This window comes from Loxodonta africana, chromosome X (genome assembly GCF_030014295.1).
Source record: "Loxodonta africana isolate mLoxAfr1 chromosome X, mLoxAfr1.hap2, whole genome shotgun sequence".
NCBI classification, from domain to species: domain Eukaryota; kingdom Metazoa; phylum Chordata; class Mammalia; order Proboscidea; family Elephantidae; genus Loxodonta; species Loxodonta africana.
This window is the reverse complement of record NC_087369.1, coordinates 144,873,685-144,945,773: the sequence shown is the minus strand read 5'-3', so window position 1 is coordinate 144,945,773 and position 72,089 is coordinate 144,873,685.

Genomic DNA, 72,089 nt, shown 5'->3' with positions numbered 1-72,089 from the left:
AAAAGCTGCTGCAGCAGTATGTCGACAGGGAACTTCCAGAAATTCAAGCTGGATTTAGAAGAGGATGTGGAACCAGCGATATCATTGCTGATGTCAGATGGATCCTGGCTGAAAGCAGAGAATACCAGAAAGATGTTTACCTGTGTTTTATTGACTAAGCAAAGCCATTCGACTGTGTGGATCATAATGAATTATGGATAACATTGAGAAGAATGGGAATTCCAGGACACTTAATTGTGTTCATGAAGAACCTGTACATAGATCAAGAGGCAGTCATTCGAACAGAACAAGGGGATACTGTGTGGTTTAAAGTCAGGAAAGGTGTGCATCAGGATTGTATCCTTGCACCATACCGTATGTTGAGCAAATAATCTGAGAAGCTGGACTATATGAAGAAGAACAGGACATCAGGATTAGAGGAAGACTCATTAACAACCTGGGTTATGCAGATGACACAACCTTGCTTGCTGAAAGTGAAGAGGACTTGAAGCACTTACTGATGAAGATCAAAGACTAAATCAACAGCCCAAGGCTGATTCCTATGAGGCGGAGGTCAGACAAACCTCCTCTCTCTGCCATATTTACCAATTCTGACACCAACCATCCCTTGCAGAGCACCCTCTACATCTCTGCAGGGTTTGATAATTCATTGCAATGGCCACACAGAATTCACAGACCATACTTACGATTATGGGGTTTATTAGGGAAGTAACAGTTACAATTCAGGCTGAGGAACACAAGGATACAGTTCTTCCATCAGGACAGCCTCTTCCCAACCCTGCTTGCAGGCATGCCTCTTCCTGGCCCTAGGCCTCTCCCCAAAGGCACTCAGCTTTCTCTCTCCATGAGCCAAGAAGCCCACCACGCTGTTTCCTGCTGCTGGGTCTCTACTGCCACTGCTTCTCACCATCTTCGGGGTTTCAGCTCATTCACTCTCTTGGTCTCCTGCTTCCAGGAGCTTCTCAGCACAGGGATCCTGCGTCCAAAGGATGTGCTCTCTGCTGCTGGCTGTTCTTCCTTTTTGGTGGTAGAATCCTCCTCTCTGCCTTGGAATTGGCTCTCTTTTAAGGCAAAACTGACCAATCCCCTTGGTAGACCACAATTACCCTATCACACAGTCCCACCCGATCACCTGGGAGGGAGTTACAAGACCATGGCTAGAAAGGCCACACACAAATGTAATTAATTGCACCGCATATGGATCCACAATCAATGCTCATGGAAACAGCAGTAAGAAATCAAAGGACTTATTGTATTGGGCAAATCTGTTGCAAAAACCTCTTTAAAGTGTTAAAAAGCAAAGATGTCACTTTGAGGACTAAGGTTTGCCTGGCCCAACCCATGTTATTTTCAATCTCCTCATATGTATGTATAAGTTGGACAACGAATAAGGAAGATGGAAGAAAAATTGATGTGTTCGAATCATGGCATTGGCAAAGAATATTGAACACACCATGGACTACCAGAAGAATGAACAAATCTGTATTGGAAGAAGTACAGCTAGAATGCTCCCTGGAAGCAAGGATGGTAAGACTTAGTCTCACATACTTTGGACATGTTATCAGGAGGGGCCAGTCGCTGGAGATGGACACCATGCTTGGTAAAGTAGATGGTCATCAAAAAAGAGGAAGACCTTCAACAGGATGGATTGACACAGTGGCTGCAACAATAGGCTCAAATACAGCAATGATTGTGAGGATGGTGCAGGACCAGGCAGTGTTTCGTTCTGTTGTACATTGTGTCGCTATGAGTTAGTACCAATGCTTTGGCACCTAACAAGAACAACAACAGGTTGGTGGGAGAAATAATGAATTCAGTTTTAGGCATGTTAAGTTTGAGGTTTCTGTAGAATTCACGTGGAGATGCTCAGTACATAGGAAGATGTATGTTTAGAGCTTGGGAAAGAAATTGCATTTTGAAATAAAAATTTGATAGTTATCTGCCTAAGAGTGATAGTTAAGGCAAGTAAATGGGAAAAATCTTCAAGGGAGAGAGTATACAGAGGAATATGGGTCAAACCTTGGGACAGAGAAAACAGTCAAGAGACAGAGAAGTAGTAATAGAGCCAAGAGTATAACCAAGACAGTGAAGGAAAGAGTGTTTGTTGGTCTAGAGTGTCAAATGCAGAAGAGAAACTTAGGAGAACAGAATGAGAAAAAGGATATTGAATTTAGTGATTAGGAATTCATTGTTGTTGTTAGGTGCTCTCTAGTTGGTTCCAACTCTTAGCAAACCCATATTCACACGAAACACTGCCCAATCCTGCACCATCCACATAATTGTTGATATGCTTGAGCCCTTTGCTGCAGCTGCTGTGTCAGTCCATCTTGTTGAGGATCGTCCTCTTTTTCACTGACCCTCTACTTTACTAAGCATGATGTCCTTCTCCAGGGACTGGTCCCTCCTGATAACTTGTCTAAAATATGTGAGATGAAGTCTTGCCATCCTTGCTTCTAAGGAGCATTCTGGCTGTACTTCTTCCAGGACAGATTTGTTTATTTTTCTGGCAGTCCATGTTATATTCAATATTCTTTGCCAACACCATAATGCATAGGCATCATTTCATCTTTGGTCTTCCTTATCCATTGCACAGCTTTTGCATGCATATGAGGCAATTGAAAACACCAAGTCTTGGATCAAGCTCACCTTAGTCCTTGAAGTGACATCTCTGCTTTTTTTTTTTTTTTTAACACCCCAAAGAGGGTCAGTTGCAGCAGATTTGCCCAATGCAGTGGGTCTGATTTCTTGACTGCTGCTTCCATGGGCATTGATTGTGGATCCAAGTAAAATGAAATCCTTGACAACTTCAATCTTTTCTTCATTTATCATGATGTTGTTTATTGGTCCAGTTGTGAGGATTTTTGTTTTCTTTAAGTTGAGGTGTGATCCATACTGAAGGGTGTAGTCTCTGATCTTCATCAGGAAGTGCTTCAAGTCCTCTTCACGTTCAGCAAGGAAAGTTGTGTTATCTGCATAGTGCAGGCTCCTAATGAGTCTCCCTCCAAGACTGATGCCCTGTCCTTCTTCATAGAGTCCAACTTCTCAGATTATTGGTTGAGCATAGAGATTGAATAAGCATGGTGAAAGAATACAGCCCTAATGTACACTTTTCCTGACTTGAAACCACCCAGTACCCCCTTGTTCTGTTTGAACGACTGCCTCTTGGTCTACGTACAGGCTTCTCATGAGCACAATTAAGTGCTCTGGAATTCCCATTCTTCTCAATGTTATCCATAATTCTTCATGATCTACACAGTCAAATAGTATCCATAAATTGTTATGATCCACACAGTTGAATGCCTTTGCATAGTCAATAAAACACAGGTAAACATCCTTCTGGTATTCTCTGCTTTCAGCCAGGATCCATCTGACTTCAGCAATGATACCCCTGGTTCCATGTCCTCTTATGAAACCGGCCTGAATTTCTGGAAGTTCCCTGTCGATATACTGCTGCAGCCATTTTTGAATGATCTTCAGCAGAATTTTGCTTGTGTGTGATATTAATGATATTGTTCTATAATTTCCACATTCGTTTGGATCATCTTTCTTGGAAATAGGCATAAATATGGATCTCTTCCAGTCAGTTGGCCAGGAAGCTGTCTTCCATATTTCTTGGCTTAGACGAGTGAGCACCTCCAGTGCTGTATCTGTTTGTTGAAACATCTCAACTGATATTCCATCAATTCCTGGAGCCTTGTTTTTCACCAATGCCTTCAGAGCAGCTTGGACTTCTTCCTTCAGTACCATCGGTTCCTGATCATATGCTACCTCTTGAAATGGTTGAACATCAACTAATTCTTTTTGGTATATTGACTCTGTGTATTCCTTCCATCTTCTTTTGATTCTTCCTGTGTCATTTAATATTTTCCCCATAGAATCTTTCACTATTGCAACTCGAGGCTTATATTTTTTCTTCAGTTCTTGCAGCTTGAGAAACACCGAGTGTGTTCTTCCCTTTTGGTTTTCCATTTCCAGCTCTTTGCACATGTCATTATAATACTTTACTTTGTCTTCTTGATCCACCCTTTGAGATCTTCTGTTCAGTTCCTTTACTTCATCAATTCTTCCTTTTGCTGCTCGATGTTCGAGAGCAAGTTTCAGAGTCTCCTCTGACATCCATCTTGGTCTTTTCTTTCTTTCCTGTCTTTTCAATGACCTCTTGCTTTCTTCATGGATGATGTCCTTGATGTCATTCCACAACTCGTCCGGTCTTCAGTCACCAGTGTTCAATGCATCAAATCTATTCTTCAGATGGTCTCTAAATTCAGGTGGAACATACTCAAGGTCATATTTTGGCTCTCGTGGACTTGCTCTGATTTTCTTCAGTTTCAGCTTGAACTTGCATATGAGCAATTGATGGTCTGTTCCACAGTGGGCCTCTGGCCTTGTTCTGACTGATGATACTGAGCTTTTCCATCGTCTCTTTCCACAGATGTAGTCAATTTGGTTTCTGTGTGCTCCATCTGGTCAGGCCCATGTGTATAGTCACTGTTTATGTTGGTGAAAGAAGGTATTTAATTGTGCTCATGAGGAACCTTTACATAGATCAGGAGGCAGTTGTTCGGACAGAACAATGGGATACTGATTGGTTTAAAGTTAGGAAAGGTGTGTGCCAGGGTTGTATTCTTTCATCATACCTATTCAATCTGTATGCTGAACAAATAATCTGAGAAGCTGGATTATATGAAGAAGAACGGGGCATCAGGATTGGTGGAACACTCATTAACAACCTGTGTTATGCAGATGACACAACCTTGCTTGCTGAAAGTGAAGAGGACTTGAGGCACTTATTAATGAAGATCGAAGACCACAGCCTTCAGTATGGATTGCACCTCAACATAAAGAAAACAAAAATCCTCACAACTGGACCAATGAGCAACATCATGATAAATGGAGAAAAGACCGAAGTTGTCAAAGATTTCATTTTACTTGGATCCACGATCAACAGCTATGGAAACAGCAATCAAGAAATTAAAAGACACATTGCACTGGGTAAATCTCGTGCAAAGGACCTCTTAAAGTGTTGAAGGGCAAAGATGTTACCTTGAAGACTAAGATGCGCCTGCCCCAAGCCATGGTATTTTCAATTGCATCATATGCATGTGAAAGCTGGACAATGAATAAGGAAGATCGAAGAATTGATGCCTTTGAACTGTGGTGTTGGCAAAAAATTTTGAGTATACCGTGGACTGCCAGAAGAACGAATAGATCTGCCTTGGAAGAAGTACAACCAGAATGCTCCTTAGAAGCAAGGATGGTGAGACTGTGACTTACATACTTTGGACATGTTGTCAGGAGGGATCAGTCTCTGGAGAAGGACATCATGCTTGGAAAAGTACAGGGTCAGTGGAAAAGAGGAAGACCCTCAACGAGGTGGATTGACACAGTGGCTGCAGCAAGGGGCTGAAGTATTCCAAAGATTGTAAGGATGGCGTAGGACCGGACAGTGTTTCGTTCTGTTGTGCATAGGGTCGCTATGAGTCGGGGCCGATTCGACAGCGCCTAACAAAAACAACAACAACAACAACAGCAACACAGTCAAATGTCTTTGGATAGTCAATAAAACACAGGTAAACATCTTTCAGGTATTCTCTGATTTTAGTCGAGATCCATCTGACATCAGCAATGATATCCCGGGTTCCACATCCTCTTCTGAATCTGGCTTGAACTTTTGACACTTCCCTGTTGCAACCGCTTTTGAATGACCTTTAGAACAATTTTATTTTTGCGTGGTATTAGTGATATTGTTCAATAATTTCCACATTCTTTTGGATCACCTTTTGAGAATAGGCATAAATATGTGCCTCTTCCTGTCAGTTGTCCAGGTAGCTATCTCCCATATTTCTTGGTATAGACGAGTGAGTACTTCCAGTGCTGCATACGTTTGCTGAAACATCTCAATTGGTTTTCTGTCTATTCCTGAAGCCTTGTTTTTCGTCAATGTCTTCAGGGCAGATGGACTTCTTCCTTCAGTAACATAGGTTCTTGATCATATGCAGCCCCGTAAAATGGTTGAACATTGACCAACTATTTTTGGTACAAAGCTGTGTGTATTCCTTCCATCTTTTTTTATGCTTTCTGTGTTGTTCAATATTTTGCCCATAGAATCCTTCAATATTGCAACTTGAATCTTAAATTTTTCTTCAGCTTTTTCAGCTTGAGAAATACTGAGCATACTCTTCCCTTTTGGTTTTCTAACTCCAGGTCTTTGCACATGTCATAATACTTTACTTGTCTTCTCCAGCCGCCCTTTGAAATCTTCTGTCCAGCTTTTTTACTTCATCATTTCTTGCACTCGCTTTAGCTACTCTGTGTTCAAGAGCAAGTTTCTGAGCCCCTTCTGACATTCATTTTGGTCATTTCTTTCTTTCCTGTCTTTTTAATGACCTTTTGCTTTCTTCCTGTATGATGTCCTTGATGACATTCCATAACTTGTCTGGTCTTCAATCTTTATCGTTCAATGCATCAAATCTATCCTTGAGATGGTATCTAAATTCTGTAATTAGTTACTTTAAAAAGAGAGCTTACTCAGGCATTTGGTGAGTGCAATGTATATGAATTAGATTACAGAAGGGTTCATGAGAGATTAATTGCTTAAGGAAGATTGAATGTGCATAAGATGAAAAATAGTATATTTAGAAAGGAAAGAAAGATAAAAGGAAGTTTTTTTTCCCCCAAGATTGGAAATGCCTGTTTATGTTTGTTGGAAGAAAGGAGCCAATGCGGGTCGGGGGGAGGGGGGGAGAGAAATTAAGATTGAATCTTAACTGGACAAAAGATAATACTGTATTAGAAAAAGAAGAAATAGCTGATGAAACAAGGTCTTGGAGGGCTGATTTTGAAAGCTTCATTAGCCATAAGGGGCTATAGATTCACAAGGAGAAGGTTCCTGAGGAGTTATCCATTGATACCAAACTAGGGTCAACTCCTCTGGGTAAAAAAGGACACTCTAATTCAGAGAAAAAGTATTGGAACTACTAGTTATTCCTCAGGCAGTCTTCCATGAAATAAGAAAATAAGCCTTTAAAGAGAATGAAAAAAGAAGCTCTGGAGCTACAGTCTTCCTGGAACTAGGGAGCTTAACAGATTGTTTGCTTTTTGATGGACGTGGTGCAAGCAGGATATCCAGGCACTAAGGTGTGGCCAATAAATTTGTCCTTGCTTTGACTTGCGTTATTTTCAGATTGCTTTAGATGTCACTTCCAAGAGACTAGTTACCCTGGGAAAACGGCATTATTTCAAGTCAGTAGGAAGGAATGAGATTAGTGATACAGATAGGGACAGAGTTTATTCTTGTAGATTAAAAGGAATTTATCTTTCTCTGAGACAAGAGGAAAGGAAGAAAGGATAGGTGAGGTAGGTGATCATGGAGATGTGGAATTATGGAGGAAAAATGAGGGAGTTTATATCTGATACCTAAAGTTTTCTCAGGCCAGTCGAATATCTGAGACAAGCTGGGTGGGATGAATATACAAGTGAGGAATTGAGAACAGGAGAAAATGTTTGGAGCAATGCTGTAAACTATTTGCTAGGGACTCCACAGAGACTTTTTTTTTCCACAGAGACAAATAAAGTCATTGTCAAGCAATAGGGTTAGTACCTAGAAGAGGGGAGGCAGCATGGATTGCCAGACATACATGATTTTCTCCATTGATGTTCTGTGCCTCTGGAAGTATGAATGTTGATAGGGCAGGTTAATGGCTGTCAGTCATTTCTAGCCAAAATCACAGAGAAAGCAGCTCCTGTCCAAAATGGCCAGTAGTGAAAGCCATACTGCTCCCTGAGATATCTTTCATGCTTTGAGAAGTCAATATAGAAAGGGACTCATTTGAAAACTCAGGCATAGGTAAGGTGGTGGGTGGTTATTTGGAAAATCTTTTCTCTTGGAATGTAAATTTCCCAAGGCAAGCACCATTTCTCCAGTTTTCTTTCACCTTTACAAAGGACCCTGCGTGGGGCTTGGCACATGGAAATTCTCCATTTTTGTGAGTGGTGGACAAAAATTCCATAGAAGTTTATCTGGTAATAGATTTTACTTCAGATTTTTAAAGCAAACTTTTAACTGAAGCATAGTATATGAAACGAAAAGTACACAAATCATAAGTGTACAGCTACTGATCTTTCAGTTAGCAGCAGAGCACTTTACCACTGAGCCACCAGGGCTCCTTTATAACCTAATAGTTTCTAGCAAATTCCTTGCATATTGGACTACATTATTAGGAATGAGTTTACAAGGTCAAACGGTATGAACGTTTTAAAGCCTATGATATATTTGCCAAATGATTTTTCCAAAGTTGTTGCAGTTTGCTTTTGCCTTTCTAGATGGGGTGTTCCCTAGTTACCGAGCAAAGTGACTCCTACATTAACTAAAAGCTGTTAGTTCTCCATCTCCCTGGGTACCATTTTCCCACCAAACATTTTAATGAGTGTAATTAAGAAATATTACCAATCAGTGCACATGTCAGTAGTATGTAATTTAAGGTAGAATGATTTAGGTGGTCCTGTAACCCTCTTGCCTCTTTCAACTATAAATTATAGACAACTAATCTAATAAAAATTCCATATATATTCTTATCAAATGCTAAGGTCATTAACTAGTTTACACCTGAAAAGGTCCAGAAAGACTTTCAATGTAGATGATAGAAGGGGTTTAAATTCACTTAACAAGAGCCAATGGAATTGGCCCAGTCATATTCATCTTTTAATTATTTTTCTTAGTCATCTCTAGGTTTTCCATTCTCTAGAATCAGATTCTCATAGTTGACTCATATAAAACTTATATTTAATTATTTATTTTAAAAATAAATTTAATTTTAACATTAAAAAGCATGAAGTCTTACATATCTGAGAAACAGAAAAAGGAATTCCTGTAGTCATATCACTCAGGAAGATTATAAACAGAATTATTTTTGTGCCTTTCTCTCCAGTCTTTTCTAATTTGCATGTTCATATAAACCTGTAATAAGAGATGAATACATTTCGAATCTTGATTTTCCTCCATTTAACATTACCTAACACTGTGATTCTTAACACTGTGAGGACAGTCTTATGTTATAGTCTTCCCAAATACTGTTGTTAACTGCTGTAAACAATTCCATTGAATTGATGTACTATAATTACTTAACCATACCCTTGTTGTTATATACTTAGGTCATTTATATATTTTTTGATAATACACACTCTTCTTTGATGAGAATATTAATATATAAAGCCTTTTTCATATTTTAGATTTTATCCTTAGTATAGATTTCCAGCCCCCATGTGTCCCTCAGTTTGTCACACTGTGGGAGCTTGCATGTTGCTGTGATGCTAGAAGCTATGCCACTAGTATTCAGATACCACCAACAGGGTCACCCATGAAGGACAGGTTGCAGCTGAGCTTCCAAACTAAGACAGACTAGGAAGAAGGACCTGTCGGTCTACTTCTGAAAAGCATTAGCCAGTGAAAACCTTATGAATAGCAGCAGAACATTGTCTGATATGGTGCCGGAAGATGAACCCCTCAGGTTGGAAGGCACTCAAAAGATGAGTGGGGAAGAGCTGCCTCCTCAAAGTAGAGTTGATCTTAATGACCTGGAAGCAATCAAGCTTTCAGGACCTTCATTTGCTGATGCGGCATGACTCAAAATGAGAAGAAACAGCTGCAAATATCCATTAATAATTGGAACCTGGAATGTATGAAGCATGAATCTAGGAAAAATGGAAATTGTCAAAAATGGAATGGGCCATATAAACATCGATATCCTAGGCATTAGTGAGCTGAAATGGACTGGTATTGGCCTTTTTGAATCGAACAATCATATAGTCTACTATACTGGGAATGGTGTTGCATTCATTGTCAAAAAGAGCATTTTGAGATCTATCCTGAAGTACAATGCTGTCGGTAATAGGATAATATCCATAGGCCTACAAGGAAGACCAGTTAATACAATTATTATTCAAATTTACTCACCAATCACTAAGGCCAAATTTGAAGAAACTGAAGACTTTTATCAGCTTCTGCAGTCTGAAATTGATCAAACATGCAGTCAGGATGCACTGATAATGATTGGTGATTGGAATGTGAAAGTTGGAAACAAAGAAGAAGGACCTGTAGTTGGAAAATATGGCCTTGGGGATAGAAACAATGCTGGATATTGAATGACGGAATTTTGCAAGACCAACAACTTCTTCATTGCAAATACCTTTTTTCACCAACATAAACGGTGACTACACTCATGGACCTGGCTAGATGGAACACACAGGAATCAAATCGACTATGTCTGTGGAAAGAGATGATGGAAAAACTCAAAATCATCAGTCAGAACAAGGCCAGGGGTGGCTGTGGAACAGACCATCAATTGCTCATATGCAAGTTCAAGCCGAAACTGAAGAAAATCAGAGCAAGTGCACGAGAGCCAAAATACGCCCTTGAGTATATCCCACCTGAATTTAGAGATCATCTCAAGAACAGATTTGTTAGGTTGAACACTAATGACTGGAGACCAGACAACTTGCGGAAAGACAACACACACTAATGACCAAAGACCAGATAAGTTGTGGAATGACATCAAGGATATCATACATGAAGAAGGCAGAAGGTCATTGAAAAGACAGGAAAGAAAGAAAAGACAAAGGTAGATGTCAGAAGAGACTCTGAAACTTACTCTTGAATGTCATGCAGCTAAGCAAAAGGAAGAAACGATGACTTAAAAGAACTGAATGGAAGATTTCCAAGGGTGGCTCGAGAAGACAAAGTAAAGTATTATAATGACATGTGCAAAGAGCTGGAGATAGAAAACCAAAAGGGAAGAACACATTCAGCATTTCTCAAGCTGAAGGAACTGAAGAAAAAATTCAAGCCTCTAGTTGCAGTAGTAAAGGAGTCTATGGGGAAAATACTAAACCACTCAGAAAGCATCAAAAGAAGATGGAAGGAATACACGGAGTCATTATACCAAAAAAATTAGTCAACGTTCAATCATTTTAAGACGTAGCATATGATCTGGAACTGATGGTACTAAAGGAAGAAATCCAAGCTGCACCGGAGGCATTGGCAAAAAACAAGGCTCTAGGAGCTGACGGAATATCCATTGAGATGTTTCAACAAATGGATGCAGCAATGGAAGTGCTCATTCATCTATGCCAAGAAATGTGGAAGACAGCTTCCTGGCCAACCGACTGGAAGAGATCCATATTTATTGTTGTTGCCAAGAAAGGTAATCCAACCAAATACGGAAATTATCAAACAACATCATTAATATCACATGCAAGGAAATTTTTGCTGAAGATCATTCAAAAATGCCTGCAGCAGTATATCGACAGGAAACTGTCAGAAAATCAGGCTGGATTCAGAACAGGATGTGGAACCAGGGATATCATTGCTGATGTCAGATAGATCCTGGCTGAAAGCAGAGAATACCAGAAAGATGTTTACGTGTGTTTTATTGACTATGCAAAGGCATTCGACTATGTGGATCATAACAAATTATGGATAACATTGAGAAGAATGGGAATTCCAGGACACTTAATTGTCTCATGAGGAACCTGTACACAGATCAAGAGGCAGTTGTTTGGACAGAACAAGGGGATACTGTGTAGTTTAAAATCAGGAAAGGTGTGCGTCAGTGTTGTATCTTTCCACCATAGGTATTCAGTCAGTATGCTGAGCAAATAATCTGAGAAGCTGGACTATATGAAGAAGAACGGGGCATCAGGATTGGAGGAAGACTCATTAACAACCTGTCTTATGCAGATGACACAACCTTGCTTGCTGAAAGTGAAGAGGACTTGAAGCACTTACTAATGAAGATCAAAAACCATAGCCTTCAGTGTGGATTGCACCTCAACATAAAGAAAACAAAAATTCTCACAACTGGACCAATAAGCAACATCATGACAAATAGAGAAAAGATTGAAGTTGTCAAGGATTTCATTTTACTTGGATCCACAAGCAACACCCGTGTAAGCAGCAGTCAAGAAATTAAAAGATACATTGCATCGGACAAATTTGCTGCAAAGGACCTCTTTGAAGTGTTGAAAAGTAAAGATATCACCTTGAAGACTAAGGTGCGCCTGCCCCAAGGCATGGTATTTTCAATCGCATCATATGCGTGTGTAAACTGGACAATGAATAAGGAAGACAGAAGAAGAACTGATGCCTTTGAATCATGGCGTTGGCGAAAAATATTGAATATACCATGGGCTACTCGAAAAGCGAACAAATCTGTCTTGGCAGAAGTACAACCAAAATGCTCCTTAGAAGCAAGGATGGTGAGACTGCTGCGTCTTATATACTTTGGATATGTTGTTAGGAGAGATCAGTCCCTGGAGAAGGACATCATGCTTGGTAAAGTAAAGGGTCAGCGGAAAAAAGGAAGACCCTCAACGAGGTGGATTGACACAGTGGCTGCAACAATGGGCTCAAGCATAACGATTGTAAGGATGGTGCGGGACCGGGCAGTGTTTTGTTCCGTTGTGCGTAGGGTCCCTATGCACAACATAAATTTCCAGAAGAGGGAACGTTGGACCATAGAATATGAAAAATATTAAGGGTTTTGATGCATGTTTTCCCATTGCTTTCTTGAAAGTTTCTGTCATTTAACATTGTCATCAGCAATTTATTGGGGTTCCCCCCCTCCACACACACTACCTACTTCACTTCTCTGAGATTATTGTTTATAATTTGGAGGTTGATTTGATAGGCAAAATGGTATCTGTTTTGATTTGCATTTAGTCAATTATCAGTAAGGTTAAATATTTTTATATGTTTATTTACTAGTTGTATTTTCTATCCTGTGAGTTGTCTCTGTCCTCTTATTGGTCTTTTGGTGTACAAATGTTCTTCTTACATATTTGAGTGAGCTTTTTATGTAATAAAGTTATTAATCCTTTATCATTTGCTGCAAGCCAGCTGCTTTTTAAAGTCTTGAAAATATAAGAATAATCTCTCCTGCTCATACGTCATACTTGTCTTAGTTTTCTAGGCCTACCATAACAAAATGCAACAATGTGGGTCTTTCAATAGCAGAAATTTATTCTCTCACAGTTCTGGAGGCTTGAAGTCCAAATTCCGGGCATAGGCAGGGCTATGCTCTCTCCATTGGCTCTAGGGGAAGATCCTTCTTTATTTCTTTCATCTTGTGGTGGCTCCAGGGGTCTCTTGGCGTTCCTTGGCCTGGGGATATGTCTGGAGATATATCTTCACATGGTCTGTTCCCCCTGTGTTTGTGACTCTGACCCTGTATCTGTTCTCCCCTTTTATAAGACACCACTCAGAAGGGATTAGGACTAGGACCCACCCTACTCCAGTATGACTTAATAATATCTTCAAAGACAGATCCTACTTCCCCAAACAAGGTCACATTTACAGGTACAGGGTTAGGTCTTCAACATGTTTTTTCAGAGGACACAATTCAATCCATAACAATACTGAACATAACATGGTGATTTTAATGCATTCTTGTTATACTCACAGTTTAAATATTTATTACATGTTTAAACAATAATATGAGACTCTGGGTGAAAGTTTTGCTATGTTGCCTAACACCATGTCTGAGACATATAGCATTGATGACATTTTTTTATGGTGGTGTATTTGCACCAAATTTCCTTACATTCGAATGAGCGCTGATGGCACATTGGGTGAGCACTTGGCCACTAACCAAAAGTCAGTGGTTCAAGCTCACCAGCTACTCCATAGGAAGAAGGTGTGACAGTCTGCTTCCACAAAGATTACAGCCTTGGAAACCCTAAGGGGCAGTTCTAAAGGCAGTCCCTGAGTTACAAATGAGATTCCTTCCTGAGTGTGTCTCTAAGTCGAATTTGTAGGTAAGTGAGAACAGGTGCATACTGTTCTTATTTAGCCTGGTCGCACAGTGGTTAAGAGTTCTGCTGCTAACCAAAAGGTTGGCAGTTGGAATCTGCCAGTTGCTCTTTGGAAACCCTATGGGGCAGTTCTACTCTGTCCCATAGGGTCACTATGAGTCAGAATTGACTCGGTGTCAAGGGGTTGGTTTGTTGGTTGGTTAATGCAAGAGGAGGCTCGAAGCCTTTTCAATGATTTAAAGGCTGCACATGCAGCAACTGAAGGTGATTGTGATAAAGAGTTTGTTGTGAGTAGGGGCTGGTTCAGTTGATTCAAAGTGAGGACAAATTTATATAACATAAAAGGGCTAGTATGAGTTGTCTATAACTAGGATGTTCGTAAACCAGAGACTTACTGTACTCTATTCTATAGGGTTGCTATGAGTTGGAATGTGCTCGATGGCAATGGGTTAAATGGGTACCTAACTTTCTTATCTAGACTTCCTGGTAAACAGTCAGTGATTGTGGTTAAAGATGCAATGGGTAGTTATGGAACTGCGTATAGGCAATTGGGTCTTACGGAAATCAAACCTTAAGCAAAGATCATATCAGCAGCTTGTGAAAATGAAGTGAATTAATTGACTCAGGGAACATTATTTGAGGCTAAAGCTTCCATGTAAAAAATAAACCTGAAGTCCAAGGGTTCGGCCTGGAGAAAACACATATCATCCACCAAACAGACTTTTGGGACAAACTTATAGTCCACAGAAACAGAATTTTAGGGCCCATAAGGTCCTTAGGCGATATCTAGTTCAACATACCCTCACCTGTCTCCAAGAAAGGTAAAATGAATTGGTTATGGTCAAACAGGAAGTTGAAAGCATATTCGATTCTAGAATCAAGGTTTCCCAACCTTAGATCCAATCAACTTTCTACTATGCTACATGTTCAATCATACTTTAATATGAGAAAAAGAGTGGGTTGTTGTTAGTTACCGTTGAGTCAATTCTGACTTATGGCAACTGCTAGTGTGTAGAGAACTGCTGCATGGGGTTTTCAAAGCTGCAACCTTTCAGAAGCAACTGTCTTCCAATGTGCCTCTGGGTGGGATTGAACCAGCAAACTTTTGGTTAGTAGCCCAGTGTTTAACCAATTGTGCCACCCAAAAAAGCAGGCAAAGGAGGAAAAAAAATAAAGGAGAAAGGGCAAACATGCAATAATATAAGCAGAGTATAAGGTATAGGATGACACAATGGAGTAAAATGACAAATCAATTGGTTGGGAAGTGAGCGAAGGGGAAGTCAGGGGAAGTGTCTCAGAGAAACCTATATCTTGGAGGAAGAGGGTGGTTACCAGGTAGACAAAAGGAGTGGTGAGAAGGAAGATATTCTAGGTAAGGAAAATAGCATGGTGTGTTTGAAAACTTCCTGGTTGCTATTGTAGTTAATAGGGAGCCATCACAGGCTTTTAGGCAGTTGAATGGCATAATCACAGTTATGTTTTAACATGAGGGTGGCATGGATAATAGATTAGAGAACGGTGACAATGGAGGAATGTAGAACAGTTAGAAGATGAAGGGGAAAGAGTGGTGGTAGTAGGTTGGTGAAGAATTGCTTAATTCAAGAGAAGTAAAGAAGTAAAATTGGAATGACTAAACAATGGAATACTACACAGCTGTAAAAAAGAATAAAGGGGCCTTTTTGAGCACTGATAGGAAAATATCTCCAAGATATGTTATTAAGTATAAACTATGAGGTCCATAAAGTGTATATTATGATAATTTTGTATAAAAAGAAGCCATAAAGTTATATATGTTGTCGTTTGGTGCCATCATGTCGGTTCCAACTCATAACGACCCCATGTACAACAGAATGAAACACTGCCCAGTCCTGTGCCATCCTCACAACTGTTGTTATGCTTCAGTCCATTGTTGCAGCCATCGTGTCAATCCATCTTGTTGAGGATCTTCCTTTTTTTCACTGACTCTCTAATTTACCAAGCACGATGTCCTTCTCCAGGGACTGATCCCTCCTGACAACATGTCCAAAGTATGTGAGACATAGTTTCCCCATCCTTGCTTGTAATTAGCATTCTGGTTATACTTCCTACAAGACAGATTTGTTCCTTCTTTTGACAGTCCATGGTATATTCAATATTCTTGGCCAACACCATCAATTCTTCTTCAGTCTTCCTTATTTATTGTCCAGCTTTCACATGCATATAAGGCAATTGAAAACACCATGGCTTGGGTCAGGTGCACCTTAGTCCTCAAGGTGACATCTTTGCTTCTTAACACTTTAAAGAGGTCTTTTGCAACAGATTTGCCCAATGCAATGCATTGTTTGATTTCTTGACTGCTGCTTCCATGGCTGTTGATTGTGGATCCAAGTAAAATGAAATCCTCTACAATTTCAATCTTTTTTCTGTTTATCATGATGTTTCTTATTGGTCCAGTTGTGAGGATCTTTGTTTTCTTCATGTTGAGGTGTAATCCATACCAAAGGCCGTGGTCTTCAAGTCCTCTTCACTTTCAGCAAGCAAGGTTGTATCATCTGTATATCACAAGTTGCTAATAAGTCTTCCTCCAATCCTGATGCCCTGTTCTTCTTCATGTAGTCCAGTTTCTCAGATTATTTGCTCAGCATACAATTGAAATAAGTATGGTGAACGGATACAATGCTGACACACACTTTTTCTGACTTTAAACCAAGTAGTATCCCCTTGTTCTGTTCAAATGACTGTCTCTTGATCTGTGTACAGGTCCCTCATAAGCACAATTAAGTGTTCTAGGATTCCCATTCTTCTCAATGTTATCCATAATTTATCATGTTCCACACAGTCAAATGCCTTTGCATAGTCAAGAGAACACAGGTAAACATCTTTCTGGTATTATCTGCTTTCAGCCAGGATTCATCTGACATCAGCAATAGCATACCTGGCTTCACATCCTCTTCTGAATCGGGCTTGAATTTCTGCCAGTTCCCTGTCAATATACTGTTGTAGCTGCTTTTGAATGATCTTCAGCAAAATTTTACTTGCATGTGATATTAATGATATTGTTCAATAATTTCCGGTTTCAGTTGGATCACCTTTCTTGGGAATAGGCATAAATATGAATCTCTTCCAGTCAGTTGGCCAGGTAGCTGTCTTCCAAATTTCTCAGCATAGATGAGTGAGCACTTCCAGAGCGCATCTGTTTGTTGAAGCATCTCGATTGGTATTCCATCATTTCCCAGAGCCTTGTTTTTCGTCAATGCCTTCAGCGAAACTTGGACTTCTTCTTTGAATACCATCGGTTCTTGATCATATGCAACCTCCTGAAATGGTTGTACATCCACCAGTTCTTTTTGGTATAGTGACTCTGTGTATTCCTTCCATCTTCTTTTGATGCCAAAACCCTGGTGGCATAGAGGTAAATTGCTACGACTGCTAACCAAAGGGTTGGCAGTTCAAATCCGCCAGGCATTCCTTGGAAACTCTATGGGGCAGTTCTACTCTGTCCTATATGGTTGCTATGAGTCGGAATTGACTCGACGGCACTGGGTTTGTTTTTTTTGTTTTTTGTTTTTTGGTGCTTCCTGCATTGTTTAATATTTTCCCCATAGAAACTTTCAGTATTGCAACTTGAGGCTTGAATTTTTTCTTCAGTTCTTTCAGCTTGAGAAATGCTGAGCGTGTTTGCCTCTTTTGGTTTTCTAACTCCAGGTCTTTGCACATGTCATTATAATACTTTACTTTTTCTTCTCCATCCACCCTTTGAAATCTTCTGTTCAGTTCTTTTACTTCATCACTTCCTCCTTTTTCTTTAGCTATTCAACGTTCAAGACCAACTTTCAGAGTCCCTTCTCTCCATTTTGGTCTTTTCTTTCTTTCCTGTCTTTTTAATGACATCTTGCTTTCTTCATGTATGATGTTCTTGATGTCATTCCACAACTTGCCTGGTCTTCAGTCATTAGTGTTCAACGAGTCAAATCTATTTTTGAGATGGTCTCTAAATTCAGGTGGGATATATTCAAGGTCATACTTTGGCTCTCGTTGACTTGTTCTAATTTTCTTCAGTTTCGACTTGAACTTTCATACGAGCAATTGGCGGTTCGTTCTGCAGTCGGCCCCTGCTCTTGTTATGACTGATGATATTGAGCTTTTCCATTGTCCCTTTCCACAGATGTAGTCAATATGATTCCTGTGTATGCCATCTGGTGGGGTCTACATGTATAGTGCCATTTATATTGTTGAAAAAGGGTAACTGCAGTGAGGAAGTCGTTGGTCTTGCAAAATTCTATCATGTGATCTCCAGCATAATTTCTATCACCAAGGCCATATTTTCCAACTACTGATCCTTCTTCTTTGTTTCCAACTTTTGCATTCCGATCACCAGTAATTATCAATGCATCCTGATTGCCTGTTTGAGTTCAATTTTAAATAATATATATGTATGTATATGTATATATACCACAATGACATATACATACATACATACAAAAATGTATGTACATGGCTACAACATATATATGCGTATACACATATGTCGTTGTGGTTGTTCAGTGCCATTGAGTCAGTTCTGACTCATGACCATCCTATGTACAACAGAACAAAACTCTGCCTTGTCCTGCGCCATCCTCACAATCATTTTTATATTTGAACTTGTTGTTGTAACCACTGTGTCAATCCATCTCATTGAGAGTCTTCCTCTTTTTTGCTGACACTCTACTTTACTAAGCATGATGTCTCTCTCCAGGGACTGGTCCCTCCTGATAACATGTCCAAAGAACGTGAGACAAAGTCTTTCCATTCTCGCTTCTGAGGAGCTGTACTTCTTCCAATAGAGAATTGTTTGTTATTCTGGAAGTCCATGGCACATTCAATATTCTTCGCCAACATCGTAATTCAAAGGCATCAATTCTTCTTCGGTCTTCCTTATTCATTGTCCAGCTTTCACATGCATATGAAGCTATTGAAAATATGGCTTTGGTCAGGCACACCTTAGTCCTCAAAGTGATATTGTCCCTTTTCGACACTTTAAGAGGTCTTTTGCAGCAGATTTGCCTAAGGCAACACATCATTTGATTTCCTGACCACTGTCCCCTTGGGCATTGATTGTGGATCCAAGTAAAATTAAATCTTTGGCAACTTCTATCTTTTTGCTTTTATCATAATGTTTCTTATGGGTCTGGTCGTGAAGATTTTCGTTTTCTTTATGTTGATGTGTAATCCATGCTGAAGGCTGTAGTCTTTGATCTTTATCGGTGAGTGCTTCAAGTCCTCTTCACTTTCTGCAAGCAATGTTGTGTCATCTGCATATTGTAGGTTGCTACTGAGTCTTCCACCAATCTTGATACCCTGTTCTTTATATCGTCCAGCTTCTTGGATTATTTACTTGGCATAGAGATTGAATAAGTATGGTGGAAGAGTATAACCTTGAAGTGCACCTTTCCTGACTTTAAACCATGACGTATCTCCTTATTCTTTTTGAACAACTGCCTCCTTGTCTACGTACAATTTCCTCAGGAGCACAATTAAGTGTTCTGGAGTTCCCATTCTTCTCAATTTTATCTATAATTTGTTATGATCCATGCAGTCGAATGCCTTTGTATAGTCAATAAAACACAGGTAAACATCTTTCTGGTATTCTCTGCTTTTAGCCAGGATCCATCTGACATCAGCAATTAGATCCCTGGTTCCACGTGCTCTTCTGAATTCAGCTTGTACTTCTGGCATCTCCCTGTTGATATACTGTTGTAGCTCCTTTTGAATGATCTTCAGCAAAATTTTACTTGCGTGTGATATTAATGATATTGTTCGATAATTTCTGGGTTCCATTGGATCAACTTTCTTTGGAATGGGCACAAATATGGGTCTCTTCCAGTCAGTTGGCTAGGAAGCTGTCTTCCAAATTTTTTGACATAGACGAGTGAGAATCTCTGGCGCTACATCCATTTGTTGAAACATCTCAATTGATATTCTTTCAGTTCCTGGAGCCTTATTATTTGCTAGTGTCTTCAGTGCAGCTCGGACTTCTTCCTTCTGTACCATTGGTTCTTGATCATATGCTACCTCCTGAAATGGTTGAATGATGATCAATTTTTTTTTTGGTACAGTGACTTTGTGTATTCTTTCCATCTTCTTTTTTTTTTTTGGAGCTTTTTAAAAACATTTTATTTTATTGGGGTAAAATATATACAACAAAACATTTGTCATTTTACCCGTTTTCAAATACACAAATCAGTGGCACTAGTCAGGTCACCATGCTGTGCGTCTCTCACCATTACCTATTTCCAGGATCTTTTTGTCACCCGAAGCAGAAACTCAGTGCCCCTTAAGTGGTAACTCCCTGCTCCCCCTCCTCCTGGCCCCTGGTAACCACTAATAAAGCTTTGTCTTTACGGATTTGTCTATTCTGTGTATTTCATGTAAGTAGGATTAGACAATATTTGTCCTTTTAAAACATAAATTTTTATAGAAAATTTCAAATGTTTTTTTTTTCCATCCAAATGCAACATTTTTTTTATTAACTTTTATTAAGCTTCAAGTGAACGTTTACAAATCCAATCAGTCTGTCACATATAAGTTTACATACATCTCACTCCCTACTCCCACTTGCTCTCCCCCTCTTGAGTCAGCCCTTTCAGTCTCTCCTTTCGTGACAATTTTGCCGGCTTCCCTCTCTCTCTATCCTCCCATCCCCGCTCCAGACAAGACTTGCCAACACAATCTCAAGTGTCCACCTGATATAATTAGCTCACTCTTCATCAGCATCTCTCTCCCACCCGCTGACCAGTCCCTTTCATGTCTGATGAGTTTCTTCGGGGATGGTTCCTGTCCTGGGCCAACAGAAGGTCTGGGGACCATGGCCGCCGGGATTCCTCTAGTCTCAGTCAGACCATTAAGTTTGGTCTTTTTATGAGAATTTGGGGTCTGCATCCCACTGATCTCCTGCTCCCTCAGGGGTCCTCTGTTGTGCTCCCTGTCAGGGCAGTCATCGATTGTGGCTGGGCACCAACTAGTTCTTCTGGTCTCAGGATGATGTAGGTCTCTGGTTCATGTGGCCCTTTCTGTCTCTTGGGCTCTTAGTTGTCGTGTGGCCTTGGTGTTCTTCATTTTCCTTTGCTCCAGGTGGGTTGAGACCAATTGATGCATCTTAGATGGCTGCTTGTTAGCATTTAAACCCCAGACGCCACATTTCAAAGTGGGATGCAGAATGATTTCATAATAGAATTATTTTGCCAATTGACTTAGAAGTCCCCGCAAACCATGTTCGCCAGACCCCCGCCCTTGCTCCGCTGACCTTTGAAGCATTCATTTTATCCCGGAAACTTCTTTGCTTTTGGTCCAGTCCCATTGAGCTGACCTTCCATGTATTGAGTGTTGTCTTTCCCTTCACCTAAAGCATTTCTTATCTACTGATTAATCAATAAAAAACCCTTTTCCACCCTCCCTCCCTACCCCCTCGTAACCACAAAAGTATGTGTTCTTCTCAGGTTTACTATTACTCAAGATCTTATAATAGTGGTCTTATACAATATTTGTCCTTTTGCCTCTGACTAATTTTGCTCAGCATAATGCCTTCCAGGTTCCTCCATGTTATGAAATGTTTCACAGATTCGTCACTGTTCTTTATCGATGCATAGTATTCCATTGTGTGAATATACCACAATTTATTTAACCATTCATCCGTTGATGGACACCTTGGTTGCTTCCAACTTTTTGCTATTGTAAACAGAGCTGCAATAAACATGGGTGTGCATATATCTGTTTGTATGAAGGCTCTTGTATCTCTAGGATATATTCCCAGGAGTGGGATTTCTGGGTTGTATGGTAGTTCTATTTCTAACTTTTTAAGAAAACACCAGATAGATTACCAAAGTGGTTGTACCATTTTACATTCCCACCAGCAGTGTATAAGAGTTCCAATCTCTCCGCAGCCTCTCCAACATTTATTATTTTGTGTTTTTTGGATTAATGCCAGTCTTGCTGGTGTGAGATGGAATCTCATCGTAGTTTTAATTTGCATTTCTCTAATGGCTAATGATCGTGAGCATTTTCTCATGTATCTGTTGGCTGCCTGAATATCTTCTTTAGTGAAGTGCGTGTTCATATCCTTTGCCCACTTTTTGATTGGGTTGTTTGTCTTTTTGTGGTTGAGTTTTGACAGAATCATGTAGATTTTAGAGATCAGGCGCTGGTCGGAGATGTCATAGCTGAAAATTCTTTCCCAGTCTGTAGGTGGTCTTTTTACTCTTTTGGTGAAGTCTTTAGATGAGCATAGGTGTTTGATTTTTAGGAGCTCCCAGTTATCGGGTTTCTCTTCATCATTTTTGGTAATCTTTTGTATTCTGTTTATGCCTTGTATTAGGGCTCCTAATGTTGTCCCAATTTTTTCTTCCATGATCTTTATCGTTTTAGTCTTTATGTTTAGGTCTTTGATCCACTTGGAGTTAGTTTTTGTGCATGGTCCTGTTTCATTTTTTTTGCAAATGAATATCCAGTTATGCCAGCACCATTTGTTAAAAAGGCTTTCTTTTCCCCAATTAATTGACACTGGTCCTTTGTCAAATATCAGCTGCTCATACGTAGATGGATCTATGTCTGGGTTCTCAATTCTGTTCCATTGGTCTATGTGCCTGTTGTTGTACCAGTACCAGGCTGTTTTGACTACTGTGGCTGTATAATAGGTTCTGAAATCAGGTAAAGTGAGGCCTCCCACTTTCTTCTTCTTTTTCAGTAGTGCTTTGCTTATCTGGGGCTTCTTTCTCTTCCATATGAAATTGGTGATTTGTTTCTCTATCCCCTTAAAATATGACATTGGAATTTGGATCGGAAGTGCATTAAATGTATAGATGGCTTTTGGTAGAATAGACATTTTTACTATGTTAAGTCTTCCTATCCATGAGCAAGGTATGTTTTTCCACTTAAGTAAGTCCTTTTGAATTTCTTGTAGTAGAGCTTTGTAGTTTTCTTTGTATAGGTCTTTTACATCCTTGGTAAGATTTATTCCTAAGTATCTTATCTTCTTGGGGGCTACTGTGAATGATATTGATTTGGTTATTTCCTCTTCGGTGTTCTTTTTGTTGATGTGGAGGAATCCAAGTGATTTTTGTATGTTAATTTTATAACCTGAGACTCTGTCAAACTCTTCTATTAGTTTCAGTAGTTTTCTGGAGGATTCCTTAGGGTTTTCTGTGTATATAATCATGTCATCTGCAAATAGTGATAACTTTACTTCTTCCTTGCCAATCCGGATACCTTTTATTTCTTTGTCTAGCCTAATTGCCCTGGCTAGGACTTCCAGCACGATGTTGAATAAGAGCGGTGATAAAGGGCATCCTTGTCTGGTTCCCGTTCTCAAGGGAAATGCTTTCAGGTTCTCTCCATTTAGAGTGATATTGGCTGTTGGCTTTGCATAGATGCCCTTTATTATGTTGAGAAATTTTCCTTCAATTCCTATTTTGGTAAGAGTTTTTATCATAAATGGGTGTTGAACTTTGTCAAATGCCTTTTCTGCATCAATTGATAAGATCATGTGGTTTTTGTCTTTTGTTTTATTTATGTGATGGATTACATTAATGGTTTTTCTGATATTAAACCAGCCTTGCATACCTGGTATAAATCCCACTTGATCAGGGTGAATTATTTTTTTGATGTGTTGTTGGATTCTATTGGCTAGAATTTTGTTGAGGATTTTTGCATCTGTGTTCATGAGGGATATAGGTCTATAATTTTCTTTTTTTGTAATGTCTTTACCTGGTTTTGGTATCAGGGAGATGGTGGCTTCATAGAATGAGGTGGGTAGTATTCCGTCATTTTCTATGCTTTGGAATACTTTCAGAAGTAGTGGTGTTAACTCTTCTCTGAAAGTTTGGTAGAACTCTGCAGTGAAGCCGTCCGGGCCAGGGCTTTTTTTTTGTTGGGAGTTTTTTGATTACCGTTTCAATCTCTTTTTTTGTTATGGGTCTATTTAGTTGTTCTACTTCTGAATGTGTTAGTTTAGGTAGGTAGTGTTTTTCCAAGAATTCATCCATTTCTTCTAGGTTTTCAAATTTGTTAGAGTACAATTTTTCATAATAATCTGAAATGATTCTTTTAATTTCATTTGGTTCTGTTGTGATGTGGTCCTTCTCGTTTCTTATTCGGGTTATTTGTTTCCTTTCCTGTATTTCTTTAGTCAGTCTAGCCAATGGTTTATCAATTTTGTTAATTTTTTCAAAGAACCAGCTTTTGGCTTTGTTAATTCTTTCAATTGTTTTTCTGTTCTCTAATTCATTTAGTTCAGCTCTAATTTTTATTATTTGTTTTCTTCTGGTGCCTGATGGATTCTTTTGTTGCTCACTTTCTATTTGTTCAAGTTGTCGGGACAGTTCTCTGATTTTGGCTTTTTCTTCCTTTTGTATGTGTGCATTTATCGATATAAATTGGCCTCTGAGCACTGCTTTTGTTGTGTCCCAGAGGTTTTGATAAGAAGTATTTTCATTCTCATTGCTTTCTAAGAATTTCCTTATTCCCTCCTTGATGTCTTCCATAACCCAGTCTTTTTTCAGGAGGGTATTGTTCATTTTCCAAGTATTTGATTTCTTTTCCCTAGTTTTTCTGTTATTGATCTCTAGTTTTATTGCCTTGTGGTCTGAGAAGATGCTTTGTAATATTTCGATGTTTTGGATTCTGCAAAGGTTTGTTTTATGACCTAATATGTGGTCTATTCTAGAGAATGTTCCATGTGCGCTAGAAAAAAAAGTATATTTTGCAGCAGTTGGGTGGAGAGTTCTGTATAAGTCAATGAGGTCAAGTTGGTTGATTGTTGTAAGTAGGTCTTCCGTGTCTCTATTGAGCTTCTTACTGGATGTCCTGTCCTTCTCCGAAAGTGGTGTGTTGAAGTCTCCTACTATAATTGTGGAGGTATCTAACTTACTTTTCAATTCTGTTAAAATTTGATTTATGTATCTTGCAGCCCTGTCATTGGGTGCATAAATATTTAATATGGTTATGTCTTCCTGATCAATTGTCCCTTTTATCATTATATAGTGTCCTTCTTTATCCTTCGTTGTGGATTTAAGTCTAAAGTCTATTTTGTCAGAAATTAATATTGCTACTCCTCTTCTTTTTTGCTTATTGTTTGCTTGATATATTTTTTTCCATCCTTTGAGTTTTAGTTTGTTTGTGTCTCTAAGTCTAAGGTGTGTCTCTTGTAGGCAGCATATAGACGGATCGTGTTTCTTTATCCAGTCTGTGACTCTCTGTCTCTTTATTGGTGCATTTAGTCCATTTACATTCAGCGTAATTGTAGATAAATAAGTTTTTAGTGTTGTCATTTTGATGCCTTTTTATGTATGTTGTTGACAATTTCATTTTTCCACATACTTTTTTGTGCTAAGGCGTTTTTCTTAGTAAATTGTGAGATCCTCATTTTCATAGTGTTTGACTTTATGTTAGTTGAGTCGTTACGTTTTTCTTGGCTTTTATCTTGAGTTATAGAGTTGTTATACCTTTTTGTGGTTTCCTTATTATTTACCCCTATTTTTCTAAGTAAAAACCTAACTTGTATTGTTCTATATCGCCTTGTATCACTCTCCATATGGCAGTTCAATGCCTCCTGTATTTAGTCCCTCTTTTTGATTATTGTGATCTTTTACCTATTGACTTCCATGATTCCCTGTTTTGTGTATTTTTTTTTAATTAATCTTAATTTGTTTGTTTTTGTGATTTCCCTGTTTGAGTTGATATCAGGACTTTCTGTTTTGTGACCTTGTGTTGTGTTGATATCTGGTATTATTGGTTCTCTGACCAAACAATATCCTTTAGTATTTCTTGTAGCTTTGGTTTGGTTTTTGCAAATTCTCTAAACTTGTGTTTATCTGTAAATATCTTAATTTCGCCTTCATATTTCAGAGAGAGTTTTGCTGGATATATGATCCTTGGCTGGCAGTTTTTCTCCTTCAGTCTTCTGTATATGTCGTCCCATTCCCTTCTTGCCTGCGTGGTTTCTGCTGAGTAGTCTGAACTTATTCTTATTGATTCTCCCTTGAAGGAAACCTTTCTTTTCTCCCTGGCTGCTTTTAAAATTTTCTGTTTATCTTTGGTTTTGGCGAGTTAGATGATAGTGTGTCTTGGTGTTTTTCTTTTTGGATCAATCTTAAATGGGGTTCGATGAGCATCTTGGATAGATATCCTTTCGTCTTTCATGATGTCAGGGAAGTTTTCTGTCAGGCGTTCTTCAACTATTTTCTCTGTGTTTTCTGTCCCCCCTCTCTGTTCTGGGACTCCAATCACCCGCAGATTATCCTTCTTGATAGAGTCCCACATGATTCTTAGGGTTTCTTCATTTTTTTAAATTCTTTTATCTGATTTTTTTTCAGCTATGTTGTTGTTAATTCCCTGGTCCTCCAGATGTCCCAGTCTGCATTCTAATTGCTCGAGTCTGCTCCTCTGACTTCCTAGTGCATTGTCTAATTCTGTAATTTTATTGTTAATCTTTTGGATTTCTACATGTTGTCTCTCTATGGATTCTTGCAACTTATTAATTTTTCCACTATGTTCTTGAATAATCTTTTTGAGTTCTTCAACAGTTTTATCAGTGTGTTCCTTGGCTTTTTCTGCAGTTTGCCTTATTTCATTTGTGATGTCTTGAAGCATTCTGTAAATTAGTTTTTTATATTCTGTATCTGATAATTCCAGGATTGTATCTTCATTTGGGAAAGATTTTGATTCTTTTGTTTGGGGGCTTGGAGAAGCTGTCATGGTCTGCTTCTTTAAGTGGTTTGATATGGATTGTTGTCTCCGAGCCATCACTGGGAAACTAGTTTTTCCAGAAAATCCGCTAAAGAAAAAATGCAGTCAGATCCCTATCAGAGTTCTCCCTCTGGCTCAGGCTATTCGGATGTTAATGAAGCCACCTGGGGAGGGTGGGGGAGGGAATAGAGAGATAGGAGAGTAGCACCTCAGAATATAGCCAGAGTTGCTTGTCTTGCTTGGAATGACTATTATATCTGAGATTCCTGCGGGGCACGTCGCTTATGTGTGCTGGCTGTGTGGAGATTGCCCCCGGGGGGTCTGGCCCGCTGGAGTCAAGGTCAGATCCTCTGCTTGCAGCCCCACGCCCAGCGTCAAGGCTCCCCTACTGGGATGGTGCACTCTCGACTCGAAAATCAGTCGCTGCCTCCCGGGGACTTCTCGTCCCTCCAGCCGAGTTGCCATGCCACTCCCGCGAACCAGTTGGGCCGCCTCCCAGGGTTAGTTCAGGTGGGTGGAGCAGCTCCCCATGCTTGTGCCATGACCGAGTGTCCCGGCTGGGACGCTGTTCTCCCCGCTCCAATACCAGTCGCTGCCTCCCGGGGACTTTTCCTACCGGCTGCATCCCACGCCGCCCGCGAGACCCAACTGGGCCCCCTCCCGGGGTTAGTTCAGGGGGGTGGAGCAGCTCTCTGTGTTTATGCCGTACCTGCGTCCAGTCCAAATCCCAGCGGGACGGTTCCCCGGCTGGGACGCTGCTCTCCTTGTTCCAAGACCAGTCACTTCCTCCCGGGGACTTCTCCTACCGGCTGTGTCCCACGCTGCCCGCGGAACTGGCTGGTCCCCCTCCTGGGGTTAGTTCAGGGGGGTGGAGCAGCTCTCTGTGCTTGTGCCGTACCTGACTGGTACACTGACTCCAGGCTCTGAAAACAATCGCTGCTTCCCCGTATTAGTTCGTTCTCCATCTCTAAATCTGTGTTTGTTGTTCAGGGATCGTAGATTGTTATGTATGTAATCGATTCACTTGTTTTTCCGTGTCTTTGTTGTAAGAGGGATCCGCGGTAGCGTCTGCCTAGTCCGCCATCTTGGCTCCGCCCCCTCCATCTTCTTTTGATGCTTCCTCAGTTGTTCGATATTTTCCCCATAGAATCCTTCAATATTGCAACTCGAGGCTTGAAGTTTTTCTTCAGTTCTTTCGGCTGGAGGAATGCTGAGCATGTTCTTCCCTTTTGGTTTTCTAACTCCAGGTCTTTGCACATTTCATTATAATGATTTACTTTGTCTTCTCGAGTTGCCCTTTGAAATCTTCTGTTCAGCTCTTTTACTTCATCATTTCTTCCATTGCTTTTAGCTATGCTACTTTCCAGAGAAAATTTCAAAGTCTCTTCTGACATCCATTCTAGTCTTTTCTTTCTTTCCTGTCCTCTTGCTTTCTTCACGTATGATGTCCTTGGTGTCATTCCACAGCTCGTCTTGTCTTTGGTCATTAGCGTTCAGTGTATCAAATCTATTTTTGAGATGGTCTCTAAATTCAGGTGGGATATACTCAAAGGCCGTACTTTGGGTCTCATGGACTTGTTCTAATTTTTTTTGGCTTGAACTTGCATATCAGCAATTAATGGTCTTCTCTGCAGTCAGCTCTTGGCCTTGTTCTGACTGATGATATTGAGCTTTTCCATTGTCTCTTTCCACAGAAGTAGTGGGTTTGATTCCTGTGTATTCCTTCTGTTGAGGTATAGTTGCTGAAAAAAATGTATTTGGAATGAATAGGTTGCTGGTCTTGCAAAATTCTGTCATTCGATCTCCAGTGCTGTTTCTATCACCAAGGCCAAATTTTCCTACCGCTATCCTTCTTCCTTGTTTCCAACTTTCACATTACAATCTCTGGTAATTATCGATGCATCTTGATTGCATGTTTGATCAATTTAAGATTGCAGAAGTTGATAAAATCTTCTATTTCCTTATCTTTGGCATTAGTGGTTGGTGTGTAATTTAACAACAGTACTTATTTTTTATAGCTGTTGTTGTTATTGTTAGGTGGTGTTGAGTCAATTCTGACTCAGAGCAACCCCATGTGAAAGAGGAGAACTGCCCCATAGGGTTTTCTAGGCTGTAATCTTTATGGAAGCAGATTGCCAGGTCTTTCTCCTTCAGAGCTGCTGGTTGGGTTCAAACCACCAACCTCTCAGTTAACAGCAAAGCAATTGGGCGCTGTACCACCAGGGCTCCTTAAGTATCCGTATTCCTTTGTAAATGCATAAAAGCACTCTGAAAGGATACATGAAAATTTACTAATAGTGATTACCTGCTGGGAAGTAGTTTCTGGGTGAATGATAGATGGAGTGGGAGGGACTTTTGAGCAATGTTAATATATTGCTTACTCAAAAGAGTCAATTAAAAAAGCAAGCTCAATTGCATGACTTTTACAAAAGTAAAGAAATCTGTAGAAGAATGTCTATTGCAATATCATTTGTAAGAACAAAAAATTGGTAAAATCTTAATATTAATTAAATGGAATGGAGAAGGGATAAATAAATTATAGTATAGTCAATGTGCTCACTTGTCTGGAAGAGATGCATATTTTTGCCTATTCGAAACAAAGGTGACCCAACACAATGTGGAAATTCTCAAACAATATCATCACATGCAAGTAAAATTTTGTTGAAGATCTTTCAAAAGTGGTTGAAACACTACATCATTGATAGGGAATTGCCAGAAATTCAAGCCAGATTCAGAAGAGGATGAGGAGCGAGGGACATCATTGCTGATGTCAGATGGATCCTGGCTGAAAGGAGAAAACACCTGGAAAATGTTTACCTGTTGTTTTAGTCATCTAGTCCTGCTTATAACAGAAATACCACAAGTGGATTTCTTCAACAAAGAGAAATTTTTTTCTCTCACAGGTTAGTAGGCTAGAAGTACAAATTCAGGGCGTCAGCTCCAGGGAAAGTTTTTCTCTGTCGGCTCTGAGGAAGGTCCTTTTCATCAATCTTCCCTGATCGAGGAGCTTCTCTGCACAGGAACCCCGGCTCCAAAGGACACGCTGTGCTCCTGGCACCGTTCTCTTGGTGGTATGAGGTCCACGGCACTCTGCTTACTTACCTTTACTTTTATCTCTTGTAAGATAAAAGGTGGTGCAGGCCATACCCCAAGGAAACTTACTTTACATTGGATCAGAGATGTGACCTGAGCAAGGGTGTTATACCCCACCCTAATCCTCTTTAGGAAACCCTGGTGGTGTAGTGGTCAAGTGCTATGGCTGCTAACCAAGAGGTCGGCAGTTCAAATCTGCCAGGCTCTTCTTGGAAACTCTATGGGGCAGTTCTACTCTGTCGTATAGGGTTGCCATAAGTCGTAATCGATTTGATGGCAGTGAGGTTTTTTTTTTTTTTTTGGAATCCTCTTTAACCACAGACAGAATTATGATTTATAACACATAGGAAAATCACAAAATTCAGGACAACCATACAATACTAGGAATCATGGTCTAACCAAGTTGACACATATTTGGGGGGGGACACAATTCAATCCAGGACACCACTTGTGTTTTATTGACTATGCAAAGGCATTCAACTGTGTGGATCATAACAACTTACAGATAACATTGCACAGGATGGGAATTCCTGAACATTTAATTATGCCTGGAGCCCTGGCAGTGCAGTGGTTAAGAGCTTGGCTGCTAATCAAAAGGTCGGCACTTCGAATCCACCAGCCTCTCCTTGGAAACCCAATGGGGCAGTTCTATTCTCTCCTATAGGGTTGCTCTGAGTCAGAATTGGTTGGATGCCAATGTTTTTTTTTTCTTGGTTTTAATTGAGCTTGTAAGGAACCTGTACATAGATAAAGAGGCAGTCGTTTGAACAGAACAAGAGGGTACTGCGTGGCTTAAAGTCAGAAAAGGTGTGTGTCAGGGTTGTATCCTTTCACTATACTTATTCTATCTGTATGCTGAGCAAATAATTGAGAAGCTGGACTATATGAAGAACAAGGCATCAGATTGGATTAAGACTCATTAACAAACTTCAGCATGCAGATGACACAACCTTGCTTGCTGAAAGTGAAAATGACTTGAAGCACTTACTGATGAAGATCAAAGACCACAGCCTTCAGTATGGATTACACTCAACATAAAGAAAAAAAAAAACTTCACAAGTGAACCAATAAGCAACATTATTATAAACAGGGAAAAGACTGAAGTTGTCAAGGATTTCATTTTACTTTGATCCACATTCAACACCCATGGAAGCAGCAGTCAAGAAATCAAAGGACTCATTGCATTGGGTAAATCTGCTGAAAAGACCTCTTTGGGGTGTTAAAAAGCAAAGATGTCACTTTAAGGACTAAGGTGCTCCTGACCCAAGCCAGGATGTTTTCAATGGCCTCATTTGCCTCCTAAAGCTGTGCAATGAATTATGTGTTGGTGAAGACTATTGAATATAGTATGGGCTGCCAAAAGAAGGGACAAATCTGTCTCAGAGGAAGTATACCCAGAATACTCCTTAGGAGTAAGGATGACAAGACTTCCTCTCACATACTTTGGACAGGTTATCGGGAGGGATCAGTCCCTGGATGTCTCAGGCTGGGTTCTCTAGAGAAGCAAAACCAGTAAAGCATATGAATGTATATACAGAGAGATTTATATCAAGGAAACTGCTCACGTGACTGTAGAGGCTGGAACGTCCCAAGTCTGTGGATCAGAATAGAGGCCTCTCCCAATTCATGAAGCCACAGAAGCTGGTAAACCCAAGATCGGCAGGTCAGAGAGCAGGGCTCCCACTCACAAGGTGTGAAGGTTGATGAATCCCAAGATCGACAGGTAAGCTGCTAGCTCAAGTCCCAAGAACTGGAGTTCAGAGGACAAGAGACAGCTGCTGGAATCAGAACAAGCCAAAAACCTTGGTAAGGAGAGCAGGAAGGAAGAGATGAAGGCCGAGGGGGCGGTGAGCCACCACAGGCCTTGCCCCCACCAGTGTCACTCAGCAGATTCCATCAGGGGGGTGATCACAGCAAATTTCACCAGGGAAGTGATCACAACATCATACTACTGCCAAAACTCTAAAAATCATGGCCCAGCAAAGTTGACAGCTAATCTTAACCATCACACTGGAGAAGGACACCATGCCTGGTAAATTAGCGGGTCAGTGAAAAGGAGGAAGACTCTCAACGAGATGGATTGACACAGTGGCTGCAACAATGGGCTCAAGCATAACAACAATCATGAGGATGGTGCAGGACCAGGCGATGTTTCATTCTGTTGTACAGGGGGTTGCTATGAGTTGGAACTGATTTGATGGCACCTAACAACAACATAATCAAAGAAAGAATAGGATTTGTTAACCACCTGAATGGAAGAAATGGCTAACATATTTGTAGCTTGGGTGATGCTGGTTTCATCAGCTGAGACAGGGAGTAGAGATGGTGTGGTTGTGCGTAGGCCAATTATGAGTTCTGTTTTGTACATTTGTGTAAATTGTTTGTGAAATATCCAGGTAGATGTGTCTGTAGATTTGAGGGTTATAGTAGACCTACCTTGTGCCAATGTTGTGGAGATTTAAAAACATGTACTCCCATATGTGTTGGATCATTTCTGTTTGCCCCTCCAAATCTCTGCTCTACCTTGCTCTGTGTCCTGAGAGCCCGGCTTGTATGGATTGCATTAATGGGCTCCCTTTTTCTTAAGCTTCAGGCAGGGTTCAGCCAGCAGGAGATAAGAGGGCAGGAGGAGAGTGTGGGTATTTTCCCCCCTAGTTTCCTCTCTGCCATGGGTTGGCAATAGCTGTGTTCCTCTACCTAAGGTCTCAGTTCCTGTCAGATGATCCTCTCCTACAGCCACAGCTATAATGTTTTCTGGATTCCAGTAAATGCTTCCTCCCTTTGTACTTTCAGCAAAGATAGTAAAGGGCTCTGGCTATTGCTAGCTCTGGTGTACTGTGCCATCCTTTAACCCTCCTCATCCCTTCATTAGACTCTTAATTAGCACATTTGAGTGTGTCATTTGTTTCCTACTTGGACCCTGACAGGTACTACATACAGAGTGCTTAGCACAGTTCCCAGCACATAGTATATTCTAAACAAATGTTTGTCATTAGAGACCAAGTCCTGTGTAATACATTCTTCAAATGCATGCGTTTTGTTATCTTATTTGGAGTTAATTCTTCATTTGGTCCTTAAACATTTATTTCAGTAGAATCTTGTTTAAACATAATTCTGGTAAAGAGGACCTTCAATTAATCAGCTTTTCTTCCTTTTTTTTTTCCTGCTGCATTCTGCTTTTTTAGAGAAGGGCATAAATAGTTGGAAGATAAGTGCATACTTAGGATTTTGTAAAAAGAGAAACCACTTCTTGCAGAATGTTTTGTACACATTCAGCCAGTGTGAAATTGACCTGGAATTGCACCCTGACTCTGCCTCTACTAGCAAGTCACTTAATTTCTCCTAATTCATAGAGTTGCTGTGAAAATCAAATGAGATAAAGTATGTACTGTGCCTACCACACACCTGAAAGATGATACAAGTGATCCCTTTGTCTCACCCACTAGTCTTCATCCTAGGCCTCAGCAGACTGATGGCCCCGCATCAGCCATTGCCCACAGTTTCCAAGTGGCTTCCACACTGGATCCCTTCAGGCAGAAAAGTGGGTAGCATGTTTTAAAAAGATGGTCATCAAGGATGCAGAATCCAAAATAGGTTTCTGATTATTACTTTTCTGAAAACCTAAAAATTCCTATAACAAGAATCCCCAAGCATTTTCAGAATTTTGGTCTAAGACAGTTTTGTTTTATTGTTACTACTTAATTGTTAAATTCCAAAGTCATAGTTTTATACTAGAGATAGCAAACATTTCGAATCTGCCAGCTCTGTGTTCTCCATTGTACTAAACTCTTCCATTAAGCAATAGGCATGGTAATACTGCTGAGGTCTGATTCAATGGAGATAGGGCCATAACCAGCAAATAGCATCATGTATTTTGAGTGTTTATTTCTTTTCCACCTACTATTTACAGGACATTAATTAAAGACCACTTTAAAGAGCCAGAGTAGCTCCATCTCTCTTTGGGGAATACATGTTAAGACATGCAACCTATATTTTACGCCACTGTTTTATGAAAAAGATAGGAAGAAAAAAATGGTACCTTAAAGTGACTTGTGATTTAACCTCTAAACACAGTCCTTTTTTGTGCTACACAAAATGAAAGTTGAAGACACTGACAGACTGGCAATGATGGTGATTTTAATTTTTTTAAAATTATAATGGCCTCATTACATTATGTCATATAACTATAGTACATCAACCTTTCTTTATGACTTCAACTGAAAAAAAAAAGAACAGGTCAAATTTGTAGGATGTGTAAATGAGCAAAATTGACTGTGATAGGCAGTCAGTATTTTTCCTGTGCCAGAATTAATTGCTATTCTTGTAAATTCTCATTTAAGGTTTTACATATAAATCACGTGAATTAAAGAGAGTGATTTACTTTAAAAATTTAAAAAGGTAATTCGCTTTAAAAATTATTCACCAAAATAATAATAGTAATAAAAATAATACTTTAAGTCCCTATCTTTCCGGGTGCATTTAGGTGTTTGTTTAGAGATTCATGGATTGAACTGTGTCCCCTAAAAATATGTGTATCAATTTGGCCAGCCCATGATTCCCAGTATTGTCTGACTGTCCACCATTTTGTTATCTGATGCGATTTTCCTATGTGTTGTAAATCCTGCCTCTATGATGTTAATGAGAGGGGGATAGGTGGCAGTTATGTTAATAAGGCAGGACTCAATTTACAAGACTGGATTGTGTCTTGAGCCAATCTGTTTTGAGATATAAAAGAGAGAAGCGAGCAGAGAGACAGGGGGACCTCATTCCATCAAGAAAGCAGTGCTAGGAGCAGCGCGTCCTCTTTGGACACGGGGTTCCTGCACGGACAAGCTCCTCTACCAGGGGAAGATTGATGACAAGGACCTTCCTCCAGAGCTGACAAAGAGGGAAAGTCTTCTCCTAAAGCTGGCACTCTGAATTTGGACTTCTAGCTTATTAGACTGTGAGAGAATAAACTTCTGTTTGTTAAAGCCATCCACTTGTAGTACTTCTGTTATAGCAGCACTAGATAACTAAGACACTGCGGGAAGCTAACCTAAAAGTTAAAATGTTGGTGGCCTCTGGTCTTTGAAAGTCCTTCACAAAAGACAAAACTACTCTAAATGATTGCATAGACCAATGGGAAACAGAATTAAATTGACAGAGTTCACATTTGTTTATGCATTTCTTGTAGCATATCATCACTCTATACACAGCCTCCCTTCTCTTTTTAGTACAGGATCAGAATCCAAGTTTCTTCTTTCCTTCTCTAAACCTGGGTCTTGTTGGTGACTCTGCAGGACCAGTCTCTTCATGTCTTACATGCCAGTTTATCTGCATATTCTATCTTTCTTTTAGACAATTCACATTACACTTTAAAGATTCTGCCATGTTCTACAGAAAATAAACCTCTTTAAACTTGTTGAACTTAACATTTCTCGAAATTATTTGATCACATAATCTTTTCTTTTTTCAGTGTAATACCTAGCAACACTTAACAGGATTTATGAGAGGCCAAAGAGCTCCTTTGGAGTCGCTGGGTGGCACAAAAGGTTAAGCACTTAACTACTGACTGAAAGGTTGGTGGTTCAAACCCACCCAGAGGCACCTCAGAAGAAAGACCTGGCAATCTGCTTCTGAAAGGTCACAGACTTGAAAACCATATGAAATGCAGTTATACTCTGCACATGTGGGCTTACTATGAGTTGAAATCGACTCAGTGGCAACGAGTTTGTTTTCTAAAGAGCTCCTGGTAAACTTCTCTCCAACACTACCCACTGCAGTCTATAAAGAAGGCCTTCATAAAATTTATAACATTCATTTAAAAAGCCTCTGAGGACTTCTAGATTTAAACTAGACTTTCAAAGCTTCACATGCTCTTCATAAGACCACTCCCTCTCTCCACCTGCAGCATTGAATTTAAAGGAGATTCCAATTCCAGGTGCTGCAGGAAAGCCCATCCCCCCAAGGTGGTAACGTTATTTATTGCATGACTAAGAATGATGTATATTGTTTCTTATGCTGAATATTCTGTCTTCCCTCTACACTGTCAGCCTAACCACTACAAACTGCCTACAAGATGAGCCCCTAGAAAGAAGCTATAATTAGATCTGATTACCCACCTTCTCATAAGAGACCCAATCCCAGGACCAATCCCTTCATATTTACTTGGTCACCTCATCCACATCCAGATGTCCAAGTCCCAGGAAACCCCTCATCTCCTAGATTCCCTTGATCTGACCCAGTACCCCATTCCTCCTTAATCCCCTAAACCTTTCTAATATACCATCTGCAACTCATGTCTTCAGCAATATCCCTGATATCTTCTGCTGCTTCTATGAACACCCTTTTCTTTGTTGCTGCAACTGAAGACTTGCTTTCCTTGAAGATATAGCTTTCGCTGCAGCCCTCAAAAGTCATAGCTGCTTTTTTTTTACACACTCCATGTTCCTCTGATGTCCCCTCTGACCTCTTTTAAAAACCAAATCCCTGTTAAATCTCCAGTGTTGAGAAGTGCCACCTCTCCTTTTTGTAGTCATATACTGAATCCCTGGTTATTCCTATCATTCACTGGAAATTTTAGCTTTTGGTTTGCTGCTTTCTTTCCATTCCTTCTTCTTTCACCATTCTTGGTGTCTTGAGTATCCATGTGGGTAAACTTTCCACTCTCTCACTTCTTTTTTCCTTGGCTTTCTTCTCAAGTTATCTTGAGCTTCATCCCACCTCAGCCAAGACTTTTCATGGTCATAGTTTAGACCTTGTCATTACCAATTAACTGTCACACTCCCAGAAACTTGATTTAAAAAATCTTGTTCCATGAACACAACCTCCCATCTTTTTAGCTTACTTAATCTGGTAGCTCTAACAACAATTCTTTAAATACTTTGGGATCTCCAACTCGTCAACTGCTAAACTTCAGTTGTCCATCATTCATTATATACCCTCATTTCCACCTATCAAACTTAGATTCCTTGGTTCATCACTGTAATTACAGTTCCGCAGAATGCTGAACTACTTCGTTTCTCTTTCTCCATCATACTCACCTTGAAAATCTTAACCCTGATTCAGTGTAACACTCCATCTACTTAGAGTCTACACCTAAACAGCTGAACCTGACTGGAAAAAAAACCCTCTACTACTATACTGTCGGATTTCAACTTAAATCTATAAATTTCAAGGGGGCCTTAGTATTTCCCTAACATACTTCTCAAGTTAATTTGCTCTCCCATTTTCCCAGACAACTATTTGTCACCTGCTCTCTTCACAAACCACCACCAACCTCTCTCTACTCCTCAACCTGAGCTGGTAATCTTTATTTCACTAAGAACATAGAAATGACCAGAATGGACCTATGTCATCTTCCCACCGCCAAATCCACCCACTAATTTTTGGCTGCCTTCTTTTCACAATAGAGGAACTCCCCTTGGTCTTGTCCAAGGCAAGCCCTCTGCATGTGTATCCGCTCTCATTCTCTCATCTTTTCAATTATTTGCTCTAGCAGTTATGTCCTATTTGTCCTGCTAAATCAAATTTCTTCCTGTTAAGGATTATTAACATAAGCATACAAATATGCTTTAATTTGTTCCATTAAAAAAAAAGCTTCCATTGACCGAACATCCTTCTCCAGACTCTGTCCCATTTCTTTGCTTTAGTTTATAGAAAAACTCCTAAAGATAAGTATCTATATTCATCATCTCTCTCTCTCATTCTCTCTTGAACAAGCTGCAATCAGACTCTAATCCTTTAACTAAAACTGCTCCTATTAACATCACAAAGATCTTCACCTTCATATTGTTCAATCTAATGGTCAAATATCTTTCCTCATCTTAATTAACTTCTCAACATCGTTAATACAACTAGTATCTCTGTGTTAATTTGGGTTATCTGAGAAGCAGATGCCAAGATGAGATCAGATGTGTAAAAAAATTATTGAGAACGATGTTTATGAATGATAAAAGGGAGGGAAGAGGAGAAGGTGGGAAGAGCCCTTAGTCTGCGGTACAGGTCAGACACCTGCGAAAGGAGAGAAGGAAGGAAGAAGCATGGGATAGGAAGATACTTGCACTGCAGCACAGTTTGAAGAAAGTTTTGGACAGGCTGATGAGGCATCGTTGATCCACAGTTATCATTTAAGAAGTCTCAAATTCTCAGTAGAATCTTTGCTGACCTCGGTCATTGGCTGGCAAAAGCCTGAGGAAAGTGTGGCCTCAGCATAAATGGTGTGGTGAATCCAGAAGGGTGGAAGCTGGGGTTACTAGTAAGCGATGCCCCTGAACAGGAGCTCTGAATGGAGAATTTCCATGGCTACATACTCTCCCTTCTTTTTGAAACACTTTCTTTTCTTGGTTTCGGGGATGCCACATTCTCCAGGTTTTCCCCTTCTCATTATTTCTTGTTGACTCCTCCTCCTCTTTCCAATTTCTAATGATTGGAGTATTTCCAGGACAAAACTCTCCACCCTCGTCTTATCTGTATCTATACATATAACCTAGGGGGACTCATCCAGTCCAATGGATGACACTCAGGTTTATACTATAGCTCACAGCTCCTATATTTGAATGTCTAAGAAATGACTCAAATTTAACATATCCAAACCAGAACTATTGATTTTCTACTGTCCTACTGCTCCTACAATATTACTTAACCCTGTAAAAGGCAATACAACCATTCATTAGTTGTTCAAGTAAAGGGCTTGGATTCACCCTTAAGTTCATTTTCTCTCACACTGTAACATTTAATTCATCTTCCAGATTTTGGTTCAAAATATGTCCTGATATAATCATTTCTCACTACCTCTCCCACTGTCACCTTAGTTTTAGGATATCTCTCTAAGTGCCATGTTTTACTCCACTAATATAACTGTATTGTTTTGTCCTGGTGCATTTGAGCTTCTGCATTCTTTGCAGTCCTCCTGTGGGCCTTCTGAGACTGATACTTTAGTTGAAGTATATTTTTGGCTCTTGATTCAAGCATCACTCCTGAACACCATTTTAAAATCGCCTGTGTTTCTTCACTCTCTAGTTGGCAAATCACTCATTTATTCAACATATATTTATGGAATATCCACCATGCCCCAGGAATAGTTTTAGGCAATAGAGATAGATGCATCACAAATAAAACAGATAATATCACAGCCCTTGTAGAACTTGCATCTTAGTGGGAGAGGACAGACAATAAATTAATAAATTTGTCATGTGGTGGTAAGTGGTAGAGAGGAAAAAAAAAGGTATGGGAGTATCATAAGCATTGGGGAGTGTTTGCTATTTTTATAAGGGATGGTTAGAAAAGGCTACTCTGAGAAGGTGATATTTAAGCAAAGCTGGAAGAAGATGAGGGAAAGAACTGTGGAGAAAGAGTATTACAGGCAGAGAGGATAGGTTATACAAAAACCCTAAAGCAGAAGCGTTCCTGGTAGGTATAAGGAGGCTGTATTAGTTATCTATTGCTGTGTAATTGATTATCTCAAAACTTAGCATCGTAAGACAGAAAATATTTATTATCTCACAGTATCGGTGAGTCAGGCATCTAGGTGCAGCTTAACTGGGTGCCTGTGGCTCAGGGTCTCTCATAGACTGCAATTAAAATGTGGGCCAGGGTTGCAGTCATCTCAAGGCTTGAATGAGGGAAGATTCACTTCTAAGCTCATTCACATGGCTGTTGGCAGGATTCAGTTCTTGCAAGGTACGGTGTTGGGCTGGGGGTCTCAGTTCCTTGCTGGCTATTGTTCAGAGGCCTCCTTCTGTCCCCTTGCCATGTGGCCTTCTCCACTGGGCAGCTCACAATGTGGAAGCTGTCTTCCTTCAGAGCAAGAAAGCAAGAGAGCAAGAGAGGGTGAACAAGTTGGAAGCCAGATTCCTTTTCATTTCTGAAATGACATCCATCACTTTTGTCATATTCTATTCATTAGGAGCAAGTCACTAAGTCCAGTCTCCACTCAAGGGGAGAGGATTACACAAGGGTGTGAATACCAGGAGATGGGGATTACTGGGGGCCATTTTATATACTGCTTACCACAGAGGCCATTGTAGCTGAAGGAGCGTGAACAGGGGAGATAGCGATAGGAAATGAGGTCAGAGAGGTAGAGGAAGGATCAGATCATGTGCAATCTTGCAGACCCTTGTATGGATCTGACTTAAAAAAAAAATCAGCCAGGCTGGCAAGGGCTGAAACAGGAACAGCAGTTAGGAGGCTATTGCAATAACTCAGGTATGAAACGATGGGGACTTGAACAAGCAGTGGAAGCTGATTATTCTGGATATTTTCTGGAGATGGATTGTGAAAGACAGGAGCCAAGCATGACCCAAAGTTTTTGACCTGAGAAATTGGATGAGTAAAATAAGCACTGAGATGGGAAATGCTGTGGAGAAGCATATTTTGGAGGTAAAATCAAGATTTTGGTTTTGGGCATGGTAATTTTGAGATGCCTATTAGACAATGACAAGTAGGAAGTTGAATATATGACTCTATTGTTCGGGGAAAAGTCCTGGCTGGATATATAAATTTGGGTGTCATTAGCATAAATATAACATTTAAAGCTATGAGACTGGATGATATCACCTAAAGAGTGAATACAGAAAAGGATAGAGGTATTAGAACCAAGCTATGGGGTAACTCATTTGGAGGTTGGGAAGAGGAGGAGGAGCCAGCAAAAAAAAAAAACCAAAAACTAAGAAGAAACAGCCAATGAGGTAGGAGGAATACCAGGAGGAATTCCCTGAGACAACTGCATGTGTTTGCAGCAACCATGTAATTCTTACGGCTTCAGGCAGTGGTGTGCCTTGAGGATGTAAAGAGGCAAGTGAAAAACTAACACGGTTAAGCTGCTTTCTGCTGTTTTCTCACAAGAGGTTGAAAAATGGATAACTTTGGGCCCAATGTAACCAAGAGAAAGAAAGAGAGGGAGAGAAAGACAGGGATAGAGAGAATATGTGTGTGTGTGTGTATATCCTGAATTTGAATACATTGTTCAGTTTGCCACAGGTCCTAGCCCTCCATATTGTACTATTGTATTCTTCTTGGTCCAATCCACACTTTAATGTATTAATGTCCCCACCAGGTCCTGGGGAAGAAAGGCCTGGCATTTACTTCTGAAAATCAGCCAATGAAAAACCTGTGGAACACAATGGTCCTATCCCATTGCACATGGGGTCACCATGAGTTGGAGGCTGACTCCGCGGCAGCTAACAACAACAACCAATGGTTATGAAGGCATTTGAGTTTGAGAGGCAGATAGTTGGAACTATTTAAAACATTTCACGTTTCCAGATGAATCCCATTCAGTTCAGTTTAACAAAAAACAGAAACACAGATAATCTATTCAACAAAAATATCAGCCAAGTCAGTTTCCTAACATTGATGAAATATTTTTTGCTCTCTAGAGTAAATAAAAATATTAACAAGAAATATTTGTATAGCATTTTACCTGCATTATCTCATTTAAATGCCACTGCAGCTCTGTGATATATACATGAGGTAAATGAAGTTCAGAGAGCTTAAACAGCTTTCTCGGTGTCATGTAGTGAGTAAAATGCAGAGCTGGGTCTTGAGCCCAGATTGTAGTCAATTTTCTATCCTAAAGTACAATCGATTATGGAGGTTGGGAGAAGGGTCATCCTCAGCAGGTGATGGGAAGGTGCAGGAAATCTACTACTATGGGTGCTGCACGGATAAAATCGTTGAGCATCTTCAAATGTCAGGTTAAATAAAATATTTGCTATGAACTATAGAGAAAGCAGCAGTACCTTTTGCAGCTAGATGGATTTCTAAGGTCCATTGTTTTTTCCTGGAGGAGAATCAGATGCCACTAATACCTGCAGCAACACCACATCTTTGTATTCAGTGAAAACCCACGGTGGCATCCATTTTAAACACTCAGGCCTAAAGTCCCTGTTGAATATTCACAGGAAGACATTTTATTTTGAGATCCAGATTCAGTTATCTCAGCCTCCCATAGCTAAAGACCCCAAATATTTTCTTCCCTAAAGCCATTTCTCCGTGCTCCCATTTTACTTTATTCTAAAAGGATTTAGGAAGCCACAGAGACTCCACTGGCATCCATGCCACCTCTTCTTTTTCCCTACAGAAGCTGTTCTTGTGAAAAGGAGACTTAAATTATGCTATGGCTAGGATGCTATTGTCACTCACAATATTTTTTCTGCAATATCTTAAACTTCAATGCCTCAGCTGGTTACAGAAATAGATCTTTATATCATTATTACATGCATATTATTTCATACAGAGGTACTTTCAGCCTACTATTTGTCTAGCGATGCAGCGTTTATTGGAATTCTCAAATCTATCCACATGTTTTTTTCTTGAAAAATGAAACGAAATTCAACATTATCAAATGTTGACAGCATGGAGCCCAAATCCATCTTTTGTTTTGAGCTGATGCCCTGGCTTTGCTCACAGAGTAACTTACAGCTCATTACTTGTTAGCAACAAGATTATGGAACAATTGAGTAATAAAGTAAAAGTTGAGCTACTAAGTTCAGACTAATGGTGAAGAGTAGATCTATAGTTTTCAAATCTTTTTAGCAGACTAGCTGTTTCAAACGAAAATTTCTATGAAACCCAGTTTTAAAAAAGATTAAAAAAATGGAGCTGCTCTGGTTGAAACAGAGGTGGGAATTCCCCGAGCCATGTCCTTTGAGCCTCCTTCTTTCTTCATAGTGGCCTTGGAGTAATTCAGTAGAGCCCCTAATGCCTCTGGTAGTTTGAAAAACACTGGAGTACCGTATTTTTACATAAATAACATAAGCCTTCTATGTTTGTTTGCCAACCGCACTTTCCCCCACCAGGTACCTTCATAAGTGCCGCTATGCCCTATTTTTTTCACATGTTGCTGTAAAAAATCAGCATAGAACGCTTACAAAAATACCTCGAGGTGGGAAGGGCATGGTTGGCAAACAAACATAGAAGCAGCACATCATTTGTATAAACATATAGTGTAGGATTAGAGCAAGGGCACACATAACTCAAAGTAGGGCTCAGAAACTTATGGTCAAGGATGGAGCTGGTAGAAGAAACAGTGGGAGGATTCTGGAATGGAAACTCATGGAAGTATTGAGTGAAAGTGTGAGCATGGCTAGGAATCAGACTTGTGCAGGCAAAGAAATCATCACTTCCCACAAATAAGGAAAGTTAAGGTAAGTGATACCTTCAAGGTCAGGCAAATACAGAGAATGAAGAGAGACCCACTGAAAAGAAGAGAAAGGCAGGTCATTAGAAGGCCAAGGCACAGGCTTATAAACCAGAAGATTCCCCAGGATCTAAGGAACAGGCAGAAGCAAGGATGAGAGAGAGAGAGAAAACATTGATAAGAAAATAAGAGAGGTGCTGACCTCAGGTTGAGAATTTATATGAATAAATAAGGGATAAGGCTGCAGTAACAAATATCCCACTGAGAAAGCAGTTAAACAACTGAGAGTACAAAAAAACCTGGCCCATTATTTATAAAAATCAGAACACATAATCCTGCTTATTAAAGAGCCAAGTCCCACAAGGTTTTGGGGGAAAAATTGCTTTAGGAAGAAAACTGTTCTTGTGAGGAACCAGACAGGATATGGTTAAATAAAATATGCTGAGAAGAGTCTAATGTGGAGAGAAACCATCTGGCAAAATCTCCACTATGCCCATACCGCCTCCTCTCTAGTGCCCTTCCCTAGGGGCCTTGGAACAGCTGTGTTGAGACACTAGGCCCAGAGTTTTCACATTCATATCAAAAGTAAAACCCAAAATGTCTGCACTGCTGCTGATTAGAGAGAGCATTTGGGTGGTTCAATATTGAAAAGATTTATGGCACACTGGACTCCTTTGCTTTGAAACACCCAACCTGTTGTGGGTTTTTTTTCCTACCCCTGCTTGGCTCAGCTTTTATTAGCAAATTCCTTTGCTTTTACTTCTATATCCTCTCTCTACTGGTGATAAATACAGAACTTCAAGGAAGTGCTTTTCAGATAGTCTATTGAGCCAGTATATTTCAGTGCAGCATGGTATGATAAAAAAGAAGAAAGGCTCTAGGGTCAGTGAGGCCTACATGAAAATCCATCAGTTAAACAGGCAAACTGTTCAACCTCTCTGGCCCCAGTTTCACCATCTGTAAAATGGGAACTGTCATAGTTATCTCGCACAGTTGCTGTGAAGACTAGATGCATGGCAGGTAAAGCACTACAGTGGCACCTGACACATAATCATTACCCAATAAATGGTAGTTGCTATCACTGTTGCTATTATTATTCACTTCTCCTAATGGAAATGTATACTTCCTAACTTATTGCACAGAGTTGTGTGTGTGTGTGTGTCTATGTATAAAACACACCCAAGTCTTTAATTAGTGATATTTACGTGATTGTTTTGACAAAATTTAATTTATCCTCAAGGGATCTAAAATACAAGTATTATTTATATATCATCCAGAGTTGTTCTTAGAACATGTTTTCTAGTAGTTTCTGCTTTTCATACCTCTAGAGGCCTTGGGGATTATACTGAGTTACTACAGGACCTCTATGGGTCAGGAAAAGTAAGCGGAGGCTCAGAGGACATGGTTAAGGGACCCCTATCCCCACCTCTCTGCTTCAACCAAAGCAGCTCCATTTTTACCAGAAGGTCATGGAAGCCTTGTGTTAGAAGCCAGGGGAACAAAGTGTCTCAAAGAAGGAATGACCAAATGTTTTTAAATGATAAGAGCATTCTAATAGCCACAAAGGAAAATGTGGAGCTTCAAAACAGCATTGGCCTTTGAGTGTAGCTGGGGCAGGGGTTTGGGGACCATGGTTTCAGGGGACATCTAAGTTAATTGGCATAATAAAATCTATTAAGAAAACATTCTGCATCCCACTTTGAAGAGTGGCGTCTGGGGTCTTAAACACTAGCAAGCAGCCATCTAAGATGCATCAATTGGTCTCAACCCACCTGGATCAAAGGAGAATGAAGAACACCAAGGACACAAGGTGATTACGAGCCCAAGAGACAGAAAGGGCCACATGAACCAGTGACTACATCATTCTGAGACCAGGAGGACTAGATGGTGCCTGGCTACAACTGATGACTGCCCTACAGGGAACACAACAGAGGCTCCTTGATGGAGCAGGAAAGCAGTGGGATGCAGACCCCAAATTCTCATAAGACCAGACTTAATGGTCTGACTGAGACTAGAAGGATCCCAGCGGTCATGGTCCCCAGACCTTCTGTTGATCCAGGACAGGAACCATTCCCGAAGCCAACTCTTCAGACATGGATTGGACTGGACAATGGGTTGGAGACGGATGCTGGTGAGGAGTGAGCTTCTTGGATCAGGTGGACACTTGAGACTATGTTGGCATCTCCTGCCTGGAGGGGAGATGAGAGGGTGGAGGGGGTTAGAAGCTGGTGAAATGGACATGAAAAGAGAGAGTAGAGGGAGAGAGCAGGCTGTCTTATTAGGGGGAGAGTAATTGGGAGTATGTAGCAAGGTGTACATAAGTTTTTGTGTGAGAGACTGACTTGATTTCTAAACTTTCACTTAAAGCACAATAAAAATTATTAAAAAAAAAAAGAGCATTGGCCTTTGTAAAGAAGGTAGCAATTCTAGACAGTGGTAATTTTATAACTGTGGACCAGAGTGCTAGGGGAAGCAGCTCAAGTTTCTGGCCAATGGGATGCCATGAGGCTATCTATTAGGAGCCATAGATAGGATCAGGAAATCTGAGACAGAGGAGTAGTCTTCTTAGCTCTTTGCACCCTGTTCTCTGTGGTGATTGGGGCTCCTTATTCTCCCTCATTTACCTGAAGAAGAAAATTATACACTTTATGGAGTTTCTGCAAGGTATGGCTAAAGGAAAATCATGGTAGAATGCCGTGCCAGAGCAACTAGAGGACTAGGTAGAGTGATAGAAGATCAGTGGCTATAAGTTAGATGGGTCAGGGATCAAGCAAATTCTTGAAAATCAGCTAAAATGTGCTACTGCAAGCATAGGCAGTAATGTAGCTAGGTCCAGAAAGTTATTAAAGGCAGTGATCAGGAAATAAGACTATTAAAATGAGACAAGGGAGTCCAATTCTTGGACAAAGGGGAAGATCAACAAGGGAGCAACCCAGTGGAGAATGGGAGTAGAGATCTAACAATTAGGTTGGACTCCATGATCCCTGAATGTCTCTGTAGTACGTAATCATTCTCTGTCTAGTGAATACACTACGGCACATCGCCTTTGAAAACTTTTTCTTAGAAGTGATGATGCACTCAGGGAACATGCAGTCCATTGGAAAGAATAGGACAAGATCTAAACATCACATTAGAAGAATTGTAGTTTGCCTTGCAGGCATTCAGTACTCCTTTCCCACCCAAATTCTGCTGTGAAGTGGAAAGAATCTTATACATGTACTTTGGTATACTGGCTGCTGTGGTGCTCCAAGGGGATCTTGGAGTTTTACAGTTTCATGTCTTAGCAGTTCCTTAAACCAGAGGAATACATTTCAAACGACAAAACTTCTACCATCGGTGATAGGTCAGTGACCCCTTTAAAATATTCTAATCACACTCACTATGTTTGTTGGTTGTTATGGATTGAATTGTGTCCTCACATAAAAATGTGTGTCAACTTGGCTAGTCCATGATTCCCAGTATTGTGTGATTGTCTACCACTTTGTCACTGATGTGATTTTCCTATGTGTTGTAAATCCTACCTCTATGATGTTAATAAGGTGGGATTAGTGGCAGTTATGTTAATAAAGCAGGACTCAATCTACAAGATTAGGTTTTGTTTTAAGTCAACCTCTTTTGAGATATAAAAGAGAGAAGCAAGCAGAGAGACGTGGGGAACTCCTACCACCAAGAAACAAGAGCCAGGAGAATAGCATGTCTTTTGGGCCCAAGGTCCCTGTGCTGAGAAGCTCCTTGACCAGGGAAGATCAATGACAAGGACCTTCTCCCAGAGGCAACAGACAAAGAAAGCCTTCTCCTGAAGCTGGCACCCTGAATTCGGACTTCTAGCCTCCTAGACTGTGAGTAAATAAATTTCTCTTGGTTAAAGCCATCCACTTGTGGTATTTCTGTTGTAGCAGCACTGGATAACTAAGACATTGGTGTTCCTCAAAGGATGGCCTACTTACCAGCTACATTGAACTCACTGGAAGGGCTGTGTTAAAAATGTAGATTACCAGGTCTCTTTCGGATTAGCTGATTCAGAATCTCTGAGGGTGAGACTTGGGAATCTGCATTTGAGCATACCCAGTGATATTTATCCACAGGTTTGAGAACTACTGACACATAAAGTCATCCACTCAGCTTCTGTATTTAGGCTGGTCTTGAGATGTGATAAATGTTAGCAGCTTTAATAGGGTTCTTCTCTAGAGTAGATAGAATACATATGTGACATCCTAAATACAGATTTACTTATTTAACCCAAAGTGAATGTAGGTTGGCTGCTATTGGTTGACACCCTTGTTTCTAGGTGTTTCTTAACATTATCACATACCTCTGAGTGCAGAGGTCAGGATTTTTTTTTTAATCTCCTGTTTTTAGTAAATCTAGGATTCTTTTACCATAGCTTCTCTGATCACAGGCAGCACACCAGCTATACTTTATTTTCTTATGAGGTGCAATGAGGGAGAAGCTGAGGGAAATGCACTCCAAATTTATTTTCTTCCATAATCATGTTATCTGAAGTTTGGGGAAAATATCTTGGAGATAGTGCTAGATATGGGGGAAAAGGCATTTAAATCATACCCATGTAGTAAATAATGAAAACATTGACCTCTGGATGGCTAGGATTGATCTTATAATAGTGGGGAAGAACAAAAACTGCCATTATCATAAAGGTGATTTAGTGATAGAAGCCTGACCTTTCTTCATTCTGAGAAAGTTGCATTATTAAAGATCCAGTACGTTATGGCTCTACTGAAGTGAAATACTGTTATTATGTTCTATGGTATTTTTTTTCCTTCAAAGAAAATTCTTGATCCTTTTATTTGCTTCTCCATGAAGTCTAACAAAAAAGTAGACAGGCTAACAAAAACATGCAGACATTGTGAAATGCTAAGTGGCAGAACCCAGGCAGAGATACAGAAACATTTCTGGAAAAACAAACAAACAAAAGATCGTTTTTCTTTGGCTCTAATGATAGTGTGAACAAGCCTTCCCCCCAAATCTGCTGAGGTGGGGGCTGGGGGTGTGTGAGAAGTTTGGCTACTGTTTTGAAGGAGTATTCTAGTAGATTAATGAATTAACAATTATTTACTGAATGCCTCCAATATGCCCAATATTGAGGTATACGCCATATTAAGATCACCCTCAATTTGTTCCTTTTTTGCCTTTTTTTCTTTGAAAAGCAAGAAATAATGCAGACATTAACTGTGTCTATAAGACACCTCAATCTAGTGTTCAATGGGTTCAACGATTCAGTCAAATTGGATATTTGGAATTTATTAAGGCCTACCCCCACCCCTTTCCACTCATTGCCTTCAGTTAATTGAACTCAAACAGTTAGTTCTTGAAATTTGGTCAGCCTGATTTGTGCATGTAGACATAGCCTTTGGTATTCAAAAACAAAGATTGCTTAACAAAAATCTCAAGCTACCCAACTTTAATCAAATTGCTTGGGTCACTCTCAACAAGCCAAATTTGAAACAGAAAAAATCCTTGCTTTGGCTCATTCGACTCAAGGACTGAAGTCTCAGACAATATCAACCCTGATAAAATATGAGGTTAGATAAAACACAGTCCAAGAGGATCATTTTGAGGACTGATCAAGTGTCAGAAGGAGCTCTTTATTGCTATTAAGATTTCAAGGCAGAACAGAAGCTAATAGTCTGTTTGGTAGTTATCTTGGGGGTAGGGGTGACTTCAGGGTCATAGATAAATAAAGATGATTACCATCTGTATACCCAGACACTATACAGTCCCTCAACTCGGCAAATTCCCATTATGCCCATCCAATGAGATTTTATTACAGGTCAATAAATAGGAGGGAAGGAGAGTGATTGTGGCTGGTGCTCTGAGGCAGTAGGAAAGGAACATGGCTGCATTTAATCATGTCGTGACTGTTTGTGTTTGGCTTTAGGTTTGCATTAGGCTAATCATAATTTGTTTCTCAAGCAAGTTTTAGGTCTCCTTTCATAACTGACTCTTCAATCTACCTCCTCAAATAGCTTCTCAGTGCTTAACGAGCTTACTACAGTGGTCTCCTGTGAGGTAAATAGCAATAAAGTTAAAAGGAGGGAATCATGAATCACAAGCTTTGTTCATGGGCCACGCTTTTTCCCGGGTGTTAGCCTTAAGATGCTAATTAACAGGCACATCATCAATCAGCTAGGTAGATAGACACTTGCCTGCTTGCTCAGCCCAGGGGAGGACCTAGCCTAATGCCTCTGCAGCCTTATGCCACTTTGGGTTAATATCAAGCTGACTACCATGCATGCCTGCCTCTTTATTCGGGTAGAATAAGGAGGGGGCATGACAAAGTATGAATATAGGATGTAGAGAAGAATAATGGGGCTGTCCACTGGTCAGGGTCAAGGTTATAATTCACAGGTGCCCTAGTTATCTAGTGCTGCTATAACAGAAATATCATAAATGGGTGGCTTTAACAAACAGAAATTAATTTTTTCAAAGTTTAGGAGGCTAGAAGTTCAAATTCAGGGTGCTGGCTCCAGGGGAAGGCTTTCTGTCTCTGTTGGCTCTGAGGAAAGCTCCTTGTCTCTTTGATCTTCTGCTCCTGGGAGATCTTCATGCGACTCGGCGCATCTCTTCCCCCCATATCTGCTTCTGCTTGCTCATTTAATCTTTTTTATAGCTTAAAATAAATTGACTCAAGATAAACCCTACACTAATCCTGCCTCATTAACATAAAAAAGACAACCCATTTCCAAATGAGATTATAATCCCAGGCATGTTGTTGTTAGGTGCCATTGAGTGCTTTCCAACTCATAGGGACCCTATGTACAACCAGATGAACACTGCCAGGTCCTGCGTCATCCTCACAATCGTTATGCTTGAGCACATTGTTGCAGCCACTGTGTCAATCCATCTCATTGAGGGTCTTCCTCTTTTTTGCTGACCCTTTACTTTACCAAGCAAGATGTCCTTCTCCAGAGACTGGTCATTCCTGACATGTCCAAAGTATGTGAGACACAGTTTTGCCATTCTTGCTTCCAAGGAGCATACTGGTTGTGCTTCTTCCAAGACAGATTTGTTCATTCTTTTGACAGTCCATGGTACATTCAATATTCTTCAACACCGTAATTCAAAGGCTTCAATTCTTCTTCAGTCTTTCCTATTCATTGTGTAGCTTTCCCATTGCATATGAGGCGATTGAAAACATCCTGGCTTGGGTCAGGAGCACCTTAGTCTTCAAGGTGATATCTTTGCTTTTCAACACTTTAAAGAGGTCTTTTGCAGAAGATTTGCCAAATGCAGTGCATCTTCTGATTTCTTGACTGCTGCTTCCATGGGTGGTGATTGTGAATCCAAGTAAAATGAAATCCTTGACAACTTCAATCTTTTCTCCGTTTATCATGGTGTTGCTTATTGGTCTAGTTGTGAGGATTTTTGTTTTCTTTATGTTGAGGTATAATCCATATTGAAGACTGTGGTCTTTGTTCTTCATCAGTAAGTGCTTCGAGTCCTCTTCACTTTCAGCAAGCAAGGTTGTGTCATCTGCATAATGCAGGTTGTTTGTCTTCCTCCAATCCTGTTGCACCATTTTTCTTCATATAACCCAGTTTCTGGGATTATTTGCTCAGCATACAGATTGATTAAGCATGGTGAATGGATACCTGACACACACCTTTCCTGACTAACCTAACCACAGGCATAGAAGTTAGGATTTACAACACATATTTTTTGGGGATACAATTCAATCCCTAAGAGTAGGTAAGATAGGGATACTTGGAGAGGTTAGCAACTTGTGTGAACATGGCAATGAATCTACGGAAATGCACATGTAACCTCTTATCTTGGCACACTGGGTTCTTAAAAATATAATTTTTAAAGAAAAAAGTAAAGAAAGAAGTGTGGCATAATGACTTCAGCACTATGTTTTCAACTCAGATCTTGCCCACTATTGCTGGAAAACCCAGCAGGTGATGGCCCACTTAGAAGTTGCCTTCTCCTGGGGGCATATTAATGTGAAGAAGTAATTATTGTGCTCTATCTCTTTGTAGGCCCAGAACTGTGTTATACACAGTAGGGATTTGGGAAATTAAATAATAATAAGAAAAGCTGGATTCTTGCTCACAGTTAACTTCTGGTTTAATCGGGGGAAGGGAGGGGCAGTGTACCTCATATACATGGATAAAGTAGAAAACCATTGACTCTCAGAACATTAAGGAACCTAAAGAGCATCTAATTCAACCTCCATTCTGATGCTTGAATATTCCTAAGACATATCTGTCGAGGGGTTGTCTGGTACCTGTTTGAATACTCATAGCGATAGGGAACTTATTATCTGGAAGTCACTCACCTGGTATTCAGGCAGCTGATTTTCAGAAGATAATTGTTTATGTAAGGCCCCAATATGCTTTCCTGGAATAGTCACCAAGTTCTTCTCCTTGAAACCACTCAAAACAAGTATACACTCTTCTCCACATGGTATGCTATATGAAAATAGCAGTTTTGTCACCATGGAATTTTTTCTTCTTTAAGGAAACATCTATTGTTCCTTCAACAATTTCTTATAAGACAATATATGTGTATGTATGTGTATATATGTATATATATATATATATATATAGTTAAGCACAAAATTCTGTGGCCCGAACAGTTATTAATATAGAAGTTCACAGGAAGAATAGATTAATTGGGCTGGGTTGTCAAGAAAAATGAAAAGGTGTTTCTTAAATTATATATTTACTTATCTATTTTCTATCTCTCCCATTAAAATGGGAAGTTTATGAGGGCAAACTCTCTCTTATTTATCATTGTATTCTCAGAACCTAAAACAGTGACTGGAAAATAGTAGGTGCTTAATAAAAATGGGAAGATTTGAAGAAAGCAACTTGAGGAAAGTCTCTTTGACCTATCTTGCAAGAAGAGAAACTGTAAATTTAAAACCACTGTCTGAAAAGATTCTTACTGGAACAGGCTTGCTGCATCTAGTGAGTAACTTACATAAGTACACAGCTGAAGCAGCAAAGGTCCCACTGAAAGTAGACTCTGACTTATATAGACTGCAAACTAATGGCTATAAATTTTGCCAAAAGTCATTATCTGCTGGGACTCTCCAAGGGAGAATAAATGAAGCATATCTTATAGTTTTGGTATTCATTTCAATTCTGTGTAGATTCTTACTGATCTGAACTTACAAAGAGAGAAGAGCAAAAGATTGGGGTATAAGAGTGTGTTGCTTTAACCATTCTATCAATATTTACCCCTCAAGGCTTCCTACTTCCTTCTAAAGGCAGTGTCAATGTCCTACAGTCAAAGACCACCAGGAACACACCTGTAGTTGAACAAGTTTGGTTTAATAGTCATGGCTATGAGGGAGAACACACACCATGGAGAGTTATGGGGTGCCTCAATGAGAGACCGTTGAGAAGGACTTAAAGGATTTGGACTTTGGTTAGGTGATTATGGGTAGAGTCCAAGGAAGTGGGGTTTGCACTGGATTGTGTGCTGTCAGGAAGTGGGGACAATTCTATGACTGAGCATCTCAATAAATCATATCTAGAAAGAGCAGAATGAGGCTAAAGCTGTAATTGGCAAAGAAACAGAAGGCACTAATATTAGCTGAGAGAGAGAGATATTTATTTTGTGGTTTGGGCAATGCTTTTGTTTGTTTTTGGCAAAATTATGAGGTGGCCTTGTTTTATCTCACATTATGTCAGTCTTAGAGTGACTGTCTGATGTTGGCGTTAATGTTCAACAAGAAACAACATGACCTTCCTGTGAGTGCCATCCCAGCTTGTAACAACACCAAGGCCTAGCTGTGTCAGACTGGTTCCTGAATGTGAGAGGCTGCCTTTTTTCTTTTTTCAGCAGCAACAGCATTATGGAATCAGGAGGCGGTCCCTTCACTGGCACCAGAGTATCTAAGGCATGGCAGGTAGGGCGCATGCCCTGGGTGCGTCTTGGCGGGGCGGGGGGTGGGGCACAAAGGAGCAATTTTTTTGGCCATCATAGTTTCCATTCCAGCTGTGAGAGATAATTCAGCAATTTAAAACTAATTGCCGTAGGTGCTATTTTCCATAGATACACCGCTGTCCACTGGAGACATTTTTTTTCTTCTCCTAATTAGTCATTTGGAGCCCTGGTGGCGTAGTGGTTAAAAGCTTCAGCAGTTCGAATCCACAAGCTGCTCCTTGGAAACCCTATGCGGCAGTTCTACTCTGTCCTATAGGGTCGCTATGAGTCAGAACTGACTCAACAGCACCTAATAACAACAACAGCAATTAGTCATTCACCAGGCATCAACCCTGTGCTCAACCAAGGGAGAGTCTTGCCCAGAGGGCTTTGCCTATGTCTGATCTTTGTCTTGTTGATTAATTTTTGCTCTCCACAGGGTCGATAGATACCCACAGGTGTCACTGCAATATTTTGTCACAATCTGTCTTTGGTCCTCAAGATTATTTTGAAGTGTGTTCACAGAAAATCTCACTATGATTACTCTGTTCTGACTTGCTGTCTCATTTTTTGCTCTTCTTCCCAATCGTTTTTGAATGAAAAAATACAAATACTTTCAACTCTGCACACTGGGCTCCCTCCTACTGAGCACAAACTAATTTCTGTATTTACCTGCACAGCCTCTGCTGCAGTTATAAAGACTTTTAGTGCTCACTGGGAATTCATCCTGTGTAATATATATTAGGCTAAATTCTACCTCTCAGTTCATTTAGGAATGTCCTCCCCTTTGTTGTAGATAATTAATATCATTTGACCACCTATAAGACATTCTAAACCAGTAAAGAGGAAGAAAGAACAATTAATTTTTACTGGTGGTAATAGGTCCACTAGGTAAGACTTCTTGGTCCTGTACAATGTTCATGTTTGGACAATGATTAATTAAGAGAACAGGAAATATATCCTGTGAAACAACCTCCTCCTGCTTCCCTAATGTGCCATAGTTACAGGAGCATTGGACAATTTCACTGTGTGCCCCTCCCATCATGAATAAGCTTTCCAAAGCTAGGACTCATCCCGTGTTAACCGTAGGGAATCTTCTGGTTCTTACGAACAAAGACTGAGATATTTACATAAATAAAGGCCTCACAAACATAATTCATCCTTAGGAAGATCTGTAGTGGAGAGAAGAAGGATGAGGTGAGTCGCTGGAAGTTATAGACTGAGTCTAGGAAAGAAGAGTTGATTTGTATGCAAGTGGCCAGATTGATTCCATTGCAGCTTCTGAATAGCAGACCAGTATTTCTCAGCCTCTACCTTTCATCAGACCATAGAAATAAGCTACAGCAAATGTTATTGACTGAATTGCTTGGTCATTTCTGATCTACCTAGTCATATAATCAAAAACAGCCTCAGATAAAATGACAAAGCGGTACATGTCTTTGATTCCTTCCAACTTGTCCTCTGTTTGCCTTTTCCATATTTAATGTAACTCTTCCCTGATGCTGTGCACCATCAATTGCCCCTAAGCTACTTCAGAATCACCCCCCCACCCACGCGCACACAAACATTGTACCTGTGCTCATGACCTAGATCTTTCCTTTTCCTTTCCAAATTTTCCTTCCCCATTTCACATTTACAAAGGAACCTCTTTTCAATTAAAAAGCCCTGGTGGTATAGTGGTTAAGTGCTCAGCTGTTAACCCAAAGGTTTTCAGTTCAAACTCACCAGCTGCTCCAAGAGAGAAAGATGTGACCTTCTGCTTCCATAAAGATTACAGCCTTGGAAACCCTATAGGGAAGTTCTACCCTGTCCTATAGGGTCGCTATGAGTTGGAGTCGACTCAAGGGCAACTGGTTTGGTTTGATTTTTCAATTGCCTTACCTGTTACACAAAGTAATTTATGCTGGTGCTGATGAGAAATTAGTGTCTTTGCCTTCCGTGGGTGTTTGCTTTTTAGTGTATGTTACCCACATTGTCTTATCCCAAAAGAACAAGTTTAATGACGGAATTTCAGGAACTCAGGTAGATTAGAGATGGTAAAGATCTTTTGTTTGAGGGAACATCTTGCTACTCTATTATGCCACAGACTCTAGGTATAAATGAAGCCAGCCCACATTTTACACCCAAAACCTTTAAGGGGACAGTATCATGGGACTTCCTTAAAATTCACTCAGCAAGAAATCAATCAGGAAGAGTTCAGGGCACTTTTTTCCCAATAAATGGTAAGATTGTGCATGTTGTTAGTTGCTGTCGAGTTGGCTCTTACTCATGGAGACCCATGTACAACAGAATGAAATATTGCCCGGTCCTGTGCCATATTCAAAATTGTTGATGTACTCAAGTCTGTTGTTGCAGCCACTGCGTATTTTGAGTGCCTCCCAATCTAGGTGGCTCATCTTCCAGCACTGTATCAGACAAAGTTCTATTGTGATCTGTAGGGTTTTCACTGCCTAATTTTTACAAATAAATTGTCAGGCCTTTCTTCCTAGTCTGCCTTAGTCTGGAAGCTCCACTGAAACCAATTCACCACTGGCAACCCTGCTGGTGTTATTTGAAATACTAGTGTCATAGTTCCAGCATCATAGCAACACTCAAGCCACCACAGTATGACAAACTAACAGACTGTGTATAGTTGGAAAGATTCAGTAAAAATGTTTTCCAGGCTTTTCTACCTGCCATAGTTAGTTCAGCTTCTGGTTGAATTCACTGGTCAGTTCAAGCAAGTACTAATACATTTGGCCAAATAGCTGACCAATGCAGTGCAACAACCCAGAAGTTCAGGGAAGCTAGTTATTTTAATGAAACCACTGTTCATCTTAATGCTTGTTAACTACCTCAACCTTTCAACAGTTGGTGAAGACAGACAAAATCAGTAGAAGTAATATTTGAACTGATCTTTTTTTTATCCTAGATAGGAGCTGTGCAAGCTAGTTAAGAGACATAATAAAACTTCATCGGAGGGAACAAAGGACTGACAGAGTGTTTGAGGAAGTGTTAGAAAGGATTTATTTAAGATTTGGGCTTTGGTTAAGTGACTTGACTGATCTAATCAAGCAAAGCAACCAATGTGGTTTGTCAATCTATGCCCAAGTTTCATCCGACCCTGTGTCAGTTCAGTCCATTTTCCATTTTGATTCATTTCATCCGACCCTGTGTCAGTTCAGTCCATTTTCCATTTTGATTCATTTTTAATTATCTAACTGATCGTTTTGGCTGAATTAACCAATCAATCTCATAGCTTCGTAAAGACACACGCTTAGATTGTGCTGCATTTTTCAGCTTCCCTTGAACGAGGAACAATAGACATGGTAGCACATGCATATGGGGGGTATATGAACCTCTGAGATGGTCCAGGGAAATTATTACATGATTGAACCAAATGGTACAGTAAGGAAAATCTGGTTTCTTCAGTTATCCATACTAGAAAAAGACCCTGCTGGATAGAATCTACCCTGGAAAATAATATTACCCAGTCACTCTGGTTTGTTGGTCATCCCTCACTGCCAGTATAAAACCAAATATTCAAAGCAACATACCAGGAAAAGTAATAAAAGAGAAAAATGGTTACAACTTCCTACCTGATCTCAAAAGATTTTATTCATAAGAAGAGAATCCCATATCCTGAAGAAACATTAATTCAATTCATGTTCTACTTCTTTGAGGGTTACGGTATAAATTCTTTCCCCATTGCCTGGCTCTTGCCCTGAATAAATTTCAAAGATTTTTTTTTTCTGCAAAGAAAAGCAAATTAAGACTTTTGCTTCTCCTTTAACAGCTAACCATGTCACTGCAGTCCAGAATAGTCAGGATATAAGTTGAATACTGCATGTAGGTTGCAAAAGAAGAATATTTTTTCAAGGGCTTAGAGTAGGCTGAACAAAAACTATTTGGAGCATAATACAGAGAAAAACAATTCAGAGGCAGGGTGTGCCAATGCAGTCCTGCAGTTATCTACCTAGAGAATTCCTCTAGCTAATGCTTAAACCCAGGCTGACATCTCCTTGCCATCCTGCATTCTGACTAACTGTATCTGGAAGGGAAAATGATATACTATACTATGGTGCACTATTTTTCAAACTGTGGGTCACTGCCCATTAGTAAGTTGTGAAATCTAATAGGAAAAGAGTCACCTTTTTTTTTTAGTGGAACACATGGAGTGCATTGTCCACAGCAACAGCTATATTATTTTTTTCTACAGGTGATATTGTTTATTTTATGTACTGTCTCAGTCATGTTGTGCTGCTGTAACAGAAATAGCACAAGTGGATGGCTTTAACAGAGACAAGTTTATTCTCTCACAGTTCAGTAGGCTAGAAGTCCAAATACAGGGCCCCGGCTCCAGGGGAAGGTTTTCTCTCTCTTTTGGCTCTGGAGGAAGGTCCTTGTCATCAGTCTTCACTTAGTCTGGGAGCATCTCAGTGCAGAAACCTCAGGTCCAAATGAAGCACTCTGCTCCTCGTGCTGCTTTCTTGGTGGTATGAGGTCCCCAGTCTCTCTGCTCACTTCAATCTTTTATATCTCAAAAGAGATTGGCTAAGACGCTATCTAATCTTGTAGACCTCATCAATATAACTGCCACTAATCCATCTTATTAAATCATAGTGATGGGATTTACAGCACATAGGGAAATCACATCAGATGATAAAATGGTAAACAATCATACAATCATATAAGGGAATCATGACCTAGCCAAGTTGACAGATATTTTGTGGGGACAAAACTCAATCCATGACATGTACCAATCTGTTATTTAGCTGAAAGATGACCTCTGGGAGTAGTTTCAGTTCAGAGTTTAAAGGTTATCTCAGGGCAAAAGTCTTGGTGGTTCCTCTAGTCTCAACCAGTTCAGTAAGTTTGGACTTTTTAAGAATTTGGGTATTGTTCTACATTTTTCTCTCATTCTATCAGGGTCCATTTATTGTGTCTCTGTTCAAAATGGTCGGTAGTGGTAGCCAGGCACCATCTAGTTCTTCTGGTCTCAGGATAGATGAGACCGTGTTTTGTGTAAGCTATTAGCCTGTAGACTAGTTTCTTCTCTGAGGCTTTGTTTTTTTTTCTCTTTTGCTCCAGTCGAGTAGAGACCAGTAGTTGTATCTTAGATGGCAGCTCACAAGCTTTTAAGACCCCAGACACTACTCACCAAACTAGAATGTAGAACATAAACTTTATGAACTATATTATGCCAATTGACTGAGTTGTCCCAGGAGACTATGGTCTTAAAACTTCAAACCTAGAAAACCAACCCTGAGAGGTATTCGGTTATGTCTAAGAAGTATCTGCAGCTGTGCCCCCATGTGCTTTATTTTATATATATATATATATATATATATATATATATATATATATATATATATATGAATATACATGCAGCACAAACAAATATGTATATACATATGCCTAGAGATACACCTGTACATGCGCATGTATATACACACATATACCTACCTATACACATATATGCGTACATACCTACCTATGTAATCACACACATATTTTTTGGCTGTTTTTGCAAAATTGTATATGTTATAACATTTACCAAAAACATCCCTTATTCTTGTGTAATTCTTATTGACATGATTTACCTTCACCAAGTTGTGCACACTCAATATTATTTAAAAAATTTTTGTGTCAGATATGTATATATGTATACATGCATATGTGTGTGTGTGCGCTGGGTCATGATGTCAAATAGCTTTCCTGAGTGCTGTGGTCAAAAAAGTTTGGAAGACACTGCTGTAATGAAAAAAGCATGAACTTTGTAGTCACACAGATCTGGATTCTCGAAGTGTATCCAGGGTTGAAGCAGGAGGTGTATTGATGGGAGTGGTCGGCCAGGCAAGTAGGTGAATTATTTCTCTGACGTTATTAGAATTGCCAGCACGTGGTAATAATAAAAAGATCAAAGTCAATGTTATTCTTGTTTTTAAATTCTTTGCTGATAATATACCTCCTTATGGCCTGCACCCAGGACATAGTGCTTAATACATGCTAGGTACACAACAAATATTTTTGAGTAAATAGATCTAAGATTTCATTAGGTTTTTTTTATTGGCCATGTCATAATTTTGGCTCATATTGATATTGCGGTCAACAAAGACCTCTGGTATTTTTTCCTATGAACATATGGAGACTCTTCCCTCTTTTTGCCTTTGTTTGCTTGATTTCTGAATGTACATAAGAAGTTTCTTTAATTTGGCTCTGTTTATTTGCTTATTTGTTGTATCTTACTGAATTTTTTGAATCTTAATTCTATCTTGCCTTTGTTTCCCAGCTTTGTGCAGTCTGGGGAAGAAAATGAAACAACAATGACAGGGCTCCAAAATACATAAAACAAACTCTAACTGCACTGAAAAGAGAAATTGACAGTTCCACAGTAATAGTAGGAGACTTCAAAACACCACTCTTTGTAAAGGACAGAACATCTAGAAAGAAACTCAGCAAAGATACAGAAGAGCTAAAGAGCACAATTAGCCAACTTGACCTCATAGACATATATAGAACACCCCACCCAACAGCAGCAAAGTACACATTCTTTTCCAATGCACAAGAAATGTTCTCCAGAATAGACCACATCTTAGACCACAGAGCAACCCTCAGCAAAATCCAAAACATTGAGATAATTCAAAGTATCTTTTCTGACCACAATGCCATCAAAGTAGAAGTTAACAAGAGGAAGAGGAAGGAAAAAAAAAACCAATTACATGGAAACTGAATAACACCATGCTTAAAAACCACTGGGTAACAGAAGAAATCAGAAATGGAATACAAAAATTTCTAGAACCAAATGAAAATGAAAACATATCATACCAAAACCTTTGGGACACAGCAAAGGCAGTCCTCAGAGGTCAATTTATATCACTAGATGCACACATCAAAAAAGAAGAAAGGGACAAAAGTCAAAACATTAGCTACACAACTTGAACAAATAGAAACAGAACAGCAAAAGAAGCCCACAGCCACCAGAAGAAGGAAATAATAAAGGCCAGAGCAGAAATAAATGAAGGAGAGAATAGAAAAACAATAGAAAGAATCAACGAAACCAAAAGTTGATTCTTTGAAAGGATCAACAAATTGACAAACCACTGGCCAAACTGACAAAAGAAAAACACAAGAGGACACAAATAACCCAAATAAGAAATGAAAAGGGGGACATTACAACAGACCCAACTGAAATAAAAAGGATCATAACAGAGTATTATGAAAAACTGTACTCCAACAAATTTGAAGATCTAGAGGAAATGGACAAATTTCTAGAAACACACTACCCACCCAAACTAACACAAAATAGTGTTGAAAATCTGAACAGACCCATAACAAGAGAAGAGATTGAAAAGGTAATTAAAAAAACTCCCAACAAAAAAAAAAACCTCAGCCCAGATGGCTTTACTGGGGAATTCTACCAAACATTCAGAGAAGAGCTTACACTGGTACTACTCAAACCATTTCAGAACATAGAAAAAGAAGCAATATTTCTGAATTCATTCTATGAAGCCAGAATAACCCTGATACCAAAACTAGGCAATGACACCACAAAAAAAGAAAATTACTGACCAGCGTCTCTTATGAATACAGATATAAAAATTCTCAACAAAATTCTAGAAAATAAAATTCAACAGCATATCAAAAAAATAATACACTATGACCAAGTAAGATTCATACCAGGTATGAAAATCAATCAACGTAATCCACCACATAAATAAAAAGAAAGGAATTATGTGATCTTCTCAATCGATGCAGAAAAGGCATTTGACAAGGTCCAATACCCATTCCTGATAAAAACTCTCAATGAAATAGGTATAGAAGGAAAATTTCTCAACATACTAAGGGGCATCTATGCAAACCCAATGGCCAACATCATTCTTAATGGAGAGAGGCTGAAAACATTCCCCTTGAGAACAGGCACAAGACAAAGATGCCCTTTATCACCACTCCTATTTAACATTGTGTTGGAAGTCCTAGCTAGGGCAATAAGGCAAGAAACAGAAATAAAAGGTACACAAATTGGTAATGAAGCAGTTAAACTCTCCCTGTACTGTGGATGATATGTTACTATACATAGAAAACCCAAAAGACTCCATGAGAAAACTACTGGAACTAATATGCAAAAATCAGTTGGATTCCTATACACCAATAAAGAGAAGGATGAAAAGGAAATCAGGAAAACAATACCATTTACAATAGCCCCTAAAAAAAAAAAAACTTGGAAATAAATCTAACCAAGGATGTAAAAGACCTATACAAAGAAAACTGCAAAACACTAGTGCAAGAAACCAAAAGAGATCTACATAAGTGGAAAAACATACCATGCTCATGGATAGGTAGACTCAACATTATGAAAATGACAATTCTACCCAAAGCGATTTACAAATACAATGCATTCTCAATCCAAATACCAACAACATTCTTTAAAGAGATGGAAAAACATATCATTAACTTTATATGGAAAGGGAAGAAGCCCTGGATAAGTAAAGCATTATTGAAGAAGAAGAATAAAGTAGGAGGACTCACACTACCTGACCTCAGAACCTACTATACAGCTACAGTAGTCAAAAGAGCCTGGTACTGGTACAACGACAGATACATTGACCAGTGGAACAGAATTGAGAACCCAGATGTAAATCCATCCACCTATGGTTACCTGATCTTCGACAAGGGCCCAAAGTCCATCAAATGGGGAAAAGATAGTCTTTTTAACAAATGGTGCTGGCAAAACTGGATGTCCATCTGCAAAAAATGAAACAGGACCCATACCTCATACCATATACAAAAACTAACTCAAAATGGATCAAGGACATAAATATAAAGCCAAAAACCATGAAGTTCATAGAAGAAAAACATGATCAAAGCTAAACACAAACCCAGTGCTGTCGAGTCGATTCTGACTCATAGCGACCCCATAGGAAGCATTAAACAGGATATAAACCACAACCAACAACACACAAACTCCAGAGGATAAGCTAGATAACTTGGACCTTCTAAAAATTAAACACGTATGCTCATCAAAAGACTTCACCAAAAGAGTAAAAAGAGAACCTACAGACTGGGAAAAAATTTTTGCTATTGCAAATCAGACAAAGGTCTAATCTCTAAAATGTACAAAAAACCAACACCACTACAACAAAAAGACAAATAATCCAATTAAAAAATGGGCAAAGGAAATGAACAGACACTTCACCAAAGAAGACATTCAAGCAGCCAACAGCCACATGAGGAAATGCTCACGATCTCTAGCCATTAGAGAAATGCAAATCAAAACCACAATGAGATACCATCTCACCCCTGCATTACTGGCACGAATCAATAAAACAGGAAATAACAGATGTCGGAGCTGCGGTGGGAAGATCGGAACTCTTATGCAGTGTTGGTGGGAATGCAAAATGATACAATCATTTTGGGAAATGATATGGTGCTTCTTTAGAAACCTAGAAATAGAAATACTATATGATGCAGCAATCCCACTCCTAGGAATATATCCTAGAGAAATAAGAGTTGCCACACGGACAAACAAATGCACACCCATGTTCATTGCAGCATTGTTCACAATAGCAAAAAGATGGAAACAACCTAGATGCTCATCCACAGATGAATGGATAAACTGTGGTATGTACACACAATGGAGTATTAAGCAACAATCAAGAACAACGATGAATCTGTGTAGCATGTCATAACATGGATAAATCTGGAGTATATTATGCTTAGTGAAATAAGACATTCAAAAAAGGACAAATATTGTATGAGATCACTGCTGTAAATACTCATGAAAAGGTTTACATACAAGAAGAAACAATCTTTGATGGTTACGGGAAGAGGAGAAGTAGGGATGGACAAACACTACATAGACAATAGATAAGTGGAAACTTTGGTGAAGGGTAAGACAGTACACAATACTGGGGAAGCCAGCATAACCTATACAAGGCAGGGTCATGGTAGCTCCATAGACACATCCAAACTTCCTGAGGGCCTGAATTGCTGGGCTGAGGGCTGTGGAGACCATGATCTTGGAATTTCTAGCTCAATTTGCATAACATAGTTTATAAAGAATATGTTCTACATTCAACTTTTGTGAGTAGAGTCTGGGGTCTTAAAAGCTTGTGAGCAGCCATCTAGGTTACTCCACTGGTCTCACCCCTTCAGGAGCAAGGAAGAATGAAGAAAACGAAAGACACAGGGGGAAAGATTGATCCAAAGGATTAATGTGCCACATCCACCACGGCCTCCACCAGACTGAGTCCAGTACAACGAGATGTTGCCCAGCTACCACCACTGACTGCTCTGACAGGGATCCCAATAGAGGGTCCCTGACAGAGCTGGAGAAAAATGTAGAACAAATTCTAACTCAGAAAGACCAGACACGCTGGCCTGACAGAGACTGGAGAACCCTGAGAATATGGCCCCCGGACACCCTTTCAGCTCAGTAATGAGGCCACTCCTCAGGTTCACCCTTTAGCCAAAGATTGAACAGAACCATGGAACAAAACAAGACTAAAGGAGCTCACCAGCCCTGGGACAGAGACTGGAAGGTAGGAAGGAACGAGAAAGCTGGTAATAGGGAACACAGGGTTGAGAAGGGAGAGTGTTGACATGTCGTGGAGTTGTTATCCAATGTTGTAGAATAATGTGTGTACTGTTTGATGAGAAACTAGATTGTTCTGTAAACCTTCATCTAAAGTAGTGTCTTAGTCATCTAGTGCTGCTATAACAGAAATACCACAAGTGGATGGCTGTAACAAAGAGAAGTTTATTGTCTCAGAGTCTAGTAGGTTAAAATCCAAATTCAGTGTGTCAGGTCCAGGGGACGGCTTTCTCTCTGTTGGCTCTGGAGGAAGATTCCTTGGAATCTTCCCCTGGTCGAGGAGCTTCCTCAGGTCGAGGAGCTTCCTCAGCTCGAGGACCTGTGGTCCAAAGGATGCATTCTGCTCCCAGTGTTGCTCTCTTGGTGGTGTGAGGTCCCCAACTCTCTGCTTGCTTCTCTTTCCTTTATCTCTTAAGAGGTAAGAGGTGGTGCAGGCCACACCCCAGGGAAACTCCCTTTACATTGGATCAGGGAGGTGACCTGAGTGAAGGTGGTGTTGCAATCCCACCCTAGTCCTCTTAACATAAAATTACAATCACTAAATGTAGGACTACCACACAATACTGAGAATCATGGCCTAAGCAAATTGATACACACATTTTTTGGGGGACATAATTCAATCCATGACAAGTACAATTAAAAAAAAACTCTCAACAACAACAACAATAAAGAAAAAGGCCCTGGATCCGACAAGTTCACTGGAGAATTCTACCAAACATTCAGAGAACAGCTCACACCAGTACTACTCAAAGTGTTTCAGATCATTGGAAAGAAAGGGATACTCCCAAATTCATTCTATGAAGGCAGTAAAACCCTGATATCAAAACCAGGCAAAGACACCACCGAAAAAGGAAAAAGAAATTACAGAACAATATCTCTCATGAATATAGATGCAGAAATTCTCAACAAAATTGTAGCCAATAGAATTCAGCAGCACATCAAAAAAATAATACACCATGACCAAGTGGGATTCATACTAGGTTTATAAGGATGGTTCAACATTAGAAAACCAATCAATATAATCCACCACATAAATAGAACAAAAGTACCATAGGATCATCTCAATCAATGAAGAAAAGGCATTTTATAAAGTCCAACACTCATTCCTGAAAAAAATATCTCAATAAAGTAGGAATAGAAGGGAAATTTCTCAACATAACAAAAGGCACCTTTACAAAGCCAACAGCCAACATCATTTTCAGTGGAGAGAGGCTGAAAGCATTCCCCTTGAGAACAGGAACGAGACAAGGATATCTTTTATTATCATGCCTATTTAACACTGTGCTGGAAGTCCTAGCTAGAGCAATAAGGCAAGAAAAAGAAATCCAAGTTTGGAAGGAAGTAAAACTCCTCTTTGTAGATGATATGGTACTGTACATAGTCTGGAACTAATAGAAAGATTCAGCAGAGTAGCATGATACAGGAAAACATACAAAAATCAGTTGGATTCCTATACACCAACAAAGAGAACTTCGAAAAGAAAATCAGGAAAAGAATATGATTTATAAAAGCCCACAAAAAAGATAAAATACATAGGAATAAATCTAACCAGGGACGTAGAAGTCCTATACAAAGAAAATTATAAAACACTATTACAAGAAACCAAAACACAAAAACAAAAACAAAACCTGTTGCCTTCGAGTTGATTCTGACTCATAACGACCCTAAAGGACAGAGTAGAACTGCCCCACAGGGTTTCCAAGGAGCACCTGGTGGATTTGAACTGCCAACCTTTTAGTTATGAGCAGTAACTCTTAACCACTATGCCACCAGGGTTTTCAAGAAACCAAAAGAGACCTACATAAATGGAAAAGCATACAATGCTCACGATTATGAAGGCTCAGCATCCTGAAAATATCAATTTTACCCAAAGTGATATACAGATATAATGCAATTCCTATCCAAATACCAAGAGCATTTTTTAATGAGATGGAAAAACTAATCACCAGCTTTATACGGAAAGGAAAGAGGCCCCAGGTAAACAAAACATTATTGAAAAAAAGAACAAAGTAGGAGGCCTCACACTACCTGACCTCAGAACCTACTACAGAGCTAAGGTAGTCAAAACTGCCTGGTACCGGTACAAGGACAGACACATAGACCAATGGAACAGAATCAAGAACCCAGATGTAAATCCAACCACCTATGGCTAGTAGATCTTTGACAAAGGACCAAAGTTCATTAAATAGGGGAAAAGACAGTCTCTTTAACAAATTGTGCTCACTGAAAACTGGATGTCCAGCTGTAAAAAAATGAAACGGGACCCATGCCTCACACCATACAGAAAAACTAACTCAAAATGGATCAAAGACCTAAATATGAAGCCAAAACAATAAACATCATGAAAGAAACAATAGGGACAATGCCAGGGGAATTAATACACGGCATAAATAGTATACAAATCACAACTAACAATGCACAAACAGCCGAAGAGAAACTAGATAACTGGGAGCTCCTAAAAATCAAACACTTAATGCTCATCAAAAGACTTCATCAAAAGAGTGAAAAGAGAACCAACAGACTGGGAAAAAAAAAATTGGCTTCGACATATCCAATAAGGGTCTAATCTCTAAAATCTAGAAGATAGTGCAACACCTCAGCAAAAAAAAAAGGCAAATAAATAAACCTATTAAAAAATGGACAAAGGATATCAACAGACCCTTCACCAAAGAGGACATTCAGGCGGCTAACAGACAAACGAGGAAATGCTTACAATCATTAGTCATTAGAGAAATGCAATTTAAAACTAGAATGAGATACCATCTCACCCCGCCATTACTGGCAAGAATAAAAAAAAACATAAAATAACAAATAATGAAGAGGTTGTAGGGAGATTCGAACTCTTATGCGCTGCTGGTGGGGATGTAAAATGGTACGACCACTATGGAAAACAACAAGTTGTTGTTAGGTGCCGTCGAATCGGGTTCCTACTCCGAGCAACCCTCTGAACAACTGAACGAAACACTGCCTGGTCCTGTGCCATCCTCACAATGGTTGTTATGCTTGAGCCCATTGTTGCAGCCGCTATGGCAATTCACCTCGTTGAGGGTCTTTCTCTTCTTCGCTGATCCTCTACTTTACCAAGCACGGTGTCCTTCTCTAGGGACTGATCCCTCCTGATAACATGTCCAAAATATGTGACACGTAGTCTAGTCATCTTTGCTTCTAAGGAGCATTCTGGCTGTACTTCTTTCAAGACAGATTTGTTCGTTCTTTTGGAAGTCCAGCACCACAATTCAAAGGCTTCAACTCTTCTTTGGTCTTCCTTATTCATTGCCCACCTTTCACATACATATAAGGAGACTGAAAACACCATGGCTTGGGTCAGGTGCACCTTAGTCCTTAAGGTGACGTTGTTGCTTTTCAACACTTTAAAGAGGTCTTCAGCAGCGGATTTTCCCAATGCAATGTGTCTTTTGATTTCTTGACTGCTGCTTCCATGGCTGTTGATTGTGGATCCAAGTAAAATGAAATCCTTGACAACTTCAATCTTTTCTCCGTTTATCATGATGTTGCTTATTCATCCAGTTGTGAGGATTTTCATTTTCTTTATGTTGAGGTATAATCCACACTGAAGGCTGTGTGGTCTTTGATCCTCATCTGCAAGTGCTTCAAGTCCTCTTCACTTTCAGCTAGCAAGGTTGTGTCATCTGCTTAATACAGGTTGCTAATAAGCCTTCCTTCACTCTCGATGCCCTGTTCTTCTTCATATAGTCCAGCTTCTCAGAATATTTGCTCAGCATACAGATTAAATAAATATGGTAAAGCACAAAGCCCTGATGCATGCCTTTCCTGATTTTAAACCACCCAGTATCCCCATGTTCTGTTTTAATGACTGCCTCCTGGTTTATGTACAAGTTGCCCCTAAGCACAATTAAGTGTTCTGGGATTCCCATTCTTCACAACGTTATCCATTATTTATTGTGTTCCACACAGTCGAATGCCTTTGCATAGTCAATAAAACACAGGTAAACATCTTTCTGGTATTCTTTGCTTTCAGCCAGCATTCATCTGACATCAGCAATGATATCCCTGGTTCCACGTCCTCTTCTGAATACAGCTTGAATTTCTGGCAGTTCCTTGTTGATGTACTGCTTCAGCCGCTTTTGAATGATCTTGAGCAAAATTTTACTTGCATGTGATATTTTTATTCTTTTTTGTGATATTAGTGACATTGTTTGATAATTTCTGCACTTGGTTGGATCACCTTTTTTTGGCATAGGTAAAAATAGGGATCTCTTTGTGTTGGCTGGTCAGTTAGCTGTCTTCCAAATTTCTTGGCATAGATTAGTGCTGCATCTGTTTGTTGAAACATCTCAACTGGTATTCCATCAATTCCTGAAGCCTTGTTTTTAGCCAGTGCCTTCAGTGTAGCTTGGACTTCCTTCAGTACCATCGGTTCCTGATCATATGCTACCTCCTGAAATGCTTGAACATCAACCAATTCCTTTTGGTATAGTGACTCTGTGCATTCCTTCCATCTTCTTTTGATGTTTCCTGCATTGTTTAATATTTTCTCTGTAGAATCCTTCAGTGTTGCAACTTGAAGCTTGAATTTTTTCTTCAGATCTTTCAGCTTGAGAAATGCAGAGTGTGTTCTTCCCCTTTGGTTTTCTACCTCCAGCTCTTTGCACATGTCATTATAATACTTTGTCTTCTCAAGCCGCCCTTTGACTTTATCAATTCTTCCTTTGGCTTTAGTTACTTGTCGTTCAAGAGCAAATTTCAGAGTTTTTTCTGGCATCCATTTTGGTTTTCTTTCTTTCCTGTCTTTTTTTTTTATTAACTTTTATTGAGCTTCAAGTGAACGTTTACAAATCAAGTCAGACTGTCACATATAAATTTATATACACCTTACTCCGTACTCCCACTTGTTCTCCCCCTAATGAGTCAGCCCTTCCAGTCTCTCCTTTCGTGACAATTTTGCCAGCTTCCAACTCTCTCTATCCTCCCATCCCCCCTCCAGACAGGAGATGCCAACACAGTTTCAAGTGTCCACCTGATATCATTAGCTCACTCTTCATCAGCATCTCTCTCCTACCCACTGTCCAGTCCCTTTCATGTCTGATGAGTTGTCTTCGGGGATGGTTCCTGTCCTGTGCCAACAGAAGGTTTGGGGACCATGACTGCAGGGATTCCTCTAGTCTCAGTCAGACCATTAAGTATGGTGTTTTTATGAGAATTTGGGGTCTGCATCCCACTGATCTCTTGCTCCCTCAGGGGTTCTCTGTTGTGCTCCCTGTCAGGGCAGTCATTGATTGTGGCCGGGCACCAACTAGTTCTTCTGGTCTCAGGATGATGAAAGTCTCTGGTTCATGTGGCCCTTTCTGTCTCTTGGGCTCTTAGTTGTTGTGTGACCTTGGTGTTCTTCATTCTCCTTTGCTCCAGGTGGGTTGAGACCAATTGATGCATCTTAGATGGCCGCTTGTTAGCATTTAAGACCCCAGACGCCACATTTCAAAGTGGGATGCAGAATGTTTTCATAATAGAATTATTTTGCCAATTGACTACTTTCCTGTCTTTTTAATGACATCTTGCTTTCTTCATGTATGATGTCCTTCCACAACTTGTCTGGTCTTTGGTCATTAGTGTTCAATGAGTGAAATCTATTCTTGAGATGGCCTCTAAATTCAGGTGGGATATATTCAAGGTCATATTTTGGCTCTTGTCAACTTGTTCTAATTTTCTCCAGTTTCAACTTGAACTTGCATATGAGCAATTGATGGTCTGCTCTGCAATCAGCCCCTGGCCTGCTTCTACCTGATGATATTGAGCTTCTCTATTGTCTCTTTCCATAGGTGTAGTCGATTTGATTCCTGTGTATTCCATCTGGTGAGGTCCACATGTACAGTCACTGTTTGTTTGGTGAAAAAAGGTATTTGCAATGAAGAAGTCACTGGTCTTGCAAAATTCTATCATGCCATCTCAGTCACCGTTTCTATCACCAAGGCCATATTTTCCAACTACCAATCCTTCTTTGTTTCCAACTTTCGCATCCCAATCACCCATAATTATCAATGCATCCTGATTACATGTCTGATCAATTTCAGGCTGCATAAGTTGGTAAAAATCTTCAATTTCTTCATCTTTGTCCTTAGTGGTTGGCGTGTAAATTTGAGTAATAGTCGTATTAACTGGTCATCCTTGTAGGCCTATGGATATTATCCTATAGCTGACAGCATTGTACTTCAGGATAGATCTTGAAATGTTCTTTTTGATGATGAATGCGACGCCATTCCTCTTCAACTTGTTGTTCCTGGCATAGTAGACCGTATGATTGTTGAATTCAAAATGGCCAAAACCAGTCCATTTCAGCTCACTAATGCCTAGGATATCAATGCTCATGTGTTCCATTTCATTTTTGATGATTTCCCATTTTCCTAGATTCATATTTTCTACATTCCACATTCCAATTATTAATGGATGTTTGAGGCTGTTTCTTTTCATTTTGAGTTATGTCACATCAGCAAATGAAGGTCCCGAAAGCTTGACTCCATCCACATCATTAAGGTCGACTCTACTTTGAGGAGGCAGCTCTTCCCCAGTCATCTTTTAAGTGCCTTCCAACCTGAAGGACTCATCTTCCAGCACTATATCAGACAATGTTCCACTGCTATTCATTAGGTTTTCTCTGCCTAATTCTTTTCAGAAATAGACCACTGAATCCTTCTTCCTAGTCTGTCTTAGTCTGGAAGTTCAGCTGAAACCTATTCCCCTGGTGACCCTGCTGGTATCTGAACACCAGTGGCATAGCTTCCAGCATCATAGCAACATGCAAGCCCCCACAGTACGACAAACTGACAGATGCATGTGGGAAAACAATATGGTGTTTCCTTAGAAAGCTAGAAATAGAAATACCATATGACCCAGCAATCCCACTCCTAGACATATATCCTAAAGAAATAACAGCCGTCACGTGAATAGACATATGTACACTCATGTTCATTGCAACATTATTCACAACAGCAAAAAGATGGTTAGGTTATTGCCCATCAATAGATGAATGGATAAACAAACTATAATACATACACACAATGGAATACTATGCAACTATAAAGAACAATGATAAATCCGTGAAACATCTCACAATGTGGATGAATCTGGAGGGCATTACGCTGAGTGAAATAAGTCAATCACAAAAGGACAAATATTGTATGAGACCACTATTATAAAAACCCAAGAAAAGGTTTACACACAGAAAAAAACAATCTTTGATGGTTACCACGGAGGGGAATATTGGGGAGGGAAAATCACTAACTAGATAGCAGACAAGTGTTAACTTTTGTGAAAGGAAAGATAACACACAATATAGGGAAAGTCAGCACAACTTGACCAAGGCAAAGCATAGAAGCTTCCTAGACACATCCAAACACCTTGAGGAACCAAGTTTTTAGGGCTGAGGACTGGGAACCATAGTCTTGGGGGCCATCTAGGTCAGTTGGCATAAGAGTTCATAGGAAAATGTTCTACATCCTACTCTGGTGAGGAGTGCCTGGGGTCTTAAAAGCTTGGAAGCGGCCATGTAAAATATATCTATTGGTCCCATCACGTCTGAAGCAAAGGAGAATGAAGAAATCCAAAGACATAAGGAAAATATCAGTCCAACGGACTAATGAACCAATGAACCACAGCCTCCACCAGCCTGAGTCCAGAAGAACTAGATGGTGCCCAGCTACCACCACTGACTGTTCTGACAGGGATCACAATAGAGCTCCAGACAGAGTAGGAGAAAAATGTAGAACAAAATTCAAATTCACCATAAAAACCAGACTTACTGGTCTGACAGAGACTAGAGTAACCCTTGAGACTATGGCTCCTGGACATCCCACTAACTCAGAGCTGAAGGCACTCCCTAAGTCCACCTTTTAGCCAAAGACTAGACAGGCCTATAAAGCAAAAAATAGCACACTTGAAGAATGTGTTTCTTAGTTCAATCAAGTATACGAGATCAAATGGGCAACATCTGCCCCAAAGCAAAGACAAGAAGGCAAAAAGGGACAGGATACCTGGAAGAATGGACATGGAAAACCCCGGGGTGTAAAGGCAAAGGGGGAGAGTGCTGACATATTATGGGTATTGCAACCAATGTTACAAAACAATTCGTGTATAGATTTTTGAATGAGAAGCTAATTTGCACTGTAAATTTTCATCTAAAACACAGTAAAATAAAAAAATCTGAACTAAAACAACAACAACAACAAAGTGCCCTTTGTTATCTTTATCCAAACTTGACTCAGGACTCTCATAAACCAAATGAAATCAAAGAAAGAACTTCAAAAGTCATAATGTATTATAAACTGAGTATTCACACTTGTTGCATTTAATTCACTAATTTCGAATTGATGCTTCTGCTTGCTGCTTATAAGGTGGATTGTCAAGGGTTCAAGATGGCACCTTCCACCCAAATGTACACCTTCAGTCACAAAGGGCATGCTTGACTTAGCGCAGACTCAACCCTGGTACCAGGTAATCAACCCTAAACATTATCGATGGGGATCAAAAGGGCAAAAATGTGGTCTGTGCATTATAGAGTGAATCAGAAGGTAGCTGACCTAGGGGAGAATTGCTGAGAATATTGCCAGAATTTTAAGAATACACTGATTTTTAAATATTAAGATTCTGATGCCATATGATTCAAAACTCATCAATGATCTCTTCTAAAAAAGTTTACCTTCTCAGCTTGCTGATTCCTGTTCTATTTAATCTTAGAGAAACAACCTTAGAGTTATTGTTCCGTCTCCTCCTTTGCCCCTCACATCTAATCAGGTGGCACGATGCAGAGGAAAGAGGGGATCTGGGGGTAAAATGGAACTAGGTTCACATCCTGCCTCTGCTTCTTACTAGCTCATTTTCCTCAACAGTAAAATAATATGTTGTTGGTATGCAAACAATGTTAGTTTC